Source organism: Pongo abelii, chromosome 14 (genome assembly GCF_028885655.2).
Source record: "Pongo abelii isolate AG06213 chromosome 14, NHGRI_mPonAbe1-v2.0_pri, whole genome shotgun sequence".
Taxonomy (NCBI): Eukaryota; Metazoa; Chordata; class Mammalia; order Primates; family Hominidae; genus Pongo; species Pongo abelii.
This window is the reverse complement of record NC_071999.2, coordinates 94077616-94149704: the sequence shown is the minus strand read 5'-3', so window position 1 is coordinate 94149704 and position 72089 is coordinate 94077616.

Genomic DNA, 72089 nt, shown 5'->3' with positions numbered 1-72089 from the left:
ACTAGCTCTTCACTTTCTCAGTTAACTTGTACTCACTCCACAAACCCAAAACTGTCTACTCATAACATAACACTTAGTGTACATTTTATCTGTGAAAAAAAGAATCGATAGATTATATGTTCTTGTTTTAGAACTGGAAGAGTAAAATACATGTCTTTGAGAGTTTCTTAAAATTTCATGGAAAGCCAAAACTTAATATACATATAATAGACAACATGAGCCAACCAGTGTGCTAGAAAAATATTAAGCAATTCATTTCTTCTTTACATTTTATGACAAATCTCTTACTATCCTAATTACTGTTAATTAGGAAACTAGGTCAGAGACACTATCTCATCAGTGTCATGGAGCTTTAGAATTACAAATCTCAATTTCAGCTTTGCTTGGTCACTTCTTAAAATTGTTAACATGATGAAAACAAGAAATTAACTGATGAACACATAAGACATTCTTCAAAGACAGTCCTATATGTGACCAGTTTCTCCAACGTACGAAAAATAAATTTTGGAGAGCTCACTGAAGTTTACCTGGAACACATTTTCAGAGTTGTGTCTGAGTGATCCAATCCAGTTTTGAATGTCACATCTGTTATTTTAAATCAGATGACCTTAAACATACTATTCAACTTATTTTTATTAATAGAATCAGAAGCTCAGTGAAGTTACATGTAATTAATTAGATTGCAAGTTTACAGATTTGATGTCCAATGTGTTCTTGACTGTTTTTCAGCTGCAAAAACTGATTGAGTATAATGTATTATGTTTTAAACATCTACTACTATCCTTTTTTTCTCAGAAGCAGAACATCTAAAAGTGTAAAAAACACTTTGTAATTGTTTCGTAATAAAACAATCATAAAATCTTCTTGGGCTTAGAGTTAGAACATAAACAGTAATGAAAGGGAATATAAAAATTGAGATTGAAAATGTAGTTAGGGCCACACACATTGTAACAGGATGCTCTGGTCAAAGTAATACATGTAACTGATAATTATGTATAATTATCATGTATTAATTTTAAAAAGTCACTGTGAGTGATGGATATGTTAATTAGCTTGATTGTGGTAATCATTTCAAACTGTATATGTATATCAAAACATCAGGTTATATAACATATATTTATAAGTTTTGTCAAGTATACCTGAGTGGTTCAATACTTCAGTGGAGCTAGTAACTGCAGATGTGAGAGAAATAGCACGATAACTAGGGGTAGAGCCTGAAGATGTTGCTGAACTGCAGCAAGCTAATGACAAGACTTGAATGAATGAGGAGTCACTTCTTATGGATGAACAAAAAATTGGTGTCTTGAAATGGAATCTACTCCTGACAAAGATGCTGCAAACATTGTTGAAATAAAAACAGAGGGTTTAGAATATTACATAAACTTAGTTAATAAAGCAGCAGCAGGGTTTGAGAAGGAAGTCCATTTTGAAGGAAGTTCTACCATGGGTAAAGTAGTATCAAATAGACTTGCATGCTACAGATAAATCTTTCATAAAAGAAAGACTAAATTAATGCATCAAACTTCACTGTTGTCTTATTTTAAGAAATTGTCACAGCCATCCTAACCTTCAGCACTAACCTGATCAGTCAGCAGTTATCATTGAAGCAAGACCCTCTATCAGCAAAAAGTTTACAACTCACTCAGATGATTGTTAGCAGTTTTAGCAGTAAAGTACTTTTTAATGGAGGTATGCAGATTGTTTTCTTAGACATAATACGATTGCACAGTTCACGGACTACAGTATGGTATAAACATAACACTTATATGCACTAAGAAACCAGAAAAAAAAGTGTGACTACTTTCACTGTGATACTCACTTTATTGTTGTGGTTTGAAGTGAATGAGCAATGTTGCTGAGGTATGCCAGTAGTTTTCATGGTCCAAGTCCATGGACCTCTAAGATCACTGCTTTTATTTGGATTGACTTTACATTGCTTTTGCTAACCAATACTCGCTTATAAAAATCAGATATCACTGCCTGAAAAAAAAAATCCAGCCTGCCTGTATATTGAGTCTAACTCCATGTTAATAAACTGTCTGTTATTTTTCTGTCCTGGCTATATACAAAGGCTTTATCTAGCAGGCCTCATGGAAGAAAGTTACCCTTCTCACATTAGACTTGATGTATAGCCAATGCATGGCAGTCTTGTGGTTTCAAAGGGATGCTGCATTCAGGGACTCAGGGCCTCCTGGCCAATCATTGGTCTTTACATAATCACATTCCTTGCCCTGGCACCTTCATTTCATTCTTTGATCAGCCCTCAAATCCCTCTAACTCACTTCTTATCCTCTTGCATACTTCCCTTTTAAGCTCTTCTGCCCTCTGACTTTACAATTATTTCTGCAATTCCCATACCTGCTTCAATAATACAGTGCAAAAAACTTGTCTCCTCAATGATTTTTCTGACTCTGCATAAGCCACACTGTCTCATACTGCCTTGAGCATCAAAGCACAGGCCAACAGTGCAAATGTAAACCTACACATCATAAGTCTAAATATTTAAAAGTTACAAATTAAGCCTTTGTCCCAGCTTGTGTTTCCATGAAGGGCCACACATCATGCTTCCCAGAAATTTAATTGGTAATGGGTGTATAATGATATTGTTGCCTCCCCTGTGTCAGCCGTACTACCAAGTGTTTCTGTGGATCCCCTCGATAGAGCATGGAAAATAGTGAACGCAGATCCCAGCTCAGGCAGTGACTGGACCTGCCTAAAACTTAGATGAGAACTGACAGTTCAAGCTACCCAAGGCATTAGATCAGGCAAGTGCTTCTCCCTCATATTGCCTTTTTCCAATTCAGAATTTCCAGGCAATTATACATGCTTTCAAAACTATTTCATGTAAGCAGAAAAAGGAAGAAACTATAGTGATCTGGGAAAAGTGATCTGCCTGGGAGAATTTGGAGAGGCAACCAGAGATAAAACCTAGACAGAGGCTGTTAGTCCTCATCTTGCTCTGCACCTTATCTTCTAGATACCTTGGCTCAGGTTTTCCTCAGTGGTAACTCCATTTTGTTCAGTTGTTACCTTTCAAAAAAATTTCTTAGGAAACTAAAAATATGTGTTTTAAGATTGGGTGTTTATGTGATATTCAGGGCCTGCTGCCCAGATCTAAGGGTAGCATGGGCCTCCAGTACCCTCCCATTCTAGTGACTTCATTGGTAGTATCCTGTGGGAGTCATGTCTGATAGTCACTGTCTACCAACATAACTTGTACATAAGAGTGCCTATATGCAGTATATAAAGTTCAACCTGATTTTCTGTAATAGATGGCCAAAGGTATACTGAATACCATACAAATGGAAAAGTCTAAAAGTTCATATTCTAGCACTTAGTGGAATTGTAAGATGATTAATTTGTCTATCACCCTATCTATGTTTGCAGCTCGTTATGTGTCATGCATCAACATTTTCTTTCTTAATTAATTATTAGTGCAGTAATCATTTCTAGTATTAATTCCGAACACAGTATGATGGATAATTTTATTTGTCAACTTGACTAAGCCATGAAGTGATCACATATTTAGTGAAACATTATTCTGGATGTTTGTGTGAGGGTGTTTGTAGATGAAATTAACACTCAATTGATAGAATAAAGCAGATTGCCATCCCTAATGAACGTAAGCATCATCCACTCAATGGAAGGCCTAAAGAGAACAAAATGGCTGACCCACACACCCCCTTCCCACCCCCACCCTACTCCACCCCAAGTAAGAGAGCCTTCTCCTGCCCAATTCCTTTGAACTAAGACATGGGCTTTTATCTTGCCTTCAGACTCAAACAGAAACACTAGCTCTTTCTGGATCTCAAGCCTGCCAGCCCCTGTATGGGAATTACACCATCAGTTCCATAAGTTTTAAGGCCTTTGGGATTGGAATGAAACTATACCACAGGCTCTCCTGGGTCTTCAGTTTGCCAGCTCAACCTGCAGACCTTATGACTTGTCAGCCTCCATAATCATGTGAGCTAATGTTTTACATCAAATAAGAATATATACATATCCTATTGTTTCTGTTTTGCTGGGGAACCTTTACTAATACATGCAACATAACTTCCAAATTTCTGAAAAGTTTCTCAAATTACAATGATTAGCACGCAGCTGTGAGTCTTCATATAGCTATCAATCTACAAACTCACACCTGATTTTATTATTCTTAGTTGCTGGCACATTCAAATGATTAACAATTCATTTAAAAATGCTCGTACCTGTAATCCCAGCACTTTGGGAGGCTGAGGCAGGTAGATCACCTGAGGTCACGAGTTCAAGTTCAGCCTGGCTAACATGGTGAAACCCTATCTCTACTAAAAATACAAAAATTAGCTGAGCATGATGGCAGGTGCCTGTAATCCCAGCTACTTGGGGGGTCGAGATGGAAGAATCACTTGAACCTGGGAGGCAGAGGTTGCAGTGAGCAGAAATCACACCACTGCCCTCCAGCCTGGGCAACAGAGCAAGACTCATCTCAAAAAAAAAAAGAAAGAAAGAAAGAAAAGAAAAAGAAAAAAAAAGAAAAATGTTCAATTTTTTTTTCCTCACAAATGACCCTGATAAAATATATATGGTTAAAGGAGACAACATCTAACATATGTAGGTAGAAGTTTGGGTATGGGGCAATTATGAAGATAATTTTCATTGCCAGGAGCCAGCTGATGAAAAGCCCTATAATTAGATGAAGTACAAGGCACTAAAAGAGAAAGACTATTATGTATAAATTACATGCTAGAACATTGACACGAAAATAATAATTATTAGCATCATTATTATTATGAGTTACAAATAGTTTACATACTTAATACAACAGTGAATTACACATGATCTTTCAACATAATGCTCATGCCCTAAAGTTAGACACAGCTGTCTGCCACCAACTCAGAATAAAAACTGGATGTGGAAATAGAATGAAACAAACACACAGCAATATAAAAAAATCAGCCATAAAATATTCATTGGCTCTATTCTCAGAAATTTCTGTTCCTCCTCCCTGATTAGAAAATTTTCCTGGCTGGGTGCAATGGTAGACTCCTGTAATCCCAGCACTTTGGGAGACCAAGGCGGAGGTTAGCTTGAGTCCAAGAGTTTGAGAACAGCTCGGGCAACATAGTGAGACATCATTTTTACAAAATAAATATTAAATAAATAAATAAATATTAGCTTGGTGTGGTGGTACATACATGTGGTCCCAAATACATGGGAAGCTGAGGTGTGAAAATTGCTTGAGCTCGGGAGGTCGAGGCTGCAGTGAGCCAGGATCATGCCACTGCACTCTAGGCTGGGTGACAGAGGGAGACCCTGTCTCAAAAAAAAAAAAAAAAAAAAAAAAGAAAAGAAAAGAAAAAGAAAAAGAAGGAAAGAAGAGGAAGGGAATGGAGAGGAGGAGAGAGGAGGGGAGGGGAGGGAAGGGAAGGGAAAGGAGAGGAAGAGAAATGAAAAAAGAATTTTCCTAAATATTTGAAATGAATAAAAGCAAAAATGTTATCAGAGCTGACCAGAGAACTTTTGTGCATAATGTATCCCATAAATGATAATAGTAGAGATTATCCTTTTCAAAGTAGGCGGAGGCAGAATTTTTTGTTCTTTTGCCCAATTACTTAGCCTTGATTTAATATATGGAGATTTGATGGGTAATTTTCTTACTTTCAGATTCAGCAACAACTTCTAAGAGCTCACTCTCAACTATTGCAATTGTTACCAATATCATTTAATCCACAAATTCTTCTCACACTTATTTCCCCCAGTTTCTTTCCTATCCTATCCATAAAATTCAGTTTCTTTACTGTCACCCAGGTTATAATAACTAGTATTATGTGTATGTCTACCCTAATTTGAAATGCTATTGACAACCTCCCAATCATATTTGCCTACACAATGTTAATCCTTCTTGATGGTCCAATTAAGATCTTCAAGAATGTCTCCTGAAGACTACAACTCTCCCTCTAAATTATGATCCTATTAAATAATAATAGTGACACTTTAAAAAACAGAATTGGCCGGGCGCGGTGGCTGACGCCTGTAATCCCAGCACTTTGAGAGGCTGACGCGGGCGGATCATGAGGTCAAGAGATCGAGACCATCCTGGCTAGCAAGGTGAAACCCCGTTTCTACTAAAAATACAAAAAAAAAAAAAAATTAGCTAGGCGTGGTGGCGGGCCTCTGTAGTCCCAGCTACTCGGGAGGCTGAGGCAGGAGAATGGAGTGAACCCGGGAGGCGGAGCTTGCAGTGAGCTGAGATCGCGCCACTGCACTCCAGCCTGGGCGACAGAGCGAGACTCTGTCTCAAAAACAACAACAACAACAACAAAAAACAAACAAACAAACAAAAAACAGAACTGTGGTGGGCCTGGGCGCAGTGGCTTATGCCTGTAATCCCAGCACTTTGAAAGGCTGAGGTGGGCAGATTACCTGAGGTCAGGAATTCGAGACCAGACTGACCAACATGGCGAAACCCCATCTGTGCTAAAAATACAAAAATTAGCCAGGCGTGGTGGTGGGTGCCTGTAATCCCAGCTACTCAGGAGGCTGAGGTTGGAGAATTGCTTGAACCCGGGAGACAGAGGTTAGTTACAGTGAGCCGAGATCACACCACTGCACTCCAGCCTGGGCTACAGAGCGAGACTCCATTTCAAAATAAATAAATTAAATACATAAAATAAAATAAAATAAAAACTGAACTGTGGTGGGAGAGAGAATGGAGATAAAATTGAAGTTAGACCTTTGTGTATGTTTATGAGAAATAAAGATTCTAAGCTAAAATACAATACGAACTTGAAAGGGCCTGCGATCTCTTTTTAGAAAGAAGGAAATTAAATGGGTATCAGAAAGTTTATGAACTATATTGGTTGGAATTTGGTATAGAATTGTGGATAAATGGACCTAAAATTTTATACTTCTGTGTGAGATAATGAGGGTTAAGCTCTTACTGCTATTTTCATTTGCTAGTCTAATATTGCTCCATTTAGCTATTCCACAAAAATTGTTCGTATTTACCCAAAGCATTTTCTGTCTAAAGACACAATATTTCTTTAGTGCTATTACATTACTTATTAATCCAGGATGTAGAGTTAACAAGACCATCCTGATTGAGCACCTAACTCCTCCAGTTCTTCAATTGAGTGGAGAATACCACAACAGCTCAAGAACAAGAATAACACTGAATAGCTCTAAAACCAACTTTATAAGTGTACAAACAAATGTTGGTACATCCATACAGTGAAATACCATTCATTATGAAAAATAAATGAGGTATCAAACCATGCATATACATGGATAAATCTGCTAAAGCAAGATTAAATGTATACTTTGCTTTTTTACAAATTCTAACACATTAGAATTTATGTAGAGAAATCAAATGTAGTGAAATAAAAAGCATTATATCCTTATCTGCTAAAATAGATGTAAATTCCCAAGAATACTATAATCATGATATAACTGCTGAAATAATTCATAGAAATTAGTAATGATATTGAGAGTGAATGAATGGTAAATAGAAATGTATTTAATCATCTATAAATTAAAACTTAATTACATAATATATGCCAGGAAAGATAATAGGCATTACAACATTGTACTACTTACTTCCCCCTAATGTCTTATTATTGAATAGTATAGGAGAAAAAATATCTATTTACATATATATTCATATTATATAATATGGAATAATAATTAGTCATTCAATGATATGAGAACCAAAGTGTAAAACTTAGGACATTCAGGTAACTGAAACTTTTTTAACAGTGAACTATAAGAAGAGAAAAAAATAATATTTATATGATCAGTCTATTACAAATATATTGTGAATAAATAGGACAAGTATAAAAAATATGGAAATTAGCAAATAGCAGGCACAAAACAGATTTGTTTTTTTCTTTTTCTTTGAGATGGAGTCTTGCTCTTGTTGCCCAGGCTGGAGTGCAGTGGCGTGATCTCGGCTCACTGCAACCTCTGCCTCCTGGGTTCACGTGATTCTCTTGCCTCAGCCTCCCCAGCAGCTGGGATTACAGGCGCCTGCCACCACACCCAGTTAATTTTTGTATTTTTAGTAGAGACGGGGTTTTGCCATGTTGGCCAGGCTGGTCTCGAACTCCTGCCCTCAGGTGATCCACCAGCCTCGGCCTCCCAGACTGCTGGGATTACAGGCATGAGGCACCGTGCCTGGCCAACAGATTTTTTTTTAATTGACAGATAAAAAAACATATTTTGGAGCTCTGTTTTCCAATACAGTATTCGCTAGCCATATTTGAAATGTGAGCACTTGAAACATGGATAGTCCAAAATGAACATGTTGTAAGCGTAAAATACACGTGATATGAAAGATTAAGTAAAAAAATGCAAACTATGTCATTAGTAAGTTCAGATCTATTATTTGTTGAAATAATAACATTTTAATATATTTGGTTAAATAAACTATAATTGATTTTATCTATTTATATTTTTAAAAAATATGGCTATTAGAAATTTTTTAATTATATGTATGTCTCATATTATATTTCTATTGGAATGGCATCATTTTAGGACATCAGAAATACTTGAAAAATATTGAGTATTTTCCCACATTGACCAGATAATTTGCTGAAAACTTATACCATTCTAAGGAGTCAAAATGTAACCTGATAGATAAAAGAGAAGTCCTCCAGTAAAGACATCCATTTGCATCTGCTACCAATTTCATCACGCTGTCTCTACTGTTAAGTAACAAACTGCCAAAAACTTGGTGGCCTAAAATAATAATAAACAGTTATTTACTTATTATTCTTCAGTCTAGCTGGGTTCAGATAACTGGTTCCGCTGGTTAGTTGTTTAAGGTCTCTCATAAGTTCAACTAGGTTGTTTAAGATCCTTGGAGGTTCAATTAGGGACAAAAAATTCTGAGCACTCCTCCCTCAAATGTTTGGCACCTCAATGTTAGATGTGGATGAAATGCTCTCTTCTTGTGCTCTCTCCAGTAGGGTATCCTAGATATCTTTGTGTGGTGGCTCATAGTGCCAAGACAGTGAAGGAAATCTTGTTGTATGTTTCCTGAGGGTTCCAAAAGAGCAAGGGGTGTTGCCAAGCCATTTAAGGTCTAACCACATCTGAGTTATTTTTCAATTCTGCCGTATCTTACTGGTATCCAAGAAAATCATGTGGTCATATAAGGGCAGGTGAATAGATCCAATATATATGGGAAGTGTTTTTGACAGTATTCTCTGGAAATTATTTACCACATCATTAAATGTATGCTTATTTTCAAACTATTGGACTACAGACATGTCTTGTAATTTTTCAAATATTATTATTTTCTAGATATTGATACAATCACATTTATCATGTTTTCTTTGAAAAATATTGCACAGGTCAGGTGTGATTTTTCATGCCTATAACCCCAGGATTTTGGAAGGCTGAGGCAGGAGGATAACTTGAGGCTATCGCAGGAGTTCGAGAGCAGCCTGGGCAACATAGCAAGACCCCATCTCTAGGAAATTTAAAAAAAGAAAATCAGGTGTAGTGGTGCGTGCCTGTAGTCCCAGTTACTTGAGAGACTGAGGCAGGAGAATCACTTGAGTCCAGGGGTTTGAGGCTGCATTGAGCCATGGAGCCATGATCATGCCGTTGCACTCCAGCCTGGGTGACAAAGCAAAACTCTGTCTCAAAAAAACAATTAAAAACATAAAAAATAATAAAAGAAAAGAAAAAATTGTACAATGTTTGCCAAAGTTGTTTACTGAATTTAAATAATGCATCTTATATTTAAACAAACGACTATATGATTCACATTCTAAAAACTTTCAAAATAGAGAACAGCATTATTCTTAAAAATAAATGTCCTTATTTAATTTCTAAAGATTAAAAGGCTCAACTTCAGAGATACCATGAGCTTGCTAATTTTTTTGTGAAAACAAAGCTATTTATGTGTTTATGGTAATATGTTTTAATCTACATTATTTTTCATTTATGTTACAAAGCCTTAGAATTGAAAGCTGCCTTTTGTAGTAGAAATTATTGACTTCAGAAAAGATCATGCTCCATTTTAAAATATACATCATATTTCTTACACATAATAACTATTTTGAATAAAATGTTTTTGCTCCTATCATTGCAAAAGAAACTTCCCTACTTATTTTATACTGCTGAAATTTCTGATTAAGTAAATAAATCCCTAAAATAATTCACTTTTTTGAAAATTCCCTCTTTTTTTCCAAAGGTATTAGAAGTTAACTTTTGTTGTGAAAACCAATACCTCTGAAAATATTAAAATGGGCCATTCCCTACATAAAGGGAAAGATAGTAGTTAAGCCTCTGACAGCATGAAAGAAAAATCCGTTCTGATTTTTATTCAATAGGGAAAGCCTCAGTTCTAAAGGTGAGGAGCACAGAAGACAAAAACAGCAGCCACTGGCATAGAAGATAAAACCAAGGAAGTGCAGTGTACTGAAAGCCAAAAGAGGTAAGTGTTTCAAGTAGGAGTAAATGAACACTCTCAAATCTCACCAAATGGTCAGGTTTGATGAGAATGGAGAACTGAACACTATATTTATGAATTCTATGAGCATTGGTAGAAATAAACAGGCAGAAGCTGGACTGAAATTGGTTCAAGAGAGGCGAGGAGTTGTGATCTGGAGTTGGTTTTAGAAGATGTTTTGTAGAACGGATGAATACATTTAAAGGAAAAATCTAGAGACAAATTGATTTAGAGTGTTTTTTTATGCTCAAAGCAAGAGTATTAAATGTTTATTTAAGATCACATCATGGACAACAGAACATAAGGATAAAACTTGAGATATTATGAAAATATAACCACAAAAATATGAAATTAATTGAACAAGAAAGGACAAAGGGAGAACCAACTACAGATAATTGTACAGATTTTGCTCCTGGAGGACTCTGAGAATAGTGGGTAAAGTAGATAAATGGGACACAAATAGAAACTCTGTTTTAGACCTATTGAATAAAAGTAATAATAACAAGCAGGATGGATAGTAGAAAACTGAGAATATATATTTTACATGGAAAATGGTATAAACTATGTGCCAGAAAGCTAAGGCCCACAGGCCCAATTTGGGCTGGTGCCTGTTTCTATAAAGTTTTATTGAGACCTAGCCACACTCATTCATTTATGTATTGTCTACAACCAATTTCACACTACAGTGGCATAAGTGAGTAGTTGTATAACCCCAAAAAGCTGAAACTATTTACTATTTGAATCTTTGTGAAAAAGATTATCCAACTCTGGCATAAATAAATTCTCTCTTGAATGTAGCAAGTGACTACTAACGTAGTTAATAATTTATTTTAACTAAAATTCTATTAGTCACTAAAAGCTGTAATATTATGATGAAAAACATTTGTTTGTTAGAAAGTGGTCAGATAGCTCAGCTCAAATATGATTACCCTGAAGTCTTTCAAATCTAGCAAAATATTCCACAACTGTTTCAAACGTATTGTCAATATTTCAAATGGAAAGCTACATATGGAAAGATAGAGTAGACCAATTGAATAATTAACTTGGTTCTGAAACATTCAGACACTGAACATTTTAACTCTTGACTTTAAAATCTTGAGAATTTTAGAACTAGCACATACTTTTATTATATTTAAAAGACCCTCAAAATCAGAATAATTTTGAATAGATATAAATGATACTTTAAATTTTAACTAGCAAGGAGTAAAGTTAGTTGCTTCAATTACAATACCCAAAAGTTATAATTAGGTAAAGCTTTAAAATGGCAATGATAATTACGCCTAAAACATTGCTGAAATTTAAGACTATATAAATACTTATACTGACAAATATTTTTACACATGAAATACATGATCTAGACATTTATTGAAATCTCTTGATCAGCACCATTAAAGTTTGTAACCTTTATTTAGGTTATATATTTTTGGTATTTTATTTTCAATGATCCAAGTTAATTATGTCAATATCCTATAAGCGAATATGCAGACATATCATATTACTGTTTTGCACCAGTAGGTTTTCACGACCTATTTATGTAAGCAATTATCCAAATATATAGGATAATCATTTCCGTTTGATTATTTTTTATACATGTGTATTTCTTGCATTTAGTAAACAAAGAATATCTGTTTTATTTAGGTTGGTGCCTTAATTAGAATGATGTTCCTCTAACTGGAAAGTAAAAGTACAACTTAAACAGAAAATAAGAATGAAACCAAGACAAAGATTAATTTTGAAGCAGGAATTTATCACAGTTAAACCTAGTGAGATAAGACACATGTAATTAGAATCCTCACAATAGAGGCAGAGTGAATAAAAACATTAAAGGCCTTTGCTAAATTAACACTTCATTGTATTAGCATTTTACAAAATCTTTGCCTGCAAAATATTTGACATAAATGGCAATGTCTGTCAACATTGAAGAGTTAACTTTCTGTGACAGTGTGTGGACAATATACACAAATAAATTGAGTATTTTAAAGCTACATTTGTAGAGTGAGAACGATGATATCATTAAATTTCATAAGAGTCCTTCAAAGGAAAAGATGAGACTCTTCACTCTAGGTATAAATTACATTGGTCCACAATCCTTAAAATTGACACACCAAGAAAGTTCCCAAACCATTCAGACACACCCTATTAGCTAGAGAAATCTCTGATGTTTCATGGAAATTTATTCCTGAGTCATGAAAAATTCCTCAGTATATTGCAAAATCTATTATAGAATTTGTGTCTTTGAAGGATTTTTTACTGCCACTCATGGACCCTCTACCCAAAGGTCAGTCCTTCATCTAACACTGCATTGGACAATAAATTACATATTTTCAGTATAGTCTTGTCTGTATGTTTAATTTGAACAAGCGTTTGGTTATTACTATAATATTTCATATTTAAGAGAAAATGTCAAGGACGATATTTTAACTTATCAAGAAAACCACACCATTAATTTGGAATTTTTTTCTTCTATATCAACATAATAATAAAATAAATAACTTCACATTTAATTATGCCAGATATTTTAAACATTAATTTTTATGTGTTTTTTTTTAATTAGTGTACCATGCCGTATATTTCAGATCTTTTTTTTCAACTTTATACTGTATTAGCTCTAAATGTCTTGCTGAAATGAATCATATTTAGCACTGGGTTTGAAAGTTCCTTGACAGTTTGACTTATAGTGCATATTCCTTCTACATACCTCAGATGCACAGTAGTATGACAAACACGGAGCTTACTAAGGGAAACATTTCTCTCATGTTTCAGCAAAACTACTCTGTTTCTGAATAGGCTCGTTTCATTGGATGTTCAAAAGTTTTATTTTTTCATTCTAACCTTGGAAAATATTGTTGATGAAAAACACTTCTATCGCTATACTATATTTCTTAATACAATCGCCCACCATTTTCTTTTCTGTATTTTAAATTTGAGTCACCTCAAGGTTAACTTTTTGTTAACTCTTTTTCTCCAAGTCTTATCTAATACAATTATAGTGATGAGCTTTTAGAAAAAAAAAAAAGGCATTTTCTATCTGCTAATAGAGGAAGAGTCTGGGTGATAAAAGATGACAAAGAGACAAAAATGTTCTCCTTTTAACCTATAAAAAGCACCCAGTATGCGGAATAAACAATACTTGCATAATGTTATTTCTGAAAAAGGACTATCATAAAACCTCTAGACTTTATAGATTATTGGGATTTACTGATTTGTTTTTAAGTTCTGTAGTCCCTCGTTGGTGGCCCTGCTCTCGGGAACCAAAGAGGTACCTCTGCCCGTGGGAACCCAGAAGGAGCCAGATCCTGACCCACTTTGAGGATCATTCTTCTCTCTTGAAGGATACATGTTCATAGAGGGGTGGCTCAATCAGCCCATTTCCTGGCTGTGGAAACACAGATCTCCAGAGCACATTTTCTGTCTCTTTTTTTTTATTTTATTATTATTTTTATTATTATTATTATTTTTTGCAATATGGATAGTCTGAGTATTTATCAAATTCTGGTTCTTTTTTGCTTAAAAAAGAAAAACAGATTTTATTTCTTTCCTCTCTCATTTTACTATGAGCAGCAAAGAGAAACTAGCTCATCAATTTACAAGTTCTACTTTTCATAAAATAGCCAAGTTCTCACCACTTTATAACAAGATTATCTTTTTCCACCAGTTTCCAATACATGTTCCTCGTTCCTGTCTGAGACCTCAGCAGATATCTCTTTAACACTCATATTTCTAGCAACAGTCTCTTCAAAGCAATCTGGGTTTTTCCTATTATGCACCACAAAGCTCTCCCAGCCTCCAATATTACCCCATCCCAAAACCACTTTCACATTTTTAGGTGTTTGTTATAGAAGCACCACACTTCTTGGGACCAAAATCTGTATTAACTTGCTAGGCCTGAAGTAACAAAGTACCACAAACCAGGAAGCTTAAACAACCAAAATGTATTTTCTCACTGTTCTGGAGGTTAGAAGTCCAAAATCAAGGTGTCCGAAAGGCCATGCTCCCTCTAAAACACCAGAGAACGATCAGTTCTAGTTATTTCTTCTAGCTTCTGGTTGTTCCTTGATTTGTGACAGCATAACTCTAATCTTCATTTGGTATTCTCCCTGTATACGGGTCTGTTCCAAATTTCCTCCTTCTATAAGAGCAACAATCATATTGGATTAGGGAACAACTCTACGCCAGTATGACCTCATCTTTACTAATTACAGTTGACCCTTGAACCATGCAGGATTGAACTGCGCAGGTCCACTTATATGTGTATTTTCTTCTGCCTCTGCCACCTTTGAGAGAACAAGACCAAGCCCTCCTATCCTTCCTCCTTCTCAAACTACTCAATGTGAAGTCAATGAGGTTGAAGACCTTAATGAACAGTAAATATGTTTTCTCTTCCACAATTTTCTCTTGGTTCCATTATTGTAGGAATATAGTAAATAATACCTATACAAAATATGTGTTAGGCATGTTATTGGTAAGTCTTCTGGTCAACAGTAGGTTATTAGTTAAGTTTTGAGAGAGTCAAAATTATACATAGATTTTCAACTGTGTGGAGGGCCAGTACCCCTAACACCCATATTGTTTAAAGAGCAACTGTATGTCCACAATAATCCTATTTCCAAATAAGATCACATTCTGGAGTACTGGAGATTAGGACTTCAATATATGAATTGGAGAGGGTGGCAACATTCAACTGATAACATGCTACGTTTTAGATAAGTAACAATTACCTGGTAAAAAGCATATCATTATACAAATAATCACTAAACAGTTATAATTCCTATTTTCTATGTTTCCATGATATTTTCTCCTGGAGACTATTTCTTTTGTTTTGACATAAATATTGTATAATGAGAGCTGGAAAGAAGCAAAATGTTTTAAGGCTATGCTTGTATTAATTCTCTTTGACTAAAGTAACAAATAACAAATTATAGTAGTCTGTATACTTAAAGATTCTGATTGAACATTATTGATTTATTGGAAACCACAGGTTAGTTTCACAAAATGTGCCAAGCCTAAGAGGTTCATTTTAAATTAAATTACAACTTCTTTCAGGTTATTGGCAGTATGCCTTCAGATTTTACTTTCAATGTGTAATTATATGCATAAAAATTAACATGCAACCATGTTAGAAAATAAACATGACAAAGTACAGTGCTCTATAATAGGGTTTTTATTACATTAACAGAGTAAATATATAGCTGTTTGTTTATCATAGGCAGATAGTGATGTTTAAATTTACTGACTGATAAAGATTTTTTTTGTTATGGAAATCACGTGTAATTGTCCCTTATCAGTTTTGTTATATATCCTTGAGTAAATATAATTTGCCTACTAAGATTGTAGAGATGAATTACTTTTCTTTAATGCTATTTGATCCAGTGCAAACAACATAATCAGATAATCTTTTATCCACGTGAGAGGATTTGCACTGGTTTGAACTCAGTGCTTACATGGATGCAAGAAAGACAGAAAAATAAGTTGTTTTAATGGTTTCCATTTTCCATATTATTTTCATAGAAAGTATGATAAATTGGGCCCAAGATAAGTGACTTCGCATGTTTATAGTATATTAAACATTTCCTTTAACCTAATCTTAGGTTGTTACTCTTGTTCCTAAGAAGAACTGCAAATTTCAGAAAATATAATAAAGACCATAGGTAAAATTTCATGTATTTATTTACCTGAGTAACACTTACTATAATTTAGATATATGACAATGTTTACATATATACATATATTTATTTATTTATCTTAGGAATTTAAAAAATATAGACTGCAGAAATATTTCCAAACTTTTTGAGTTGTAAAATTTAAGAAAAAATAACTAAAAGGAAATATACCTTGTAAATCACTGGAGAAATCTGTGAGTTGAAATAATAACTGAAATAAAATTTAAAAGTTAAAGATAGTTGTTCTGTGGTAGTAGAATATAGATTATACTTACAGTTTGTTTCTAATATCTATATTTTCCTGATGACCACTGTTATTTGGTAACCTAAAAGGAATCATAAATAATTTTAAATTATTTGAGAAGCAAAATCAGTAAATGACAATAAAGTAAGAAGAATCAAAGAATATTGATGTGAAAAGGTTTGCATTTTAGAAAAACACTATAATATTTTATTCTATCCTGGGATTTAAATATTCCTTCCTTATGGAGAAAAAGTAACAAGAATGTATCAAAAATGAAAAGGGAAATTTTAATACTCTATTATATTCTAAAGTATATTTAAAAAATAGGAAAAAATTACCATAATATCAGCTCTAATGAATTTATTTTGCTTTTATGTCAATTCCAAATGCATTTACAAAATACCCCCATGATGTTTTAATTTGGTTATTTGTTTTAGGCTCTTAACAAACAATTTCTAAAATCTATGTCAAAAAATAAACACCAAGAAATAGCTGTGTGAATTTTCAGAAACAAGGCAAAGAAAAAAGATTTGAACATACCAGATATTGTGACATTCAAAGAGTCATTGCTATGAAAACAGTTCAGTCTTGGCTTAGATATAAATAAGCTCCTGAACAAAATACAGAGCTCAAGAAAAAATACATAAATGGAAAAATTAGAAAAATTAATGAGATATAAGAAGTAAATTAATTAGCATTGAGAAAACCGTCTCAAACATGGCCAAAGATAAGGCAAGATCCTGCTTTTGCCACACATCCAAGTGAGCCATAGGTTAATTAAATATCCAAATGTAAAAGAATATAATATAAACTTAATAGGCAATAATGTAAAAATATATTTTCATCAGAACAAACTTTTTTTCCAAAGTACGAAAGATGAGTGATTTTTTTAGATTTGGTTACCTCAAAATGAAGGATTAAATTAACCAAAAGATGATGTAGACTGGGTAATAAATTAGAAAAAATATTTGCCACATCTTAAAACATCAAAAATTTACTTCTATAGTATAAAAAGAAATCTACAAAGCAAGAAAAAATATATAAATAGAAAATTTTGCAGAAAAAATTCCCATTAGCTATGTGTATATAAAGAGATGCTTTAAATCACTAGTAATCCTATAAATAAGAATTAATATAACAGTTATATTACTATTTTAAACCCAATGTATTGAAAAGATACAATTACATATAATATAATGAATTAGAAGGGATTTCATGAGAAAGAAACTCCTATTCACTTGTGGTGAGGCTGGAGGTTATTTCAACTATTCTGTACAATTTTCAAGCTCATTTAGTAAACTTGAATAAAATAAAGTTCTTCAACTAAACATTTATACTATCCTTGGTTTTATATATGCCAGATAATTTTTTAGTAAACTGTCTACAAAGTTCCATACAAATATATTGACTTGGCAACTTTCACAGTCTATATATGTATATAGGGAATAGCTAAATAAGATGTTACGGATTCATGATAAAGAATACAATGCAGTATTTGTAAACTATGGATTAGTGGATATGACAAAAGCCATAGGTCATAAAACAGTGCTGAAAAAAATTAAGAATTAGGATGAGATGTAAATCAAATATATTTTAAGTAAATTATGTAAAGCCATATAGAGTGACAAAAACCTATATCAAGACATGCTAATGCGGTTGCATTTAGGAGAGATTTGTGTGGGAATAAGGGATAAAGAAAGAACCATAAAATAAGAAAGAACCATAAAATAAGAAAGAACCTTGGGTATGCTGCTGCTGATTACACACTATGAAGTGAGCAGTCTGATTAACTCTCTTTCCTGCACCTGAAAATCCACCAATACGTTTTATTCATTCATTCATTCATTCATTTATTAAATCAGAAAGACCACTTTGTCAGTGGGATTTTGCAGTTAAATTTTAAAATAAAGAAATAAAATAAATCAAGACTTACACAAGAAGACACTTATGCAAAAAGATTATTGCAAGGAAGAATAGGGACTTCACAGTCGGGAGAAAGCTGTAACCCTAAGATCTACACGTGCAATCTCGATATCTGCAGGTTCCACATCCGCAGATTCAACCAACCGTGGATCAAAAATAAATAATAAATAAATAAGTAAATAGAAACAATACAACAATAAAAGAGATTATTTAAAGTTTATGGGAGAATGAACATAAGTTATATACAAATACTATACCATTTTATATCAGAGACTCGAACATCCGTGGATTTTGGTATTTGCAGGGGGTCCTGAAACCAATCCCCAACAGATACTGAGGGACAACGGTTTCACAAATGTCAGACAAAGAGGCGATTGTTTTTGTTGTTTGTTTTTGTTTTCATTTTTTAAAGAGAGGAGTAAATAAGGCTAGGAAGATCCCAATGTGGGGAGTAGATCAGTTTGGCCCAGTAAATCAGAGAATGTCAATGGAAGCCAGCCTATATTCTCAGAAGAAGTTGCAGTCTGGCTCAGGCTGAGAGTCGGCCACAGTGCAACGTCCTGGAGGAAGGAAAGAATCTTAACCAAAGTTTAGTTGACAAACATTTTGTTCACATTGATCAGCGAGGACAAACAGTTTAGCTAATCATTTATGAGACAAATAATGGGAATTTGGAGGATCTGTGTCTGGCATTGTCATAAATAAACAAGTGAGGCATCCATGAGTCTTATCTAAGTCATATGGGGAAGTGTGGTCCTCTACAGTAGCCATTTTAAGAGACACAAAGGATTGGGGTATTTTTTAGCCTTCACAGTTTTACAGGAGTACAAGGCTCATGTAAAATTTAACATTGTCACTAAAGGTATTCACCTTCATAATCTCCAAAGATTGCCTGTCTTGCCTTGCTGCAATTTCTCTCTCTCTTCCTAACTATAGACCCATTACATAATCTATCCCATTATTTATTCTTTCAGAAAAGACAGGGAAAGAAATTAGCATTAGGCTGCTTCTAATGTTTACCTTTAAAAAGTCCTTGAATTGAAAAATTGTACAATCTGTCTACATTTTAGAAATCAGAGGAATATATTTACAGATATACTCAGTGTAATATTTGTCTTGCCTCACAAATATATCACTCATCACAACTTTCTAACTCACCAACCGGCTTACTCAAGTATTCCTACCAAAGCAAGTCTGAGATCATATCGTGCCAACATTTATTATATGTATAATATTTTCATTGTGCAATAGTCTCCTGTGGCTCACTTCTCTGTTGGTCAAGCTGTAATCCAGAGATCTTCCTTAGACTTAAATTACTAAAAAGACGGCCCAATCCTTTCACTCAGGCAAAAGCCCAAGTCTGCGTAAAACTTTAGTCCATGATTTCCATATTGACATCCAAATAGCTGAAGAATAGTAGAGACAGTCACATAAATTTGCTTTAAATGTGTGATGATAAATCCCACCCAACCACTCAACATTGATAGATTCGTTTTTCTATTCTTACAAGGGTTATTTAAAATTTTCTTTGTGCTCTTTAAAACTTCTGTATCTTCTTACAAACACATTTTTATGGTAATTTATAGGCTCATACTTCACAGATAAAATAGATTTGATCAGAATAAAATACATTTATCTTTCCCTTAATTAATCTGTAAATAAATCTATTATCAAATCTATTTTCAGTATTATTTCTGCCTTACAACTCACTGTAAAACAGACCAGACCCCTTCTCAAATCAAAGTCTCTCCACTTCCTGTGCAGGTTTGACTAGCTCACTCATACGCCTCCCCACAATTCCAGAAGCATACAACAATGACCTAATGTTTTCTTTCTGTAAGAGTCTCTTTTTTCCATATATCTTTCAGAAAGTTCACATCCTACTTGATCCTCTTGCCATTAAAATCTACCCAGAAACTGTATATAAAATGTCTCCATTTCCTTAACCTCAGTTATTTTTAACTTATGTGAATTTGGTTTTATTTCCCACCATTCCAGTGAAATTATTTTTGCCAAAGCCACCAAAACACTACATTTTGAAATGTAATTTGCCTACTTCTATCTACATCTTTCTCGATTTATCCATATGGTTTAACACAATTTAATCGATTTGCCTTCTTTAAACACTCGTGATACGATCCACTCCTAAATTCCTTCCTATCCCAGTGGATGTTTCATTTCAGTCTACTTTGCTGAGTCCTTCTCTCCTCAATAACAGATGTGAAACTTCATCAGAACTTGGTCATGTCTCTCTTTGATTCATCCTTTCTCCCTAAATTCCAGGGAATTAAATAGAATAGAATCATAAAAACTCATGAACTTATCTTCTCAGCTATCTTTCAATTAAGCATAAGGAATCTAGTGTCATGCTCCTTATTTTTCTCTTGTAGTTAATTTGGTACTTTTTTTCTGTAAATCTTTAGGATTTTCTCTTTCTGTGAAGTGTCAACATATTCTGCCTAGCTTTATATCTTTTTTTTTAATTTATTCTCCTCAAAATTCACTTGGGGATTGTCAGGTGAAGATTTATGATCTTCTTCAGCACAGTTTTCCCCTTTATTAAGTATTTTATTGTTTTTCTTTACTTCATTCCCTCTGCCTCCTTCTGAATTTCTCGAAAAGGACAGTAGAGCTACCAAAAAATATCCTTTATCTCATTCACATATATTCAATTCAATACATCTTTTTGTCTGCCTCTCTTGCCATGGAATCTAGGAGAATGCTGTAGATCATTAATTTGCTCTTGAGGTGAAAACATTAAGCTAATAATTCCATCTTTTTTAAGAATATATTTTTAAATATCAAATATCTCTAGTAATCCCATTCACTTTATGGTCTCTCTTTGGTTAATGGTTTCCTATCCATCCCTGTGAATTTTCTAGCAGTATTTGATATAATATACTTTTTAAATTTTTTATGTGCATTACTTTAATTCCACTTCCTAAATTAGCAATTATTCTTTTTGTTTAGTGTCCTTTTATCTCCTGAAACAATATTTGGTAATTCTCAGTTGCCTGCTTGTTTTGTATTTTTTATTCCCTCCTAATCTCTTGGTAAATGCTAGCCTCATTATAGCAGCTTTTTGAGTGAGTTACATGGTTAATTAAACATGTGGCTGTAGTGGAATGAGGATGAGGTAGCTTGCTTGCTTTTGTCACTCCTCCCTGTCTTTCCTGGTGTTCACTTCTTTATTTTCCTTTCATAATACCAAATAAAAATGGTAATATTAGCCCACACATTGATTCTCACCAATGTTGAAGGTAAATTTCTCAACAAATTGACAGATTGTTGAATGTTGAAGGTAAAGTCTGTCAACGAACTAACCTGCCTCAAATGCAAATTCCTCATTGCATCTTTCATAGTCAATTACCCCTGAGCTTTACATCACTCTGGTATTTAGTTATTTGGAGTTTGGAGAACTGGAATTCTATCCTCTTTGAAAATAATGCTCATGTATTGTGTTCATTTCTATTAATCTTGTTTCTCCTTCAATCTAGAAACATCTGCTTCCTGATTTTAAGTAATTTTACCTATTCCTGATTTGTACTTCCTTATATTGGACAGTTGTGGAGCATGTTGGGGACCAAGAGGGGAGAAAGTTGGTTCAAAAACTGGTAAGTACCAGTATGTCTTTTTTTTATCCACAGAATTGTCAATGATTGGAGCCAAGGGAGGATGTAGATATACATGCCCAGTCCATCATCTTGACCCAAATTATGACATTTATTTTTCCTGGTACCATTCAGAAACATTATATGATTATATCGTGGAATGAACAGATTCATACAAAGTATGGCACAGCCTGAGAAACTAAAAACAAATATGTGCCAGGATGGCTTGTTCATTGCACGTCAAGGAATGTTATTCTAGTGACAAATGCAGGCATAACATTGCCCTCAGCTTGACAAAACTATAGACAAACTTCCCATTGCCTCTATATCCCTGACCTCCCTCTTACCCTCTTCCTTACAGAATTCAGATTTTCTAACCACAGAGATCTCTCCTCTACATTTTCTTAGCTTATTTACCTTAGAAAGTTTTTAATTGTAGATTCCTTCTCTGCCCCATTAAGTTGTAAATCATTTTATAAGCCTCTCGTAAGTTTTAAAACTTATGACTATCTTTCTCAAAGATCTGGGAGCCATCCTTTTGAAATGTAATCAAGGAATATAGCATTCCGCCTCTTCTCTGTGGGAGGGTAGGAGCTTAACTTTGGTAAGCACCATCTTCAAGTTGTAAAACTATCTCCTGTCATGAAGATACAAGAAAATTTCCTTTTCCTTTGGGTAAGGTCGATTCGCACAGATGGCTTAAAATTCCCCACTCTCCAAGCGCTTAAAACGCCTTCCCAACCTTTGTTTAAGTGGAGTAGAGTTTGCAGCACTTCTTCCTAATCTCTTTAAGTTTATCCAGTGCAACTTTTGCTTTGGCATCAGTTCAAATTAAATCATTAATTCATCAATATTGGGAGAGGAAAATGCTTAAAGCAATTAAAGTAAAAAACATACCCATCAGAAATCTCTTTCTTCCTTGACTACATTGGCTACTCCTTAAAGTACACGACTAAATTTAAAAAGATCTGCTTTTTTAAATGATGCAGAGCATACAATTGGGAAAATGTACATACAAACTATGTGGAAACTCATTCTCTTTCTGCCAAATATCTGTTTTCTATTTTTCTAGACAATGACCCTCCATCCATTCTAATCTCTGCGTAAGAAAATACACACAAATAATTGGCAAGGTCAGCTCTTTGCCTTTGGTAATATAGGGCATGCTCAATGTTTTCAGAAATAATTTGGTTATTTTGGGATTGAAGTAACTTTACATGAACTTTTCTTATCACGATATGTTTTCATGAATAAGAGGTATGTTTTGCATAAAAATAAATTTTTTCTTATTACATTTATTTCTGAACTATTGTATTTTGCTTTTCATGAATCTGGTAATAATGGTTGACCCCAAAATGAGATGGAAAATATGAATTATTAATTAAATTTTCAATTCTATGCTTTTATTTCTATGATTAAAAGATTATAATCAAGGCTGAGTGTAGTGGCTCACACCTGTAATCCCAGCACTTTGGGAAGCAAAGGCAGGCGGATTATTTGAAGTCAAGAGTTTGAGACCAGCCTGGTCAACATGGCGAAAGCCCATCTCTACTAAAAAGATACAAAAATTAGCCAGGCGTGATGGTGGGCGACCGTAGTCCCAAGTACTCGGGAGGCTGAGACAAGATAATCACTTGAACCTGGGAGGCGGAGGTTGCAGTGAACCACTGCACTCCAGCCTGGGAGACAGAGTGTGACTCAGTCTAAAAACAAAACAAAACAAAACAGAACAAACAACAACAACAGCAGCAGCAAAATAATAATCAAGCATTATCTGTGTTTGAGGTCATTTTAGTTGATCTCATGATATGTATACATGTAAAGGTATGGCTCCTAATTTATTTTCTACAATGAAAGCTGGTAATGAACACATGTAACTGTAGCATAACATGCATAGTAAGAAGCTAAAATGTTTGTGACGTAAGCAGTATTTGATAAGATTTAAAAGTAATACTTTAGAGTACTTTAGGATAATATTCCATAGGAGTTCTGTTACGAAGTTATGAGGTGTTCACTTAAAGAGGCTTTATACATTTAGCATTACTTAAGACAAATCTTTGTGTGGGGGTATTATTTGACTTATACATGTGATACACTGATGATAATAGAAGAAATGTGAGCAATATAGGGCACTACAGCCAAGCGGTGGGAAAGAAATTACATCCAAAAGACTGCTTCAAAACTCATCTTTGAGCCTTCCTAACATTAATTTAAGGATACTATTTTTCTCTGAGTATCACTTTCTTCATCTGATAATGATAACATTCATTTCTCAGAATTAGTTGAAGAACAAAAAAATGAATTTTGAAATTTTATAACTAGCAAATTAATTAGCATGGAAGCTACACAAGTAGAAGCTCAATACATATTAGTTCATTCTCTACTAATTCCAACAGATGACATATGAAAAGAATGAGATATTGGGATAATAATTCTCAGTAATGCAGTATATCTAGAAGATAGGTTATATCACTAAGTAGATGTAGATGGCAAAATTAGGCTACTTTTGAAAGCTTATAAGACCAAGAAAATATATTTGAATGTTTTTATACAGAAAATGGATAGCAATGATTTTTTTCATATTTGTTCCCTTTCTTCAGATTTATATTACAAAAAGAATATTACTGTACCAGAAATAAACATATAGACATATTATGTATATATTTATTTATATAACATTTATGAAGCAAACAGTCAGCCAGACCAAAGCAAATATTTTAGTGTAATTTATACCATGAATCAACTGGAATGATTTCAAAACTGATTTTAGGACAATAAACTGAACCTAGCTAAATTTATATATTATTAGTAATATTATAAGCATGGTGCAAACTCAAAAAGGTAAAGTCATTTTTCTTTCGACGATATCAAAAGTTTCCCCTCTCCAAAACTGAGCATCTATGGTACTACCTGATTTCTTTGGCATTTGTTCACACTCTTAAATTATTTGAAATAATCACTTTATAATAATTCTGAGGAAGATGATACTTTACTTAAAATACGTATTATATGTATTTAGCCTGATTAGTATGGCAACATTAGTAAGTGTAACTTATTAACAGATACAAGTTTACCAGATTATCTAGATGCTACATTAACCCCATTTGGAATAATAACCATGTTGTGAAGAATTTTCTCTTTCTTGGGCACGGTGATAAACTCTTTACAACCATGTATAGCTCATTCATTATCAAAAAATACTGAGATTATAAACCTATCATTGTTTCTATTTTGTAGAGAGGATATTGAGCTTGGTGATATTAAGTAACTTATCTGAGATTACTCAAATAACAAGTGAAATGAGCCAAAATTCTCCAGAGCTAACACTTACATCCATAGTGTTATAGGAGAGATTATTAGGTTCAAAGTCTTAAGGAGAGGTCAGTAACAAGCATTCTTACAGAGCATGTGGAAATAAGCTAGGGCAGGTAATTTTCAATGATCAGTTGAAATGGGTTCTGGATGGTGACAGAAGAAAGCTTTAATCAAAAACATATTTAGTGGCTACCTAAAATCACTGATTTTTAAACAATCAATTCTATTTTTTGTTTGTTTTGTTTGCATTTTTCCAGCATATACTAAGAGTATTCATAGAATTGTAGAGCAATAATAATTTAGGGGACATCTAAAATTTCCACAAAATCAACAGTTCAATGCTGCTGGAACAGAAATAGCCTCTTCTCAGAATAATTGTCACTTCTTTACTGTTGTAATTTGTGTGTGCGTGTGTGTATGTGTGTGTGTGTGTATATATATATATATATATTCCTTTAAGGATACAAATATATCTTTTTCCACCTCCCATAAACTTGCACTGTTTTCAACAATTAAGATTCTTGTGAGAACCAATTTCCTTTTCCACATGAAATAATTTTTGATATCATAGAGCTAATACATATCCTGAAACCTTCCACTTTCTAGGATATTAATTTTGTTCATTATAGTTGAATCTCTAGAATACATCACAATTATCCTTGCTTACCCCTGAATACAATACAGCTTATCATCATACTTCTTAACATGTGTTGTACAGAATTTAAATATATACATAATGAATAATCATATATACATTAAAAGATTTTTGATATATCTCTGGTTCCTTTTCACCAGAAAAATCATAATGTTGGTTATTCATTCATATTGAATTTTAACCTACAATCATCTGTCTGAAGACAGAAGATGTGAATTTGCCTTAAAAATGTTAACTCAATTTGCATGTAAAATATCAGTTGAAGTACATACTTTATTTGTAATAATTATACTTTTGGCTTTTATTAAAAACATAACAATTCAGAAAAAGTTTCAAGTGATTTGGTCATTTAATAATGGAAGATATTTCAATGTCCCTGGAGTTTGCTGAACAAATTAAAGATTTTAAATCATCAACACTTATTTCAATCATTTTAATTAAAGGCCTATGAAGATTTCCACTTAGGGCAGGACCCACCTAAAGATGCAACTCTACTCTCATGCTAAATTATTATTTTAAGTTTTCTATATGATGACAGGAACCATATTAAATGAAGCTAGTCAAAGAGGTCCATTAGCTGGGACAAGTGCCCAAAAAGTTTCATGTTGTATTATTTCTACTTAGAGATAGGGCACAAAGTTAGTCTTCAAGAGCAATATCAACGACAGTGACAATATGTGAGACAGTAGGCAGTGGTAGGAACATGGCTCATGAGAAATCATACTCCCAATGAAAAAGAATTTCCATTAAAATGAAAAGAAATGGATCACTGTACTAGCAAAATGAAAGAAGGTGGGAAAGCAGGAAGGCTGACAAGAAGAAAGAAAGGAAGAAAGAAGCAAAGAAGGAGGGAAGGGAGAAAGGAAAAAAAAGAGGAAAGGAGGGAGGGAGAGTAAGTTTGATATAAATTCAGGAAGTGCATTGCTTGTGTGTTACTCTCTTCTCTACATAGAAGTCAATCAACAGCTTCGGTCTCTGTCTGATGGAATCCAAAATGACTCTTTTTACAATGTGAAGTAAGAGGATATCCATTACAAAACCCAACATTAAATTCAATGCTGATAAATCATAATAAATTGTGAAAGTGAAACCTGATTTCTCAGTGTTCCAGCTCCAGCAGAGAGATAATTTGCCTTGCAAAATGGAGCACACATTTCACCTTCCTATATTACCATCTCTGCTGTTGTTGGACTGAACACTTAATTACCTGAATGGGCCATATTTTCACCTCCAAGATCCCACACAAGCTATTCCTATTCTTGCAACTCTAATTCCTTTATACTACTCCAGAATACCATTGTTTATTTGAATAGTTTTAACTTAAAATAACATTTCCTACTCAGACCTTAAAGGGATGCAGCAGGTATCTCCTCTGTGCTCCCACATTGTTTTGTAATTTTCTCTATGTTAGCACTTATTGTACTGAATAATAATGGACTAAAAGATTTGAGGATGGAGATTTGTCGGGTCCAGCTTGAATCCCGAGGGTATGGAGCAATATCTCCTCAAGCCTGACACAATCTACTAAATAAATGAATAAATACAGAAAAAAAATGTGCTATTGCTTTCCCATCAACTTAATTACACATTCTAAAGGAGTCTATTTATGAGGAAATTAAGCATGCTATTATTTCATATTGATTGTGAACTAACACATTCTCCTCCTCTTTACACAGACTGCTGCCACACCAATTGTCGCCAAAACGCAAGTTCTCCTTCAACTGATCCTTAGAAATACGTACACACACACACAGAGACACAAACACAGACACACACACACAGAGACACAAACACAGACACACACACACACCTTACAATTTACATTCTCCTTTTCCAGATCATGTTGAATCTCTTTCTCAACGTGGTTAAGCTGACATTTACTATTTTCTTTTTTTACTATTAGGCACTGTTCTTGGTATTGAGAACACACAGGCATTTAAGACTTATTCCAAGCCCTTCTCAGTGGCTTTCTGCCTTATGGAGAAAAGGGAAACAAATAAACAAAAACCGAAACATAAACCAATTAATGCAATGCATTGTAAAAGTGTGCTACATTAAAGTTTTACTCAGGATGCTACAGCAATGCCAAACACTTACAACTAAATTCAACTGAGTTCTTATAAAAATTAAGCCTTGTGAAATGAGTAAAAGTCAACTAGATGAAAGGAAGTTAGTAACAGGAAAAAGGAGACCCAGATAGGACAATGGGCGAACATAACATGATCACGGAACTGCCAGTAGTTTTAAATGGTTAGGCTTAAGGATGCCTGTTAAGAAATTCCAAGATTATGAAAATCTGTTGAGATAAATCAAGGAGATAAAATTGTATTCTAAAAATTATTGTAAGCTGCTGGACTTCAAATACAGAGTAACTCCAACATATTTTTTCTATGAGGTTAACCATGCCACAAAATCTTTAACTTCACTTGTGCATTTAATTATTTCCTCTGATCGTTGATAAAAATATAGAATTCTTAACAGCCAAGGACACAGCCCTACAACACATCACTAGTGATTTTTATTAATTAACAATTTTTAATGAGGAGTTCTTGCCAGATGTGAATACATTTCACCATATTATTTTCTTCCCAATGCTTCTTCATCTTTCTGTGAAGATATAAGAAGAGATTTTGACAAATGCTTTGTCAAAATGCAGACACACCATTGACTGCTGTACCTACACTACAAATAACTTCATTACTTGGAAGAGATAGCACTTAACATCTTATAATGGAAATATTTTGTTATTAAATCATGACTTTTTCTCTTTTGTCTCTTAGAATCCACATTCTTCTTTTGGGCAACTGCTCCTTCCTGACTCCAAACATATGCCTTTAGAGGGCACTAGCAATTATTTCATTTTACCCTTATAGGTACAGGAAGGGTTTCAAAGAATAATCGTGCAACCCAATCCTTGCCAACCAGAATTCACAAAAATTTTTCAAACTGATCTGAATAAAAGTTCTTTTTGTTTGTCTTAAATGGTACAAATGTAAAGACAGAAGCCTGGTAATTGCCTAAGATTCAGCAACTCACTTGTTGAGAAGTTGGTCTATAAGGGAAATAGTATAGATTCAAAGACAAGGTTTGAATAGGTGTGAGTCTCTGCATGTAGTCATAAGCAGCTAGCCATGGCACATCCATGCTGTATGAGTTATTAAATGTTGTTTTAGAATACAGACTAGTTTATATTTATATTATGTTGGAATTAGATTAGTGCAAAGTGTAAGCAAAAGAATTCTTACTAATATATAGCACATTGATTGTGATTACATCACAAGTAGCCACATATGGCCAAAGTCATCTATGTGCAACATTTTGTATATTGATTATACCTCAATAAAGAAAACAAATGTGTGTGTGTGTGTGTGTGTGTGTGTAGGTGGGTGGATGGATTTATTAGTCCATTTCCATGCTGCTGATAAAGACATACCCAAGACTGGGTAATTTACAAAAGAAAGAGTTTTAATTGGACTTACACTTCCACATGGCTGGGAGGCCTCACAATTATAGTGGAAGACAAGGAGGAGCAAGTCATATCTTACGTAGACGGCAGCAGGCAAAAAAAGAGCTTGTGCAGAGAAACTCCCATTTTTTTAAATGATCAGCTCGCATGAGATTCATTCACTATCACGAGAACAGCATGGGAAAGACCCACCCCCATGGTTCAGTCATCTCCCACTGAGTCCCTCCCACAACAGGTGGGAATTATGGGAGCTACAAGATGAGATTTGGGTGGGGACACAGAGCCAAACCATATCAGTGGGTGGGTGTGCATATCTGGCACCTCATAACTGATTGGACCAAGGCAGCCCAAACAGTGTGAGGTGCTTCACCGGGAAAGTTGCACATGGACACGAAGGGGAAGTTGTTTCTTGTAAAGATTTGCAGTGCATACCTTCTAGCTAATGTTGATTTGTGAACAAAAGAAGACACAGCATAGAAAGAGAAGATACAGAAAGATACAGGAATAACGAATTCCACGTAGATACTGAGAGGGAAAGTGAATTTTATTCTTGATAACTTAGATTAGATACAATTATTTGCATGATTTTTCTGTATTTAATAATTTTGCCTTTATTTTAATTATATTGTGATATTTCTCTGACTTGCAAATAAAACAATTTGACTAGAATATCTATGAGTATTTTGACCATGAATCTCCAGTCTCTTTCAAATAATAAAATATTAAGATATGACAACAAAAATAGAGAAAATCAAATATTATAGATTCACATTGATCTTATAAATGCATCATTGGCTACAAATAGCATTATTTTTCTTTTTAATGGAGATAGGACAAATATCAAATACGCCTTGCAAAGTTTTTAGTTGATAACACACAAAAATCAAAATGAATTTCTAACCTAAATTTTCTATAACCTACTGAAACTACTTCTATTCTCCATGATGGTTTTCCTTAAGGCAGAAATACTTAAAAGTGCTCAAACTCATAGGTCAAATTGTACTTAAAATATTTACTCATCAAATAATACTTATTTAGAGATATATTCAAAATATTATTACTCATTAGTATATGATAGACTCTGATTATATGATGGATAACTAAGATTGATATATATATTCCTTGTCTTCATAGATAGTATATCTTGGTAGCTATAACAGGAAAATACAGATATACATAGATATAAACAGAAACAGAAAATAGGTATAAATAAAAGTAAGTAGCTATAAATACAAATAAATAGATATAAACAGAAAAAAACAAATTAAAAGAAGAAAATAACTAGGGATTAAAATAGATCCATAAGAAAATCAATAATGTATAGTGAAAGAAAGTCCAACTTGGAGGCATATTAGACATGATTATTAGATAAGTTTTCTCTGGATTAAAAGAAAAACATTAAATTTGAGAATTGAACCAAATAAAGGAGGTGGCCTTGAACCAAAGGTTAAAGTTTCTTAAAAGAGGGAACGGAGGCCAGGCACAGTGGCTCACACCAGTAATCACTGCACTTTGGGAGGCCGAGGTGGGTGGATCACGAGGTCAGGAGTTCGAGAACAGCCTGACCAACATGGTGAAACCCCGTCTCTACTAAAAATACAAAAATTAGCCAGGTATGTTGGTGTGCACCTGTAATCCCAGCTACTCAGGAGGCCGAGGTAGAAGAATCACTTGAACCCGGGAGTCAGAAGTTGTAGTGAACCAAGATTGCACCACTGCACTGTAGCCTGGGTGACACAGCAAGATCCTGTCTCAAAAAAAAAAAAAAAAAAAAATAGGGAACAGAAAGTGAAAAGGCCCGGAGACAGAAAATACATGGGTTTTGGAAACAACCAAAAGAAGCCAAGAGTAGGAGAGTTCTAGATAAGGTTGCAGGCGTAAACTGGAGACTGATCACAAAAGAACATGGAGGACATGGCAAGTAGGTTTGGCTGTATTTTAAATAAAATGGAATATTGCAGGGCACCCATGATGTGAATTATGTTTTTTTAGGGGTTACTTACAGATATTTCCTGGCAAATAGATTGTATAAGAGCAAGAGGGAAGGCAGGAAGATCTTGCAGGTGGCCATTTCAGCAACTTGAATGTAAAATGTTGTATCTGGGATTCAAATGATAATAGACCTGCACACAAGGTTTCAAGATAGATATCCAAGATTCATATTTGGAGGAAGTAGTAGAGCTTGCTGGGAGCTTACATGAAGATTTTAAGGGAAAACAAGCTATCCAAGATGAACACCAAGTTCCTGGTGAAATTAGTTAGACCATCGTGTTGTGAACTAAAACAGCGACATTTAAGGGAGGAATACTGACGGTCGGGAAAAGATGAAAAAAGTAATGATCTTGAGTTGTTAGTGAGTGACCCAGGAAGAAAAGCACAGTAGCAAATTAAATGAATAAGTATGAAAATTGGAGGAAAAATCTATGCTGAAATTTTTGCTTTGTAAAGGAAAATAATTCTGATTATAGAAACTGTCAAATAGAAATACAATATAGAGACATCTAGAAAAGATGCAAAGAATCAAAAGGTAAATACCACCCACTGATCAACTCTGGAATAATTATTTAAGAATGTATTCAAGAAAGTAGGGTAAGAGAAATAGGGAAGAAATTAAATGGTCTAATAGATAATAGGAAATGAATTGCTGATACGTAAAATAAAACAAATATAACACCAAAGCCTCAATTTCATACAGTTTTAGAGGTGACAGCACATGGGCATGAGGAAAATTGAAATCTTGCTAAGTTTTGGTCCTGTTTTAGAAAGCATACAACTACTGTTTAACTTTTTGAGTTGAAATTAAAATACTCTCATCAGTAATGTTTGGCTAACATTTATCTTATGTTATAAATATTATATACTCATACTTATGAGTGTACACCACTTATAAGTTACCTGTTAATTTTAGCATACTCTTACCATTTTGAATTAATATTCTGATTTTATTTTTGTTCTATATAGTTTTCTCCATTTCTGAATTCATTAGTGTATATATATAACATATTATGTAATATATAACATATACTATATATAACATGTTATATACAATATATTATACATAACATTATATATAACATATAATATATAACATATATTTTATATATGCCTATATTTTTGAGATGGAATCGCACTCTGTCACCATGTTGGAGTGCAGTGGTGTGATCTTGGCTCACTGCAATCTCCACCTCCCTGGTTCACCTGATCCCCCTGACTCAGCCTCCCAAGTACTTGGGACTACAGGCACGCACCACCATGGCTGTTTTTTTTGTATTTTAGTAGAGATGGGGTTTCACCATGTTGGTCAGGAACGTCTCCATCTCCTGACATTGTGATCTGCCCACCTCAGCCTCCCAAAGTGCTGGAATTACAGGCTTGAGCCACTGCACCCGGCCTTATTAGTATATTTCTTAAAGCACTTAAAAATGTTTTATTTCTCTAAAACATTTTCTCTTAGAAAAGTGATCTGGACATAGGTATATACATATAAAATTACTGATTTGTGCAACAAACCCTTGTGCTTTTTTGGGTATAGAACTGTATGTATTATTCAATTTATTTTCTAAAAATAGAGCTAAAAGACTTCATATTTAAGCCAATTTTGTTAATTTATAGTTTTCTGACACAATCTTCCAACTTTTAAAATTTATATTGTCACGGTTAAAATTCTATGAATTTTGTTAATTTACTTATTGTCCTCTTGTTCTAATTTCTGGAAGAACTGTAGGAAAGTCTCTTATTAAGGTGTGATTTTATATTAGTGAAGCCTTAATAAAATCATGTCAAATTATCTAAACCAATACAAATATATTTACATGGATATGAGGGCACAGATGTATAGATATAAACACATTACATATATTTTCTTGATCATTCTAGCATGAACTTGACAAAAACTTCAACAGGAGTTCTTTATAGTAACTATACATAATACTACATACATATATAAAATATAGAAAACTACCCAAATAATTCTATGAGACTAGCATGTCCTCAGTACCAAACATAGATGAGGATAGTGATTTTTTTAAGTGCAGAGACTAATGTGATTTATTCTAACAATCAAATACATAATTTTGATATTGTTTATAAAGACATAACTCACAGTTTTTTAATAGCTGAATGATCTTGGGCAAGTTCTTTGGACTCTTGAAGCTTCAATTTTTTAGCAATAAATTATGTAAAAATGATTGTATTAAAATGTCCGTCAAATCTGTATGAACCCTTACTACCTATTTACAGTGACTTTATCAGCCCTGGAAAGCACATCTTTATATTCTGTGACTTTACATAAGAACCCTAAACCAGTTGGCTGAATAAGCATGAACATACTCAACAAGGAATAGTTTATACAGGTCTTGAGCAATGACAATATTAAATTTAACGAGTTATTAAGTTATCTGGACAGGAGTGATCATATACATCTAGAGTCAAGGGCCAATTCCTGATTTGCCACTTTCTTATTTAGTCCTATATGTGTTCGCACTGCATTTCCTATCTTTATGTTCCATGTGATACATTCAAAATTTTTCAATATATATATTATTATTTTGGGCCTTAACCTTCTTAGAAGGCTTTATTTTCCCTTGTAACAAAACTATGAGTACTCAAGTAATGACACTAAATGTATAGGATTATTGTTATGTATGTATGTGACCAAACATTCCATAAATATTATTCAAGTACCTATGTTTATAACAGCATATTTATACACTTAGTAAATATGTGCTGTAGTAAAGAAATTATGGTAGTTGTGCAATATCAGGTGGTAGCAGAAGAGGCTGAGAGAAGTCACTGGACTCTGGATATATTTTGAAGGCAATGCAATGATTAATTCCTGGCACATTGAATATCACCTGCCAAAGATGTAAAGATCCAAGGAAAAGCAGCAGGGAGAATATTAACGCTATTGAATTAGAGGAGAAAGTAGAGAGGGTAAAGTTGGTTTTGGATTGGAAGAACAAAAAATTGAGTTTCACACATTATAATTTATATATTTAGAAAGAATCAAGTAGAAATGTTCAGCAAATATTTGGATATATGAAGTTAGATTTCAGACAAATGGTCTGGCTGGAGATATCAGTTGCAGTTACTGGCTTAGAAATGGTACTTACACAGATGAAACCGAATGACATCATCGGAGGAGAAAGTGCAGCTACAGAAGATTAGAGCACCAACTGCTAAGGCCCGCAGCACTTCAACATGAACAGCTTTGAGGATACACAAGGAATAACAAAGAAATCTGAGTTAAGCAGCCTGCTAAATAAGAAGAAAAAACAAGAGATGGTGGTATTCTGAAAGCAAAAGTGAAGAAGGTCTTTGGAGAAATAATTAATGATGTCAAATGCTGATGAGATGAGAATTTGGCAATAGAGAAGTCATCAGTGAACTCACGAGGAGGTCTGTCACTTTGTGTGTGCATTTTGTGAGCATGTGTATGTGTGAGTGTGTGTTGAGGGAGTTGTGTGTTTGTAGTAGGAAGTAATCAGGATTCAGGGGACAAATAAGTCATTTATTAAATACTTTATTTCACATTAGCGAGAACAATAAGGTATCTTCTATTAACAAAATGAAAAGAACCACATTTATCTTCATTAACGTAGATCCAGAAAAATAGAAGTCATCTAGTTCTCTAAAAGCTCAGAAAATATTCCAGTTTGTATAACTTGAAGTTTATAGAATTGCCCAGAAAACCTTAACTGGTTCCAGAATTGTAATCTTACCACACATACCTGAAAAAACAGACAAAATACATGTTTTCAGATATTGGACAATGGACCTTGAAGGACTGGGATACTTGAAAGAAAACAAAATGGGGTAAGTCCTACAACTTTCCTAGATTGCTGCAGAAATCAGTCTCTAAGCCCGAGCAAAGGTGTATGAAACTAGTCTAGTGATCTTGCTGAGATGAAGAGACAGACATTAGGGTTTAGAAAGGAAAGGTTAAGATGGCTATTATTTGTATAGCAGCACACTGGAGGTAAAGAAGCTGCATAAACAAAAACAGATCACGAAAAACTGCCCAGGGAAACCTCCTCTCCAGTCTTTGGTAGAGTATCAATCTCTGCATGCATGGGTAAAATTTCAAGGCTAAAGAAAGCACCACTGGCAAGCAAGTAAACAATTTTTACTAGACAGAAAACAGAGCTCTCATACTCCATAGGATATTAAATAGAATCTACAGAACAACTGTGTTTAGTAGTAAAGCTATAAAAGCGTAAAAGTAGAGGCTGCTCCATATTTGTCATTACAAAAACTCAGAAGCAAATGAATCCCAAGTAATTTAACTAAGAATGTAACATTTTCTCATTAATATTATTCATATACAATAGTAGGTTACTATATGATAAATTAAAAATAAAAATGTTTAAAATATTTTATGAGATTAACAGTAGATTATGTACTACAGAAGAAAAGGTAAGTGAACTTGAAGACATACTAACAGTAACTATCCAAAAGGAAACAGAGTAAGGGATAGAGACACTAATAAATTATTAGGTAGATGTTTCTTGCTTTGCTCTTTTTTGCTTAGTATTGCCTTAGCTATTTGAGCTCCTTTTTGGTTCCATATGAATTTTAAAATAGCTTTTCTAGTTCATCGAAGAATGTTTTTGGTAGTTTGATAGGAATAGTATTGAATCTGTAAAGTTTTAGGCAGTATGGCCATTTTAACAATATTGAATCTTCCAATCCATAAGCATGGGATGTTTTCTCATTTGTTTGTGTTGTCTCTGATTTCTTTGAGTAGTGTTTTGTAATTCTCATTGTAGAGATGGTTGCCCTCCCTGGTTTATCATCTGCAAAGAGGGATACCTTGACTTCCTCTCCTCCTATTTGGACGCCTTTATTTTTTTTTCTTGCCTGATTGCTCTGGCCAGGACTTTCAATACTATGTTGAACAGGAGTGGTGAGAGAGGACATCCTTGTCTTGTGCCAGTTTTCAAAGGGACCATTTCGTATGACATTGGCCTGTGGGTTTGTCACAGATGGCTCGATTTATTTTGAGCTATGTTCCTTCAATGCCTAGTTTTCGGAAAGTTTTTAACATAAAGGGATACTGAATTGTATTGAAAGACTTTTCTGCATCTATGAAGATAATCATGTGGTTTTTGTCTTTACCTCTACTTATGTGATGAATTACAATTATTAATTTGCATATGCTGAACCAACCTTGCATCCTATGGATAAAGCCTGCTTGATCATAGTGGATTAGCTTTTTGACGTGCTGTTGGATTCAGCTTGCTAGTATTTTGGTTGAGGATTTTTGCATCAGTGTGCTACTTAACTTCAAACTACACTACAGGGTTACAGTATTAAAAACAGCATGGTATTGATACAAAAACAGACACATAGACCAATGAAATAGAACATAAAACCCAGAAATAAGTCCTCAAATCTATAAGCATCTGATCTTTGACAAAACTGAAAAAGAAAAGCAATGGGGAAAAGACTCCTTGGTGCAGGGATAACTGGCTAGCCATATGCAGAACAGTGGAACTAGGCCCCTTCTTTTCACCACATAAAAAAATTAACTCAAGATGAATTAAAGACCTAAATTTAAAACCCAAAACTATAAAAACCATGAAAGACAACCTAGGCAATAACATTCTAGACACAGAATTGGGCAAAGATTTCATGACAAAGATGTCAAAAAAGCAATTGCAACAGAGGTAAAAATTTACAAATGAGATCTAATTAAACTAAAGCATTTCTGCACAGCAAAATAAACCATCATCAGAGTGAATAGAAAATTTATAGAATAGGAGCTGGAGGCATTATCTTTAGCAAACTAACACAGGAAAAGAAAAGCAAATGCTGCATGCTCTCACTTATAGGTGGGAGCTAAATGATAAGAACACAAGAACACAAAGAGGGGAACAACAGTTGCTGGGGCCTACCTGAGGTTGAAGAGTGGGAGGAGGGAGAGGAGTAGAAAAAAGTGGCTTTTGAGTACTAGGCTTAGTATCTGGGATACAAAACAGTCTGCACAATACACCCGCATAACAGGAGTTTACCTATATCAAAACTGCACATGTACCTTTGAAACTAAAAGATTTTTTAAAAATCAGCAAAGCATCAGTGTATTAGTCCATTTTCATACTGCTATGAAGAAATACGCAAGACTGGGTAATTTAATGGACTCACAGTTTCACATGACTGGGGAGACCACACAATCACGGCAGAAGGCAAAGGAGGGGCAAAGGCACATCTTACATGGTGGCAGGAAATAGAGAGTGTGCAGGGGAACTGCTCTTTTTAAAACCACAAGATCTCATGAGACTTATTCACTATCATGAGAACAGCATGGGAAAAACCTGCCCTCATGATTCAATTACCTCGCAACTGGTCCCTTTCACGACATGTAGGGATTATGGGAGCTACAATTCAAGATGATATTTGGGTTGGGACACAGCCAAACCATATTATCATGGTGGAAGGGGAAGCAGACAAGTCCTTCTCCACATGGTGGCAGCAAGGAGATGTGCAGAGCAAAGTGAGGGGAAAAACCCCTTATAAAAACATCAGATCTCATGAAAACTCACTCACCTTGGTGAAAACAGCATAGAGGTAACCATGCTGGGATTCAATTACCTCCCAACGGGTCTCTCCCATGACACATGGGGATTATGAAAGTTATGTTTCAAGATGAGATTGGGGTGGGGACACAAGCAACCATATCAATCAGTATCTGAGGAATATAATTTAACACTCTAATAGATATGTAGTTAGAATACTGAAAAAAAGTCCAGGGTAAGTCAGAAAATAATATTTGAAGAGACACTGACAAAGAATTATCTAAATGTGATCAAAACTATGAATCCACAGATCTAAGAAGTTTAATCAACTGCAAGCATAGTAAACATACAGAAAATGATATCAAGACACATCATAATAAAATTGTTGAATACAAGTCATAAAAATAAAAAAGTTAAAAGCAGCAGGAAAAAAAAGACTATATATAGAGAGAGGAACAACGGTATATCATGACATAGCCAACTTTGTGTCAGAAACTATTCAATATTGAGAAAACTAGAGCACTACCACAGAAGAACTAAAGAAAAATCTGGCTAATTTAGAATCCTATTCACAATGAAAATATATTTTAAAAGGTAGGCAAAATAAAACTTTTTGAGAATGAATGTATTGCTAATAGACATGAATATAAGAAAAGTTAAAGGAAATTCTTCAGGGTGAAGTAAAATATTTTAAGGAAATTGGGAACTATACAAAGGAATGAAGACCTATAGAACGTTATGTGGGTGAATAAAAATCTTTCTTCTCATTTTAATCACTTTAAAATCAATTGATTGAAAGGAAATTACAACTAATGTTTTGTGAGGCTTATAAACATACGATATATAAACAAGTACAGAAGTAAAATGCTAGCTAATAGTACACATAAGGGGATAACTAGAATTACAGTACACTGATTTAAGATTCTTACACTTTAATGTTATTTAAATATCATTAGATGTTATTTAAATAGCATTAGATAATATTATCTGATTTAATGTTGTTTAAATAGCATTAGACAATATTTCATACTAAATACTATTTGAACTAGTTTTTTAAATCTAGTATTTAATGTTACTTGATGTTATGTTATGCATCTTAAATAAGAGTTTCTCAATCTTGACACTACTGACACTTTGGCTTAGATAATTCTTTGCTATGGGGGGCTCTCCTGTGAATTCTAGGATGTTGAGCAGAATCTCTGACGTCTACCCATTAAATGTCAGCAGCACACACACTTCCTGTCCAATATGAAAGCAAAAAATATCCCCAGACACTGACAAGTGTATCTTGAGGGCAATATCGTCTCTAGTTGAAAATCACTGCTCTAGAATAATGTAAATAAAAGAGGCATAGCTAATGAAATAATAGTAAAAGTAAAGTGAAACACTAGCATATAATATTATTCCAAAAGAAAACATGAAAAGATTTTTTTAATAGATGAGACAAGTGGAAAACAGAGACGTTGGACTCAAACCCAATCATATTAAAAAGTACATTAAAAAGTATAGCAGTCTATAAACAACTCTACACAAACAAACTAGAAAATCTAGAAGAAATGCATAAATTCCTGGACACATACACCCTCCCAAGACTAAACCAGGAAGAAGCTGAATCCCTGAATAGACCAATAACAGGCTCTGAAATTGAGGCAATATTAATAGCTAACCAACCAAAAAAAGTCCAGGACCACACAGATTCACAGCCAAATTCTACCAGAGGTACAAGGAGGAGCTGGTACTATTCCTTCTGAAACTATTCCAATCAATAGAAAAAGAGGGAATCCTCTGTAACTCATTTTATGTGGCCAGCATCATCCTGACACCAAAGCCTGGCAGAGACACAACAAAAAAAGAGAATTTTAGACCAACATCCCTGATGAACATCGATGCAAAAATCCTCAATAAAATACCAGCAAACCGAATCCAGCAGCACATCAAAAAGCTTATCCACCGTGATCAAGTGGGCTTCATCCTTGGGATGCAAGGCTGGTTCAACATATGCAAATCAATAAATGTAATCCAGCATATAAACAAAACCAAAGACAAAAACCACATGATTATCTCAATAGATGCAGAAAAGACCTTTGACAAAATTCAACAGCGCTTCATGCTAAAAACTCGCAATACGTTGGTATTGATGGGACGTATCTCAAAATAATAAGAGCTATTTATGACAAACCCACAGCCAATATCATACTGAATGGGCAAAAACTGGAAGCATTCCCTTTGAAAACTGGCACAAGACAGGAATGCCCTCTCTCACCACTCCTATTCAACACAGTGCTGGAAATTCTGGCCAGGGCAATCAGGCAGGAGAAAGAAATAAAGGGTATTCAATTAGGAAAAGAGGAAGTCAAATTGTCCCTGTTTGCAGATGACATGATTGTATATTTAGAAAACCCCATCATCTCAGCCCAAAATCTCCTTAAGCTGATAAGCAACTTCAGCAAAGACTCAGGATACAAAATCAATGTGCAAAAATCACAAGCATTCTTATACACCAATAACAGACAAACAGAGAGCCAAATCATGAGTGAACTCCCATTCACAATTGCTTCAAAGAGAATAAAATACCTAGGAATCCAACTTACAAGGGATGTGAAGGACCTCTTCAAGGAGAACTACAAACCACTGCTCAACAAAATTAAAGAGGACACAAACAAATGGAAGAATATTCCATGCTCATGGACAGGAAGAATCAATGTCGTGAAAATGGCCATACTGCCCAAGGTAATTTATAGATTTAATGTCATTCCCATCAAGCTACCAATGACTTTATTCACAGAATTGGAAAAAAACTACTTTAAAGTTCACATGGAACCAAAAAAGAACCCACATTGCCAAGACAATCCTAAGCCAAATGAACAAAGCTGGAGGCATCATGCTACCTGACTTCAAACTATACTACAAGGCTACAGTAACCAAAACAGCATGGTGCTGGTACCAAAACAGAGATATAGATCAATGGAACAGAACAGAGGCCTCAGAAATAATACCACACATCTACAATCACCTGATCTTTGACAAACCTGAGAAAAACAAGCAATGGGGAAAGGATTCCCTATTTAATAAATGGTGCTGGGAAAACTGGCTAGCCACATGTAGAAAGCTGAAACTGGATCCCTTCCTTGCACCTTATACAAAAATTAATTCAAGATGGATTAAAGACTTAAATGTTAGACCTAAAACCATAAAAACCCTAGAAGAAAACCTAGGCAACACCATTCAGGACATAGGCATGGGCAAGGACTTCTTGTCTAAAACACTAAAAGCAACAGCAACAAAAGCCAAAATTGACAAATGGGATCTAATTAAACTAAAGAGCTCCTGAACAGCAAAAGACACTACCATCAGAGTGAACAGGCAACCTACAGAATGGGAGAAAATTTTTGCAATCTACTCATGTGACAAAGGGCTAATATCCAGAATCTACGAAGAACTCCAACAAATTTACAAGAAAAAAACAAACCCCATCAACAAGTGGGCAAAGGATATGAACAGACACTTCTCAAAAGAAGACATTTCATGTGCCAACAGACACATGAAACAATGCTCATCATCACTGGCCATCAGAAAAATGCAAATCAAAACCACAATGAGATAGTGTCTCACACCAGTTAGAATGGCGATCATTAAAAAGTCAGGAAACAACAGGTGCTGGGGAGGATGTGGAGAAATAGGAACACTTTTACACGGCTGGTGGGACTGTAAACTGGTTCAACCATTGTGGAAGACAGTGTGGCGATTCCTCAAGGATCTAGAACTAGAAATACCATTTGACCCAGCCATCCCATTACTGGGTATATACCCAAAGGATTATAAATCATGCTGCTATAAAAACACATGCACACATATGTTTATTGTGGCACTGTTCACAACAGCAAAGACTTGGAACCAACCCAAATGTCCATCAATGATAGACAGGATTAAGAAAATGTGGCACATATACACCATGGAATACCATGCAGCTATAAAAAATGATGAGTTCATGTCGTTTGTAGGGACATGGATGAAGCTGGAAACCATCATTATCAGCAAACTATCGCAAGGACAAAAAACCAAACACCTCATGTTCTCACTCATAGGTGGGAATTGAACAATGCGAACACCTGGACACAGGAAGGGGAACATCATACACCCGGGCCTGTCATGGGGTGGGGGAAGCAGGGAGGGATAGCATTAGGAGATATACCTAATGTAAATGATGAGTTAATGGGTGCAGCACACCAACATGGCACATGTATACATATATAATAAACCTGCACATTGTGCACATGTGCCCTAGAATTTAAAGTATCATGATAATAATTTTAAAAAAAAGTATAGCAGTCTTTCTTTGACAGCCCCTCCCTAGGTCTCCTCTGTTACAAAGCTTGACAGAGATTATGTCCTGCTCACAAGATCCAGGAAACATCTTTGCAGGCCTGGTTCCTGCTTTCCACTCTATGAATTAGATTTAGCTATAACAATACCACTGCACCTCTGCCAATTCACAGAATTATTTTGGGCTGGCTTACAATAAGTCTCTCACCAATTCCTCCTTTAGAAAACTAGGAGTTTATGTAATAATACATGTGTACAGCTCAGACACCCTCAACTGTGTGAGACACTCTCAAGCACCTAAATGGGCCCAGGCCCCAACAAGGTTTCAGCCTTTGATTGGAATTTGCAAGAATAGTTGCAAAGACATTTGAACTCTTTGAGCTCAATCTTCTCACATTTTTATATAAAATACTGGGTTCAAAACAAACTATCCAGTGATATAAAATGGAAAGGTATATTTATATGTTGTTTTTGTAACTTAAAATTAGCTATATTGGGGTGTGTTTTTAATGTTAATGAATAGATAAAATTCTCATAATTTTGAACTCCCTTTAAAATAATCTATGCAGGATTCTGAGAGGCCAGGGGTTCAAGACAAGCCTGAGCAACATAGGGAAAGCCAGTTTCTATAAAAAATAAAAATGAAAATTAGCTGGGCATAGTGGCATGTACTTATAGTCCCAGCTACTCTGGAGGCTGAGGTAGGAGGATCCCTTGTGCCCAGTAGTTTCAGGGTATGGTGAGGTATATGATAGTGATTTCATGAGGTCAAAATTTATACTTTTCCTTTAACTGCTTAATAGAATTTAAAAAAAGGATTAGAACTCTCCTTCTGACAAAATAAACAAATGTCTAGATTGGACATTAATGGATGGCATTTCTTTAAAAATTACAATTTATAAGCCAGGCACGATGGCTCCTGCCTGTAATCCCAGCAGTTTGGAAGGCCGAGGTGGATAGATGGCTTGAGCTCAGAAGTTTGAGACTAGCCTTGGCAACATGAGGAGACCCTGACTCTACAAAAAGTAAAAAAATCAGCAGGGTGTGCTGGTATGCACCTGTACTCCCAACTACTCAGGAGGCTGAGCTGGGAGGATCACTTGAGCCCAGGAGGTGGAGGCTGCAGTGAGCCGAAATCATGCCACTGTCTGGTAGCAGAGTGACACCCTGCCTCCCAAAAAATAATAGATAAAATTACAATTCATATAACTGGCTAAATTATATGTACTTATTCTATCTAGGCTATTGAAATAAGTGCTTACAAAGTGATTTAAAAGCATGACGCTTGATGAAAGCATTTCTATTACTATGGAGTATAAAATGGCATAAAAAATAAGGAATAAGGTGACATCCTTAACACTGTAATACAAAGAAAACTTAAATGGGCTGGTAATATGGTTTGAAGGATAAGTTATTCAAAAACCAATAAAAGAGAAATAAAAGATATATTTGAATTTAAAGACATAATTTTCCTACTCATTTTGGTAGTGCAGAGTTTATGATCAGGTATATACCTGAAAAAAGATTGAGCCAAAGAATGGTCCATAAACTACATAATGTAGCCTTGAATAAGATAGGCAATTGATATTAATCTTATTCTTTCATATTAAGAAACTTCTTTAGTTTTCATTGCCTTTCTTTTCAGCACATTTAATCTATTCTTCCTGAGTGATATACTGTCAAAGGATAAAATGTAGAATCTGAAAATAATTTTAAAATCCTTTAAGAAGCTATAGTTCACCATTTTAAAAGAATGATATATAGACAATGTGAAAAAAATCTACCAATTGAGCCTGAGAATTACAAAGTTTTAGAAGCCAAGAAAGACAGAGCCCCAAAATAGGTGATAATACTAGAAAGAATTTTCTTTGCCAGATTTGTCGATCACAAACACGCTTCAAGTACAACAGTGCAGTGTTTACTTTTGGCAATAATCTTCTCCAGTGTTTCGAGTTGTACCTTATGTTCCGTTTTTGGTATTTTTGTACTCCTGGTGTGACAAACCCTACAGTAGATGATGAGCAAGTCAAACACAACCCGCCTTCACAAACAAGCATATTAAGAAGAGGGATGAAGGAACATACTTTTGAAATTTAAACTGAATTTATTGTGATTTTAGAAAGAGGAAAAACTATTAAACAAATATAACTACAAAGTCATTTCCAAGTCTTAGTAAAGCTATGCCAACACAACATTTGTGTGTGTTTTTTTAAATTTTCAGGATTTTTAGAGCCTTCAATGATTTGAGCTGCACAGTGTACTTCATCAAATAAAGGGGTGTCTGCCATGTGAATTTCTCTTAACTCTAAAGAGCCATGCCACTTATGGAAATGTAAGAAACTGTTGGGTGTTGGGTGGGCTTTTGATTTTTTAATTAAAGATCATACTTTATTTTTATTTTGTTAGTTTTCCCCTAATTTCCTTTGTCTTGTCCCATTTCAAAGTCACATCCAAGACACCACATTGCATTGTCATAATTTTTAAGCTATTCAAGGCCATAACAGTTTCTTAGGTTTTCCTTGGGTTTGATGACCTTGACATTTTTGAGGAGAACTGATCAGATGTTTTGTAAAATGTACCTCAATTCAAATTTGTCTAAAGTTTTTTGCATGGTAAGATGGTGGTTATGGGTTTTTGGCAGGATGACCACAGAAGTGAAAAGTCATTATCATCACATTATATCAAGGGTTTGTGCTATTAACATGACTTCACTGTTTACCTTCATCACCTGGCTGAAAGAGGCTTGCCAGGTTTCTGTACCATAAAATAACCACTCTCACTTTTTTACTGCAAACTTTGGAAGCAAGTAAGTATGCAAATCCCATTCTTAAGGGATATAAAATTATGTTTCCCCTCCTTGAGTGGAGAGAGTATCTAAGTAAATTATATGAAACCCTATAAAGAAAATTTGTCTCTTCTATCCCATTTATATGTCCAGTCATTTATTTGTATCACGATGAACTCATGGGTATGCATTTTATATTTGAGTTATAATATAATACTGCATTTTGTTTATTGCTCAAACTTCCCGAGCTTTAGCCAGGGAGACTCTTTCAGTTGTTTACTGTTCCCCTTTGACACACCTACATCATTGCATTTAAATTTACTAGTCCTTACTTTCTGGTCCTACAAGATATTCAAGGTTCGTCTTTTATATTCCATATTCCTGCCCTAGAATCAGCCACTTCTCCAAGTAGCCCTAGTTCTTTTTATTGGAGAGAAGTATTAGAAACCAAGTGTTGGGTGTGCTTGTCGTTACTCGTGCATTGTTGGTCCTGTGAACAGAACTATGGAATATATGTAAGTATACCAAGTTTACACACAACAATTTTTATAATTATTTCTCTATCCATCCGTGTTTATATTACATTATACATGAGTTCATACTGATGGCTTTGACTCTAATCCAGTAACATAGGATTTATTCTAACCTTCTTCCCTTTTGTGTCTGTAGCTTCACCCTTTTACAAATAATCTGGTTTCCACCTTCTGCTATCCTTGTAATTATCTGTTCAATACTAGTATACAGGCAGAGTGCTTTCAGAATTATCAAACCATATGGAGTAAACTTTTAAGTTAAAGATCCTAGATGGCACAGTGTTAATGCATATGAAGAGACAGTTCTAGTTTCAATCAACTTGGCAATGATTTTGTTTCTACATTCTTTTCAAGAATGCCAGTCTCGAGGTTCATAATGTAATTTTAGCTATAATTAAGTGCATATTTGATGGTCAATCTATCAGAAACAGCAGGTATTTTAAAGTATATCCTACTATTGATGAAGAGTTTAGTAAGTATGGTACTACTATTACTTATTTCATGTCGTATTAGCATTCAGAGCTAGTAGATACTATTATGGGAAATTATAGAAATTCAACTGCCTTAACATCCGTAACATCTTCCTGCCATTATCTTCCAAGCTCTTAAATCTCCTTAAATAAAAGCACATGAAACTTGTATTTAATATTAGGTTGGTGCAAAAGTAATTGCGGTTTTTGCCATTAAAAGTAATGGCAAAAAACCGCATAATAATCACATAGGTAACACTATTGTAAATATGTATATATATATTTAGACAGAGTCTAGCTCTGTCACCAGGCTGGAGTGCAGTGGTGCCATCTCAGCTCACTGCAACCTTCGCCCCCTGGGTTCAAGTGATTCTCCTGCCTCAGCCTCCCAAGTACCTGGGATTATAGGCACCTGCTACCATGCCCAGCTAATTGTTGTATTTTTAGTAGAAATGGGGTTTCACTGTGTTGGCCAGGCTGATCTCGAACTCCTGACCTCATGATCTACCTGCCTTGGCCTCCATATATATATGTTTTAATTGCTACAATTAGCTCAATTGGCTTCTATTATTAAATACTACTGTGATAGTTAATTTTATCTGTCAACTTGACTGGGCAAATGAATGACAACTTGAGTGTATCTGTGAGGGTATTTCTACAAACAGTGAGCACTTTTCTTTTTTTTTTTTTTGAGATGGAGTCTCACTCTGTCACCAGGCTGGAGTGCAATGGTGCCATCTCGGCTCACTGCAACCTCTGCCTCCCAGGTTCAAGCAATTCTTCCGCCTCAGCCTCCCAAGTAGCTGGGGCTACAGGTGTGCACCACCATGCCTGGCTAATTTTTGTATTTTTAGTAGAGACGGGGCTTCACCATATTGGCCAGGCCGGTCTCGAACTCCTGACCTCGTGTTCCACCTGCCACAGCCTCCCAAAGTGCTGGGATTATAGATATGAACCACCGTGTCAGGTCAACAGTGAGCATTTGAATCAATAAACTGAGTAAAGACAATGACCTTCACTAATGTGCTCATATCTCAATCCTCCTTTCCAGGGCCTGACTAGAACAAAAGGATGGAGGAAGAACAAATTCTCTCTTTGTCTTCGTGAGATATTTCTCTGGTGATTGCTAATACGATAATCAACTCAAACTCTGAAAAATCGTCTTGATTATTGGTAAGTCATGAGGTTTATTTTTATAATCAGTAAGTTTATGAATGGCCAACATTCTTATCAAGTAATCTATTCTATGTAATTGTTGTCCTTGGGCTAGAACTTCTGTTAAACAATTGGAAATTTTCTAAGACTCAGGGATAAATCTATAATGTGTGCATTCACAGCTCTATTTCACGAATTTAACTACAAGAGTAAATATTTAATTGAATTTGAAAGTCTCCATGAAGTATCTACTTGAATGAATCATGACATATACTTCTAAAACATTGGCTTTCAGTCTAAACTACTACAGTGACTTTTTAAAAATTCATATAGGAATAGAAAGTTATTTAAGACTGATACTAAGCTAGTATCAAGCATATCTCTTTAGAATAATAGAAATGTTCTAAATTTGACACACTGTCTTTATCTCAGGGATTATTTAATTATATATTCTTTAAGGCCAGGGGAAAACCTCCATTAATTTTATTTAAATGAAAACATTCTTTCTCAGAGTCTAGGGAATAATAATTACTATCATTAATTATTAATAGTAATATGGTAATGATTATTACAATAACTTGCAATTGTTTTAATGCACTTCATCATGTGCTTTATAATTTATGCATCTTGTTTAAATGTTTTAAAATACCATTAAGTAAAAAAAGTTCACAAAAGGTTATATCAACTGCTTCTTAGTTTTTATTATTATTGAAAAATGAGGTGTTTAAACTTTTAATCTAGACTTTTAGCTGCCAAATTTTTTTATAATACTTATACTTGGGTAGGGCTCTTTGACTCCTTCTGGGCAGTGGGTCATGTACTGAAGCAGTATGGATCACCTCTGCTCTAGAGTATTTAAATGTAAATGTTAAAATCTCAAATATCTCTTCCTCCACCATATTTATCAAAGATATGCTTCAGATTGTCATGCTAGAAGTCGATGGTCAAAAAAAAATGTTGATGGTGCCAGAAACACAGTGGATTGATGATTACTCTGTAGCACAATCCTATCCTCCCTATTACAGAAATTAATCTCAAAAGAGGTTCATTTCTATAACTCAAGCCTCAAAAATGTGAGATTAGTTTAGCCTTTAGATGTTGAATAAGTTGAAATAGGACATTAACACAATAACTTATATGTTATGTAGTTTCTAAATATTTGATAAAATCATCTATCACCTGTGGGACTTGAGAAGTAGATAATATACCTAATAAACTTTAATGTGTAATTATTGTAAAAACATTAATAGTGTATGTTGACTACTGGGGGTTGTTTTTTGCAAGGTATTAAAAGAAACAGATGACCTCAGGAAAAAAAAAATAGCTATGCAAACAGAAATGTACAGAAATAGAGGAAGTCTAAAAATTTTGGGGCCTTGGGAGAGGCAGATTATTCTCAGTTCCAAATAGTAAATTATAAAACTAAGAATGTTTTAGAATTAAAAGGCCCCTAAAAATTTGTCCTCGAGGTAAGGACCAAATTAAGGGTATGGCCTTCACCTTATTGTGGAAACGTGGGAAAGGACTAAATGGCCTCTACCTAAGGATGAAATCAAAGGTGTGGTTCTCAGTCATGCCTTTCAATTAGACCACAAGGCTCAGGAAAAAAGATTTGAATCTTGAGACTCTCCCACCTAAACCTGATGGGATTAAAACACTTTGAATTTAATTACAACCAGAGTCTGGGAAAACCTCAGCATACCTAGGCTATTTCAAGAATTTAATGAAGTCATAACTATGTTCTTGGACAATACTAAGATACATTTGCCTTTCTATTTTGTTTATATTTTCACTAATTGTGCAAAACCAATGGTGGTTAAAGATTCTGGTGTTTTAGATGGTACCAAGGCACTGTCAGGAAGCTGTAGTAGTATTCTTTGAATTCTTCCTTGCCAAGCACTTCCAGAAAAGCAAACAATTTTACTTAAGAACTTCCTTGATAAGATATTGACATTATTGATTTAATTAAATCTTGAATCTTGTCCTTACATATTTTTAACGTCTTGTGTGATAAATCAGGAAGTACACATATGTGTCTGCATAGGTTGGGAAAATATAATTGAAAACGAAAACTTTCAATTCAGAAAACCTCTCCACAAAGTTAGTAAAGAAAGAAAACAGTTTTATTATTGAGCAAGTATTAAACCAAAATGAGATGTATGGCCGGGCTCAGTGGCTCACGCCTGTAATCCCAGCACTTTGGAAGGCCAAGGTGGGTGGATCACGAGGTCAGGAGTTCCAGACCAGCCTGACCAACATGGTGAAACCCCATCTCTACTAAAACTACAAAAAATTAGCAGGACGTTGTGGCACACGCCTGTAATCCCAGCTACTCAGGAGGCTGAGGCAGAAGAATCACTTGAACCTAGGAGGCGGAGGTTGCAGTGCAATGCAAGATCATGCCATTGCACTCCAGCCTGGGTGACAGAGCAAGATTCCGTCTAAAAAAAAAAAAAAAAACGAAAAGAAAAAAAAAAGAGATGTACATCATAGGCAATCTGCTAAGAGATTACACATGTAGAAAAAAGTCACACTCTTTTACGTAGTTAAGCAGTACAACCTATTACATCCATATTACATCAAGATCGTAGTTAGTGCTCAAGTTGTTACCAGTGGAAAGTATCCAAATTACCAGTAGAGAATCCCTATGAGTTTGCAGCAACCTCAATTTTTGGCTCCTCAGAAGAAAGACTGTGACTGAGGGGCATAAGGGAGAAAAGGAGACCAAGGCAATTTCAGAGTTGGAGTGAAAGTTCATTTAAAAAAGACTTCAGAACAGGAAAAAAGGGAAAGAAAATTACACTTAGAAGAAACCCAAGTGGGCATGCAAAGGTCAAGAGCCATGTTTAACCTTGAACCTAGACCTTCAGAGACTGGCTCCTTTTCCATTATTCTTCCCTTAGCGTGGTCTGCCCGCCAGCCAAGTCCTCTCCTCACCATTGGGAGGTGAGCACACACAGTGTTTTCTAGGAAGCTGTACACATGCGCATCTGAGGCTTTCTTCCCTCTTCCAGCTGCCTGCCCCTGGAAGATCATACTCACCATTTTGTCTCTTAATGCGCATGTCCAAGAAGTTGCTTTTCTGTAGCATCCGCATTGAATTAACACTTTAGTGCAATAAGTATAACCCATCATGAAATAGCCTCTCCCTGGGGCCAGCAGCCAATTTATCACATTTAAAGAGGCAATGTGATCATTGCTGAACCATCGCTTGACATTCCTAATGGGTGGGGGAGAGCCCTCTCCCGCCCCTGCTCATGGCTTTCTAACTACTTGTAACAAAGTAAGAGGACTTGGCAGCACCTTATATTACACAATGTTCATCCTAAATTCATCTAGTAATTGGAGTGACCACCCCTTTTTGTTAATTGGTTTTAGACAATGTAAAAATAAACTTTTATTTTTTGACAAGTTTTGCCGTGGAGTATAGCATCTACCAGTTAGGTTTCTACCTCCTCACACACTCACTCACAGATATAGAGAGATGAAAGTGCTATCTTCCTTGGATATTTACATTCCCAAGGGATGTTTTTCAGGTGCTTGAGACTTTTCTGAGTTGTAAAGCTGTCTTAAGGCTTGTTATCTTTTAAAGAGATTTAAATTCATTTCAAAAAGATTGAGAAGGAATTACAAAGTTTCTAAAGTAAATCCTCTAAGAAAAGTGAGGGAGGGAGAAGTCTTTCCCCTATTGATCAAAAGAATTGTCTCTTTATTTTTAATTTGCATTTGCTGTTATCCATACTGAAGAACAATGGATCAAAGAAAAGCATTTGTACAATTGTTTGAGTCACAAGGGAAACTAGAAGCTTTTTTTATGGAATAACTTTTTTACTACAATGTCCAACTAACAGAGAAGCAATGGTTATGCACATTTAAGCATTTGGCGAATATTCTCTCCAAGATGAATTAAGTGAACCAGTCACTTTAGGAAAAACAACTGATAGTATTTGGTGCCAATGATACAATTCAAGCTTTCAATATTATAATTAAAAAACTTATATCTGCTTTAATGTTGTTGACATTCTATTCAAATGTTTTCTTGATGACATCAGTAGTAATAACATATGCAATTTTTTAAATATTGCTTAATGAAACATGTCAATATTGAAAAGAACTACTAAACTAAGGAAGCCTTGCTTTCCAAATATCCAATATACTGTTATAAAGTTATGCATGGATAAACAATCCATTCATAGTGCAAGATACATCAATGGATTTAAAAATGACAGAATCCAGTTTTTTAAATATAGTTTTAAATTCTGTATTGCACAAAACTTTGAGAAACTACCACTTGTTCAATATTAGCGCAGTATAAACAAACAATATCCACAATTATCTGAATATACCACCATCAAAATTCTCCAGCTTTGTCCAACTTTCAATGTGAGGCTGAATTTTCTTTATGTACTTCAACCAAGACAACATATTGCCAGAGACTAAAGGCAAAGCAAAAGTGAAAATCCAGCTGTGTTCCCTTAAGCTGGGCATTAAAGAGATTTCCACTTACTATGAAATAAAACACTTTTTTCACTATATTGTTTTGAAAAATAGTTATATTTTATGAAAAGAGGCTATTTCTACTAACATACAACAGATTTTTTGATACTATTTTAAATATTTACAATATTTATGTTTAAATTTTTGTATCATATAGACAGATATAACCCAGATGAACAGAGGGTCTTTGAACTTTTCAAATATTTTTAAAAAGAAAAATGGTTCTTAAGGTCAAAAAGTATGAGAACCACTGATTTAGAGAAACAAGAGAGTTATAGTGGTTACAAAGCAAGTATATAACTCTAAGAACCATGCTTTTCAAAAACATATAGGAGTGGCTACTGGTGCATGGGACTGACTGTTACAAAATACATAAGCAGTATGAAACGTTCTCAGAAACATGTGCTGTCAAAAAGAAACAACAAAAATGGCTTAAAAGATATGGTGATGGTTAAAGTCTTAAGATGACTCTTCAGCTTACAATCATATCTGGAAAGAAAAGCGCTGAGAAAACTTTTCAGTCCCCAACGAAGGAATAGATCTTATGTATATTTCCAGTGTTGATCAAAAAGATAGTGGGAAAGGGATGATCTCCAAGAGAGAATACTCTGAGCCTAGACAGAAAAATAAACCAACATTTAATATCTGTTGAGTGTACCTTTTCATTAGTCCTCAAAACAATTATTTCAAAACAAACAAACAAACCCAGCCCCTTCATAGAGAAAAGTAATCTAATAAGGCACAAGAAGTTGAAGTGACTTGCCTAAAATTAACAAAGATAATAAGTTATGGAGGCAGCATTTAAGCTAGCGTTATTTCATCAGGAGATAGGAGTTGGGCAGGACTAGTTTCCAAACACACAGGTCACAAAACTGTGCTGATAAAATAGGATGCGGTGGAGAAGCTGGCCAAAATCTGCCAAAACCAAGATGGCAACAGAAGCAATCTTTTCTTACACTTGCTCCTCATTATAGACTAATTATAATACATTATCATGGTAAAAGAAACTCCCATTGGTACCATGACAAATGCCATGGCAACTCCTAAAAGTTACCCTCTATGGTCTAAATAGGGGAAGAACCCTTAATTCCAGGAACTCTCTACCCTTTTCCAGAAAAACTCCTGAACAATCCAACTCTTACTTAGCATATAGTCAAGAAGCAATCATAAACACAGCCAGCTGACAGCCCAACAGGGCTACTCTGCCTATGAGGTAGCCACACTTTTATTCCTCTTCTTTCTTGATAATTTCACTGCCACTTTACTCGGATGACTTCCTCTTGAATTCTTTCCTGTGTGAAGACAAGAACCCACTTGGCTTCCCTGGCTGTGCCACAACCTTGGGGTAAGTCTGCCTGTACCAATCAGATAATATAGTCTTTTCTGATTAAAATATGATTGTGTGTTCATTCATTCATTCATTCATCATTCAGTACATTTTGAATGGCTACTGTCTGTAAATGACACTGTCTTTGAAATTATATATGTTTTTTAAAACTTGACTTAAATTTTGCCTTCAAGGTACTTGTAACGCCATAAGCAGATAAGATATGCACCTCAATTTTTGTAATATAGAGAAGATGAAAAGTAACTGAGGGTGTGGGGGTATGACGGTTAATACTGAGTGTCAACTTGGTTGGATTGAAGGATGCAAAGTATTGTTCTTGGGTGTGTCTGTGATGGTGTTGCCAAAGGAGATTAACATTTGTGTCAGTGGACTGGGAGAGGCAGACCCACCCTCAATCTGGGTAGGTACCATCTAATCAGCTGCCAGCATGGCTAGAATAAATCAGGCAGAAGAATTTGGAAGAAGCAGACTTGCTGAGTCTTCTGGTCTTCATTTTTCTCTCATGCTAGATGCTTCCTGACATCGAACATCAAACTCCAAGTTCTTCAGTTTTTGGACTCTTAGACTTACACCAGTGGTTTGCTAGGAACTCTCAGTCTTTTAGCCACAGACTGAAGGTTGCACTATAGACTCCCCTAATTTTGAGGTTCTGGGACCCCTGCTGGCTTCCTTGCTCCTCAACTTGCAGACGGCCTATTGTGGGACTTCACCTTGTGATTGTGTGAATCAATACTCTTTAATAAACTCCCCTTCATATATATATATTTATCCTGTTACTTCTATCCCTCTAGAGAACCCTAATACAAGGGTCATAGGCTTGGGCCCCTAAAGGTTCACTTAAAAATTACTGACATGATTGGTCAATAAAAGAAAATGCATACAAATATATTTAAGGTGTATAGATTGGAGCCTCCAGAATGAACACCCCATTTTTCAATGAGTAACAGAAGCTTATATACCATCTTGAGGTTACAGAATAAATGGGGGCTTGGATCCTTATACAAGAGACTCGGTGGCAAGACAGGTTATGAGAGAGAGAAAGGAAGAGAGTTGGCCAAGAAAAGTGGCCTTGCTGTGTAGATGAAGCCTCCGTCAGAGGGAATAGATGGTGAATATTTCTTTTCAGACTTTTAAAGGTGTCAGACTCTCAATCTCTCCTAGATCTGGGAAAGGCATAGAAAGGGTAGACATGGCTGCATTAATGAAGATTCTCTACTGATGCTAATTTCACCCACCTCAGTCTGCTAACCCTAAGGCAGCCATTTCAAAATATGCCAAAAGATACATTTTAGGGAAACATATTTTTAGATCACTCAAGGGGATTAATACAAACAAAAGTCTAATCTTTAATCAAGGATTATCAGGAGAGAATTGGTGAAAAGGTCTTCTTGGTAAAAGGCTTTGTTTTTATTGTTAATATTCATCATTTCAGTTTTTCTCCAACGTTCTCTTGGTTATTTTCACCACATGAAAAAAAAATCATATTTGGTAGAACAAGAATTATCTGGATATACATGTGTTGAAAGAATACTCCAAGGAGAAGCAACACTTTTTAGTTAAGGTTATTAAAAGAATGTGTGGATATAGCTGTGTGTCCAAGTAATATTTTTTCTATGTATTATTCTAGCTGGTAAAGTGAAAGAAATTCAAGGCAAATGTAGTGCTAAAAGAAAAACCTTAGACAAATTAAATTTAACAGAGTTTAATTGAGCAAAGAACAACTCGTGAATCGGGCAGCCTCCTGGGCTCAGAGAGACTCCAGTGTAGCCACATGGTGGAAGATGATTTATGGGCAGAAAAATAGAAGTGACATACAGAAAATGGAAGTGAAGTACAAAAACAGCCAGATTGGTTACAGCTCAGCATTTGCCTTATTTGAACACAGTTTGAACGGTTGGCCACCTTTAATTGTTCAAAACTTGGCGACTGGCACAAAAGTAGGTTACTCTGTCTACATATCCAGTTAGGTTTCAGTTTACTATGTGAGGAGAAATCTTTAGGCTGAACTTAAAATATTTAAGGAGGCAGCTTTAGGCTAAGCTTAACAGTAGGATTATAGGAGGTCTATTTTATAAAGCTAAAGAGACATTATGTTATTCTCAATTTACAAACAGAAATGTCAATTTCTGTGATTACAGATGAATAGTCTATCAAATACACACAAACATTTGACATCTTATCTAGTAATGATAAAATAAAGCAGAATAAGGGAACTAAGAGCGATGGTGGGGCTTCTCTTTGGAAGTGACATTTGAACAGAGACCTGAAACAATCAATACCAGCGAAAAGCTTTCCAGGCACAGGGAACCATAGTGCAATGTCCCTAAAAGGAAAATAATCTTGCTGAAAGTGACCCTTTCTAAGGTAGGCAGTTCCTTCAGGATATCTTCCACCATAAAGCCGCCCTGCTGTAACGGAACTCAGGTCTGAAAGCCAAAAAACTCCAGAGGTGAGCTTTGGTGAAAGGAAGTTAGCTTTATTTGAAAAGCCAGCAACCCAGGGAAGTCAGTCAACCTCCGCTCAAAGACCATCATTCCAATTTGTGCCTCTGGATCAGGGGATTTTAAGGGCAATTAGGAAAAATTATGATCAGATCATTCCTGTGCAACACGCATAGTCTTAGGCAGGCAGTTAGTGATTGCTTTCTTGGTATTTTATGGCTCTATGCAGACACGCTTAGCCTATTCTTATCAGGCTGGTCAGCCCATTCCAAGGTTGTTGGTCTGTGTATTTTCTTTTATCTCTGCTGAAGGTCCTGTATTCCCACGGCTGTTTTTAGTAAATAATCTTCATACTCAAGCAAAGCAATAATTATATTCAAGTGAGCAAACTTTTCTCTAACATGGAGTCAGCACTGTTACAATGCTGCTTTTGTTCTTTACCAAATTATTCCCTGGGCTTGTACAATTTTCTCTCAAAAACTGCTGTTTATTGAGGACCTACACTGTGTTAGGAGTTTTCATCTATGCTATTATCAAGACACATGACAGTCGAGATTATATGGTCATCACCATTTACCAATAAGAAAACTGTTCCAAAGAAATTTGATGATCCTCTGAAGGAAAACTATCCTGTGAGATTTGGATTTAGTGCTGATTGACCACCCAAAGCCTGGACCCTCTCCTCTCTTTTACACAGTCTCCAATGAAATTGAAGTACATTTTATTTTTCTCAAATATCCAGGTCTCCCAAAGAATTCTGGGAAATAGATTGAGACTAGTTTCATAGAAATTGGGAAAGTAAATACTGAAATTTGTGGTGTTTATAGGGAAGTAATTTCATCGGATGTAACTCATTCATGTCCCTTGAATCATGAGCAACTTGAGGAACACTCATAGAGTCATAGAGGACTGCAGGATAAAGGACTACACAGTGGTCATCTCTCTACTTTCTTGGGATACGGGCATCCAAAATTTTAAGGACTTGGAGAATGTATATCTTGGCATATGCAAAGGGAATTTTAGCAGGAGAATATTAATTCACAGTTAGTGGCAGAAAGAAGTAATTCCAGGCACTGTTACTTTTATCTTCATTATAAATCTGAAAATCATTGACTACTCACATTTAGTGTAAACTTCTGTAGTTCACAAATATAGTTGCTCAGATGTGAGAGGATCCCATCTACAGTGAAAGAGTGCAACAGTTCCAGTTGATTAAGACTGCCCATCTCATTCAAATATTTTGTGTTTATATATATACCAAGGAACACATTCCCCAGAGCACAATGAGACTTGAAACTTTATTTTGATGGTAGGTTTGTGTTTTAACTGCAAGCAAAACAGAAATTAAAAATGTGAAAGAATCATTTATCGTCAAGATCCAAACCTGCGGCATTCATTGATTTGTATTTTTCAGTTTTGTAGAGAGAGGTTAGGGCAGATTGGATTGTGGAGTTTCCTCAGATTTTCAATGTATTTATTCAATTTCGTTGGTGGGTGCATATTTTCCTGGTGCTTTGAAAGGATGGAATTCAGCACAAGACTCTTCATGGCACAGATCATGCAGTCCTCTGAAACTTTTAGTATATATTTGTATTTAATTTCAATAGTTTTAAAAATTGTTTTAAAATTTAATATGTAGTTAATTTACATTTCTTAAGCATAGTAAGTAAATTGACTTTACTTACTGAGCTGGTAGATGGGAGCCATAAACTTGGAAAATGTTGAAATGTATCTGTCATGTAGAATCCATGTAGGACTGAAAGAATGAACCAGATAAGAGGCATAAAAGCCAAGTACAATAATATTACGTATGATATATTTTTATCATTTAAGCATTGATAGTAAAGCAACCCCACATGGAACATGGTTTTTTATTACTATTCCTTATTGGCTTTTTTTTTTTTTTTAAGCGACATAATACTATGTAGTATTGGTGAACATTTAGGTAAGTAATTTGCTAGTATGCCAGCTGACTAGAGCTTTGGACATATTTGAAAAGATTAATAGACTTAACATCCCCATCATTCCAATCCTCATAAGATTTCAAGAAAGTAAACATAGTTCTGACTCTTCTAAATTCAATCTTTGTATCCTCCTGAGTAGCTGGGACTAAAGGCACGAGCCACCATCCCCGCCTAACTGTTTTAATTTTCTGTAGAAACGAGGTTTCACTATGTTGCCCAGGCTTGTCTTGAACTCCTGTGCTCAAGCGATCTTCCCACCTTAGCCTACCCAAATGCTAGAATTACAGGCGTGAGCCACCGTGCCCAGCCTGTTTCTAGGTTCATTTTGTATAGACGTTTCATTGAGTTGTTGTAATACATTTGCAATGTATTTCATTAGAAGTAATTCAATATTTACTGTTAATGACATAATAGTTCATGCTTCACACATTCTAAGCCCAGTTCTTTCTTTGCTGAGAGGAATATATCTTAGTGTAGGCTGGGGAAAGGTGAATATTATTCATTGTATTATTTGGATGTGTATTAACTTGTATCAAGTAATCACAAATGAATGTAGTCAAAATTTGTGCTTCTGAATATTTAATATATTATTAATAATAGCAAGTTACCCAGGGGTAATTAAAAAATTAGCATGTGACATTTGAGAAAAATAAATTTGAGTAATATATTCTGCAGTGTTAAGCATTTAAATCTGTAAAAACAGTAAATTTTAAAATTAGAAAGATAAATGGCAGCACACAATTTTTGTGTGTGCTAGTTAGTGTAAGATCATACAAAGGAGGAAATCTATGGGAATTGTTAGATTTAATTATTCTCTAAAAATTGTGTACAAATGCACATCAAAGCAACATTACTATTATTATGACAAAAGTTAAATACAATTCATATATAAGTGGTTCATATAAACCAATTTAAAAAACAGAATTGAAAATATCCATGTTTAGTGATCTCCCAGTTCACCAATCATATGTATGAAACACGAAAATAATTCAACTGTTTTTCTATTTAATTGGCAAGTATATGAAGAATATAAAATAATCCATAATTAATGGTGGAAGGAAACCAGCTAGAATTTGTACATAATATTGCAAACAAAATATGGCAATTCTAGAATTTTCCATGAAAAAATTAGAAAATAATTACATATGTAAAACATTATTATTCACAAATGTGATTAACAATATTTTTAAAAGGACAGAAAGCAAACGTTTATTTGGAAAATAATAATATATATTGAAATACCAGTGCACAAAAATAAAAATCATATATATGTGTGTGTGTGTGTGTGTGTGTATATATATATGTATACTTGGAAAATGCTGTATATATATATATATATACTTCGAAAATGTGTATACACACACACACACACACACACACACACACACATATAGCCTTAAACATGTTTGGCATGATATACTTGAGTAAAAACATAAAATATGCTACAAACTATATGGTCAGTTTTTGTGAAATAGAGCAATGCTTTTACAAAGGTACATATTTAACAATGTACGAAATATTAACTAGAAAAATTTTGAAGTGTTTCTCCTTCGGTAGCCTTAGTTCAGATGATTTTTAAATTGAATTTATATGTTCTTATTTTCCATATACTGTATTCTCTTTAAAAGAACATATTACACTTGACAGAAATAAGATAATGTTAAAATTCACATAGGAGTTTTAACTATTAACATGTTAAATTTTCAGAACTCATTGAAAAACTTATAAAGTGATAATAATTGAGGTAATTGCTTTTTCTTCATACTAAACTTCACATTTTCTGAGTGCATAACACATCACACATATTATGTCTTGCCTGATTCTTAGGATTTATAGTTAAGCAATTTTGTATTTTTCATTTATCTTCTGCTTGCAGATTTTTGTTCTGATGCTCCCCCCCCTCAGAAAATAGCACTTAAAATGTTGTCTTTTAATCATTATTTTAGCTAAATTACCAGAGACTGTATGAGTCTTTTGTGAATCTAGTGTGCCTATATATAACAAACAATGTTGTTTGATGTGTTTGGGCAAATGGCATCTCAGTTTGTCAGAGAGAAATGGACTAATGTCTCCACTGAGGCATAGAACTTTGAAAGATTCACAGTTATTTTATTGAAGTTTAGCTGTACATAGACAATTAAGGAAGAATTTGTGCAGATGTGCTGTTTCTTCAGATTTTTTCTTTCTTATAGCTTTTCAAATCAGTCAGAAAATTGTCTCCCTGTTTCTGGCAGTAAGTGCTGTATGTTACCCAGTAACAAAATTGCTCAGTGAAGGTTTTAGTTCTTGCTTTTTTTTTTCTTCAAAGCTCAGAATCAAAGTTCATTATAACATGCTGTCAGTTCCGTGGTATAAAAATCTTGCATTACAAACAGAAAGCATAGCCTATTAGGGAATAGGTTAGAAGGCCATGAAATGAAGTTTGACTGGGGCAAAGTCTCCTAAGAACTAACAATATCCTGGCATTGCTTTTTAATGTGTTCCCTTCACTGCTTTAAGTGCCCCCAATGAGAACAAGTTTTGTAGAGAATCACTATCTTCCCAAAATTAGTAAAAATATTTAAGGGACTTTGTAAGGCGAAAGAGAGGAGCATTGCTATGAAATTTACTGAGTCATTAATTTGAAAATTCTTCAAATATTAAAAATTTGAGGGATTTTTCTTCCCGTCTTCCTTTAACTGGTGGAATCTGGTTGAAATTGAACACCAAGAATTCAGTATTACTTGAACACAAGATTTTTACTCACAGAAGTAGGTATGGTAGACTAATTGCAAAACATCCTCTCTAACCATATCTTCTCTAAAATGTGACTTTGCATCTATTCCCATCAAGGACAGAACCTCTTCTTCCACTCCTTATATCTGGCTGGTTTTATGACTGCATTTGATCAAGAGAGCTAGGTGGTGTGGAAATAAATCCAGACCACTCAAATGAGTACAAGCAAAGGCTATTTATTCAGAGCTTGCTACCACAAGGAAGTCAACCACTATTACCTGCATTGTGGCCAAGACTCAAATGCAGGCAGAGAAGTGGGAAAGCTTTGTCATGGAAAAACATGGAAGGTTTCAGGTATGCCTCGATTATTGGCATGGGGAAACTCTAGGCAGGCTACCTAAAAACAAGGCATCCTATGTGACTAATTAGGGGTGCAAAATTGGCTGTCTTCAGTTGGTCCTAAGTTGAAAGTAGGGACAAAAATTAAAAGAAGCTGCCAGCTATTAATCAAATTCTGACCATTTGGGACTAATTGTTACAGGCATTATTGTTTTCCTGGGCTGGCTGCTAGAGATAGTAGTTTTACTTCCTGGACCGGTTATTGCAGAAAGTAGTTCAGAGTTTTATTTTATATACAGTCTGGCCATTGTCTGTTATGTATTCAGTCTCTCAGTAGAAAGATGGGTTGACAGTTTCAAACTTAGGCCTCAGGAGTCCCTGAGCACTTCTCTTTGTCTTTTTTTTTTTTTTTTTTCCTGGCCAGTGGTATGTGTTTAAGCTTGAGGTAGCCCACTAGTGGTTAAGAAGCCAGATGGTAGAAAGGCCAAATGCCCCAGCCAATGCCATCCTAGATCAGCTTACCAGCCAGCTAACTTGCAAACATGGGAGAAAACTCAGCCAGATCAAGGGTCTGTTCATGCACAACATATAGCAAAATATAGACACATGACTTGGTTTAGCCAAGAACAGAATATCATGAGTCTCATAATCATGAGCAGTAATAAGTGTTTATTGTTTTAAGCCACTGGGTTTTAGGATCTTTCTACCATCATTACATAATAAGCATTTTATAGTATATTTCATTATTTGATAAATTCAAACTAATAACCCAATTAAATCCCAAATATTTTTATTTGTAACTTGTGTGTTGATAAAAGCCTCAGGCTTGAGGATTCAGAGATGAAATTGAGGCTGCTGAATTATATTTTTGAAATTAAAAAAGGTGTTGCATTAATTTACATCCTAATAATTTAGCTTGCAAAATATAGAATCACGTTTTTTGTTTTGTTTTGTTTTGTTTTGTTTTGTTTTATTCCACAGTAATGGCATTCCCGGTGCACTGCACAGTGAGAGGATTTGTTTCTTTTCTATATAAATCACATCCTCCTAATGTAACTTTGAAGAGGAGAATCAGTAACTCCAGTGGATGTTTAGCTCCTAAAAAGAGAAATGTTCTCAAAGAACAGAAAATGAATTTTGTCCCTGCTGAGCATTAACATGTAGATGTCATTGCTAAGGGCCCATGCACTGTATAATTTGAGTTATATTTTACCACTTTCTTGTAAGTGCTCAATAATTTATTTCCTTGTTTTCAGGCCAAATAGATGAAGACTAATGTCGATAGAATTGGATTGAGTTTCTTCATCACATCAAAATTTTTATTGCTGCTCATTTGCCTTTATATTAATGTTGTGTGGATGTAGACACATGCATGCAGGTATTCATATGGATATATAACGTAGTCCAGAAGAAGAAAAGTAGTCAAGATCTTATTTAGAAATATTCTCTCATTTATAGTACCCACTTTGTCTTTCCAGCTACTGGGGTATTGGGGCAGGGAAGCAGGTAGCCTCTCAATGACACCAAGATGCACACTCACCATCTGAAATATCTCAAAACCTTACTATTAATTAAACACTCAACATCCTTAGATGAAGAATCCCTCCATATAATGGTTCTGAGTATCTTGAAATTTTCTATTCCTTTAACTTGATTGGTTGACATCAAAGGATCTTTTCTACTTGAAATAGTAGTGCATTTATTTTATAAGTTTTTACAAGTGTTACTAATTACAATAATAAACACAAGGATTAAAATAATAAACAGAAGGTATTTTAAACCATTTTATAACATTTTATGTGTATATTTATTTAAATCTCAAGCAAAGGTTCATCATAGAATTTAACAAAATTCTTCTAAGTCACACCCACTCTAAATTACAGCAACTTAGAAACTCAAAGGAAAAAGTAAACAAATGAGACACAATCAAAATTCTAATATAAATCATACCATGCTCAGGAATATATAGCAGTTTTCAGCTTACTGACATTTTAGTCCAAATTGTTGCCTTTGCAATGAGACAATCCCATTGGAAAACAGTTTACTTTTTTATTCTAACATTTAAATTTATAAATTAATGCCTGAGTACTTATTATACACCCAGGAATTATAATTATGGATGTTGCAAACCATTTAACGTATTTTCTAATTTTATTGATAAAATTTTATTTTAGACATGTTATTTTTCTAGGAATAAAGCAAGTTTAAATGCTAAGGAAATTTTATAGTCTTTTCATGTCTGTCTCCAATCACTTGACCTCATGGCCATATAATTTTACCAGTATTCTCAAAGTGTTAAAATCACACTTTTGCTAGTTTTCATTTTTCCCTACTTTTCTTTCTCTTGCGGAGTACAAAGAATAAATGCTGTCATGGGATTAACATTTGAAAGAAAGTGATAATAGAAATGAGGAATATGTAATATTTCATATTAAAGGCATTTCAGAGGCAAGACAATCAATGGAATTAACTGACAAAATGAAATTCACCTGTGCTCTAAATGACTGAAGCCAGTGTATTAAGACAGTGAAGAAGTAAACTACCTGAATCCAGGCATCATGATATTAATGCTACTAAAAGAAAATTACCTGATTCAAAAGATTTACCTAGACAGTGGTTACTATACAATGATTCTCAGAAACTATATAGAGACAAATAATACAAATCTATAAATATTATTCTATAGTATACCTAAACAGTTAAGAGTAAAGAGACCTGAATATTAAATATATAACTACATATTTTAAAGCATATATCAGAAAGTCAGTTTAAGTAGAATGCCAGGTTCAGCTGCAAAAGGGGGTAAGTAGCAACAACATTAACTGAGGCGCTGCAGAGCTTATTGAATGTGTTCACAAAATGACTAAAATCTCTCTGGGAAGTTGCTGACAGTACAAAGGTGCCACAGAACTCACATAAGTGGAGCTGCATAAGTGGAATATATAACAAGGCCAAGGCATCCATATTTTGAATATTTAAATAATTTTTGGTACACAGAATACTTGCCATAAACAAGTGGTTCAATTAAAAAATTACTTTTGCTGTAGTCCTTAGAAGGCGCATCTTCTATCTTAAGCTCAGCAGTAGCTTACACCCATACAGGGAGGAGGTGATTTATAATCATTATTAAATTGATTTTTACAAATCAAGATATGTCAAAAATTAAAATAGAAAATGATGAAGTATAGAGGAAATAAATTATATTTGATTGATCTTTGCACTACAAAGTACCAAATAACCATAAAATGTTTGATGACTTGAAGTATTTTAAATTACAAAATTCATAATTTACCCCAATCATATTTTTTGCAGATACGAATATCCATGCACTTTTAAAATTTTGATTATTCCATCATTTAACTGTAGCTATTTTAAGAATAATCTATTCTCCCTACCACATGACTTAAGTCAAGTAAAAGAAAGTAAAAGTAATATATATAATACGTCAGTATTACTATACATATTATACATATATATTTATATAATATATAAACAAAAGAAACAGGGTAGATTGGCATATTTTGGCATGTCAGTAGTAAGTCCCAATAGCCAGCTGACATTATGATTAAAAGGAGAGAGTGACATACTTTCATGAAAACCCTAAATAAGTCCTATAGTCATTCTATGTGTCTAGCCTAGTTGGCATTATTTCAAAGAAAATTTTGTTTTAATGTTTAATGTAAAAAATAATAGATTTATGCAGAATGGTTGAAAATATGTAACAGAGTGTACATATCCAGAAATATTTATCTTTTTAAAAACAGGCTAAATACTAGAAATAACTTTTAGCTTCAGGGATCATATTAGAATGTCTTCCTTTTTTTATTTAATGCAATAAAAATATCAAAAGGGTATTTGATATTTTGATTTCAATGCAAGGAAAAAATATCAAAGCATTTAGAATAGAAAATTATGTAAAAATACATTAGTGCTGAAATAAGACAAAATTGTAATTATTTCCAGACAAAATTATGTGAAGACTATATTTTTGTATGTATAAAATCTAAAGAAATCAGTGAAAAATAAGTAAAAACAATAGAATGTATCTGGGTGAGTGATTGCAAAATTTACAAACAGCAACATGTTACGATGTGAAAAAAATCATGAAAAATTATGGTTTAATATCAGCACAAATTAAATAGTGAAACTAGAAAAATGTTCAGAATATATGGAAATATACTGAAGCAGAAACATAAAAGAGTAAAAACAACTATTAGGGAATACTGTAATACTCTCTTTATTGTTTACTACCTATTACTTCTACAATATCTCAATATTTTGAACATATGTTGCTTCTTAATTTAGTCTAAAAGTAGAAAACTATGCGCATATAAAAAAGTTCCATTATTTTATTTTTAAAATATGAATAGTTATTCACATAGGGTTTTATACAGGCATATAGAATTATTTTTTAAAAGTTAATAAACACAATCTAAAACATGCATATGAAAATCTTAAATAAGCATATAAGTTCCAGTTTCAGGATGGTATAGAAGGCAATATGGTTGATCCCTGAACACCATGGGTTTGGACTGCACAGGTCCTATTATACACAGATTTTTTTCAACCAAACGTGGATTGAAAATACAGCATTCGAGGGATGTGAAACCCGTTTATACAGAGGGCTGACTTTTCCTATACGGGGACTCTGTAGGGCCAACTTTAGGACCTGGAGTATGTGTAGAGTTGGGTACACATGGGAGTCTTGGACCAATCCCCCGAGTACACCAAGGGACAGCTGTAATTTAAGATGCACCTAAATATAAATTTATAATAAATATCTAGCAGGTTATGTTAAAACATTGGAAAGCATTGAAGTGCTTATAAAAGTATCAGTAAACATGTTCTATGTAAATACTAAGGCAATTAAACATTTTAAGCTATTTAGTGTTCAGCATCTAATATTCAGTGAAGGAAAGCTAGGTAAAGATGGGCACATACATATGATACAAAGCATTATGCATCATTCAGTCTCCTCTCCTTCCCATTCAACCAATTCCCATGGAAACATCCACAAACATACAGATTAATAAACACAATATTAAAAGGAAACACTATTATTCAGGGATTATTTCTGAGTTTGAAACATTCAGTTATTAAGTCTTAACTTAATGTTTCATACCCAGAAATAATCCCTGAACAGTGTTTGAAACACAGAAATAATCCCTGAATAGCATTAAGTTATTATCTATTTAATTAAGGCATTAAGGTATTGTCTATTTATAAAATGGTTTTGAATTTAGCATAAATGATGTATGCTTTCGGTTAGATAATCGTCATAATCAAGTCTCTCACCTGCAGCCTTTAAAACAAGATGAAGTAGAATTAGTGCTTTCAAATGCTACTTCTAAATAGATCACATGTAGGCAGTTATTCCTAAAATACTGAGGGCAGTGTACAAGAGAGTAGTACCCTCAAACCATTTAATAACTGGCACATTAATATATTTTACTTAAAATAGCATTAACGTGAACTAACGGGAACTGTTCAAATCCACTGGTAAAATACTCACTTGTCATTTGGGTCCACACTAATGTACCAGAACACCTCCAGATTAATGGTTCTCAATCCTATCTATATCTTAGAATCTTCTATGGGGGAAGTTCTAAAATTACCATGCCAGAGCGCTGGGATTGAAGCCAGACAAGACTTTTAAAGTCTACCTAGGTAATTCTAATGTGCAACCAGGCTAGAATCACTATGCTACATGAGATTTAAACCTCCTTCCTACCTCCCAAGTGAGATTCCTTCCCTTAAAGCATTAATATCAATTTTTGCTTTTGGAAAGGACATCAGAACAATACAATATTTTATTTGGAATCATTTGCTTGTAATATTATATATTTTAAATTGCTTTTTAATGCATTAAAGCATATGGACACATGTTACATTTTGATATATGGCTTCAAGAACTGGAAACAAATTACTTGAAGCTAAAAATGTAAAAGGCAGCTACAAAGGGCTTGGAAAGAGATAGCTGACAGCTGCCGTAGAGATCAGCTACTATGGGTCATTTCTCCCATCACATCTCTGCATCTTGTCGTGGTCTATCCCATTCTTCTTTATCTACAAACAGACTGGTTTCTCTATTTTCTTAGGTGCTGTTCCCTCATAACTTAGTTTATCCATATGTAGAATGTGATTGGTTAACCTGATGGTTTTTGCTAAGTCAGTCTCATTATCCTGCAGGGAGGCTGCCCTTGGATCAAGAGCTCAGCCCTGGTCTAACTCTTGGTAGCAAAACTCACAATAACTAAGGGTTCTATTATATGAGTAGGGAAGGTTCTCCACAAAGGCATCATTCATGGATGAATGAGGGCACACAGCAGTGAATGACAGTTCCGGTTAACACTAGAGAGTTGCCCAAGACATTCAGGCTAACACTGGAGGTGTTAAACATAACACTAGTTATGTTTAAGGAAACATAAACAACTTTTCTTAAAAACTAGTAAGACTGTTTTTACTAGGATATTTCCATGAAATTAACATGCCTACAATCATGTTGCATCTTTTAGGAACATAAATATAACTAAGCAGTTAGTTCTGTGCTCATTTGAAGGTGTCGGTATTATTTGCCAAACAATCATGCTATTCGGTTGTGTGAAAAACAATGGTTACAAATAAATAACATATACACTGGTGCTCTTGCAAATTGTATCGACACGACTTCATTAGCTTGTTTCTGAAAACTTTTTCACATTTAAGTCGTGAACCATCTTACCTTATTGTTGAAAGCTGCTTTCCCTTTTTACCTATACTATGCCAAAAAGGGTTTCATCATTTTATAACTTTATATATGTTATTTCCTGATTCATTAAGAGAAAGGACAATATTATAAAGGTAAATCCCATTTGAAGAGTAGCCAGTATCAGTTCTAAGATCTTAGAGAATGGCAAATAATAACATATTAGCATATTGATGCATCAATTACATGAACTCCACCTATCATTAAAAGTATAAAAGATAAAATTTAGTCTCTTGTTTGAAATGTTCTTCTTACAGTAAATTTTTATCATATTTTATATTACAACTTACTGTATGTTACAAATAAAATTTGGTAATTTATTCAACTGTCTATTTACTAAATACATCTTGAGTGGAATGATTCCAAAATAATCATTAACTTTGTTGAAGTTGTTAAAGCCTTTAGCTCTAATGACCTATTTACAAAAAAATACAAGACACAGGTATATTTAATAAAGAAGCTTGCAATCAGCAAAATCCAGAGCATGCAAAACTGACAGACACAAGGAAAACCAACTGGCTTTATTTAATAATCACAAAAGAATGAAAAGAATTTTTAAAAGAGAAAGAGAAAAAGCCTATAAACTGAGACCTAATAAGCATATTTACCAATGGCAATTTATAGACCGTATTTGTATGCTTATTTAAGAAAAAACACTGCCAAAATTATTTGCAATAATCAGAAAATTTGAACACTGCGTGTTCGATGATACAAAGAATCAATCTTTATCCATATCCAGCTTAAATATTTTTCGTTAACATTGAGGACAATTAACTTTTTCCTGTTTCTCCTAAAATAAAAATGTCCAGTATCTGGTAAAATCTTACCTAAGAGATCTGCAGCCCCACTACAAACATCAGATTAGTGGTTTGCTAATACTATAATATTCACTAGTGGCATAAAACAGAAATTCTTTCTTTAAGTCTGTTCAATCTGGTTGCTTAGGAAAGTTTCTGCTTGTGTCCAACATCATCTGCTCTAAAAGTATTCTAAGTTAAGTGCTGCAGAAAGACATTCTTTTTTATATAGGGAGAAAATAATATTTTAAAAAGGAATGAATAACAAATATACCCACAGTACCTAATTTACTATTTAATGTTTGTAATCAGCTTAAATTTCTGCACAGACAAATATGTGATTATTTTAAGCATATAGAGTTCAGCTTAATATGTCTCAATGAGTTTTTTTAGCCATAACAAAAACTATCTTCTACTATATAGCTGGAGCTGAAAGGATATCAAAATTCAGGTTCTACTCTTTAAATTTAAAATAGAGACCAAGAAACTCTACTTGCTTAGGGTCACAACTAGGACTAGATTTCAGACCTAATCCTAGACCATTATTTTTCTAACACGGTATAACTTATGTCAAAGCTCTCTGTATGATCTATCATTTCTGGCTTTAGCTAGGAGAGAAAAGAGGGAAATAAGTTAAAGTTCCAAAATAATTTTATGTTACTATTTCTAGTAAAATGTCAGCTGGGTAGCTTCAGAAAAAGGCTACATTTCAATAAATAAAATTGCTAATATTTAGTATTAGCTTCTATAGTTAAATAAAAATGAATCGTGTCCTTTGCTTGGTTTGAATATTGTTTGTGCCCTCAAACTTATGTTGAAATTGATTGCTATTTTGGTACTGTTGGGAGGGAGGGCCTAATGGGAGATATTTCGGTCATGAGGGCAGATCCCTTGCAAATAGGTTAGTCTCAAGAGAGTGAGTTTTCACTATTGCGAGACTGGATTAGTTAACACAAGAGCAAGATGTTATAGATCAAGGTGAGGTTCCTCCTTAGGTTTGTTTTCTCTTTGTACATACTCGCTTGCTTTTCTGCCATGTTTTGATGCAGCACATAGTACTCAACAGAACCCAAGCAGATGCTGGTGCCATGTTCTTGGGCTTTCAAGCCACCAGAATTATAAGCCAAATAAAACTCTTTTCTTTATGAATTACTCATTCTCAGGTGTTCTGTTACAGCAAAACAAAGAAAAGTTGTAACAAGGAGTAGGATTATTGCTATAAAGATACCTAAAACTTTTGAAGCAGCTTTGGAACTGGATAATGAGCAGATTGCAAAGGTTTACAGGAGTATGCTAGAAAAAGCCTGCATTGCAATCAGTCAACGAAGCATTAGAGACAGTTCTGGTGGGTGCTCAGACGAAGAATTAGAACTTCTTAGAGACTGTTTCAGTGGTTTTGACCAAAATGCTGAAAGAAATATGGATGGCAAAGACATTATGAGGTTACAGATGAAAATGAGGAGTATCTTATTGAGTAATGAAATAAACCACACCCTTGTTATATGGTTGTAAAGAACTTGGTTGCAGTGGGGCCAAACCCCAGTACTTTATGAAAAGTGAAATTTCAGAGGGATAAACTAGGATTTCTGGCAGAATAAATTCGAGGGAACAAAGTGCTCAAGAAGCTCTATAGTTACTGCTAACTGCTTACATGGAGCGATGGGAGCAAAGGGATGATATAAAGGCAGAATTTATAACCAAAAGGGAAACAGAGACTGAAAATATAACCAAGTGACGAAAGATATGTTCAGGAGATTGTGCCAAAAGTGTGGGCCCAGTGACCATTTTGTGCTAAGGAGAGTAGCACAGATCAAAGGGATCCAGGTGCTGTGTAATCAGGACATTGGAAAGGCCTACAGGCCTGAGAGAGCAAAATTTATTTCAGGGGACAGAACCAAGGCACTCTTCATAGGCTTACTGTCAAAGACCACCCCAGGACATTGTATCCCATATCTCAGTCATTCTGGTTGCTCCAGCCATGCCTAAAAGCAGTCTCAGGAGTTGCTCAGGCCGCTGCTTCATAAAATATAAGCTGTAACCCTGGGTAGCATGCAGCCATAGCTCATGTGGGCCAAGGTATGGCTTATGTTTCAAATCCAGAGCACAGAAGCAGTAAGCAGGTGCACTGAATATGTTGGCTCTGGGGTCCTGGGAGCTTCCACCTAGCTATTAAAGGATGTAGTAAACAACTGGAAGGCCCAAGCAGAAATCTGCCACAGGGGCAGAGCTGCCCCAGAGAATCCCTCCAGGGCAATGTCTAGTGGAGCCATGGGAACAGGGCTGCCCTTGAGACTCAAGAATCATAAAGCCACCTGCAGCATGAAACACCTGCCTGGGAAAGCGACAGGTTCCCTAGGACAGCCTGTGAGGACAGCCATATGGGCTGTACCCAGCCAATCCTTGGGACGGAGCTACCTGAGGATTTGAGAACATAATCCTTGTACTAGTGTGTACAGAAAACACACTGAAAATTTATTTTGAGGTTTTAAGATTTAATGTCTCCCTTCCTGGATTTCAAACTTACTTCGGGCTTTGTTTTGGCCTATTTATCTCTTTTGGAATGGGAATGTTTACCCAATGTCTGTATCACTGTGTCTTGGAAGTAAATAACTTGTTTTGTTTGTTTCTTTGTTTTAATTACACTGGCTCTCAGATAGGACTTGAACTTTGAATTTTTAAGTTTGTGCTGAAACAAATTAAGACTTTTAGTACTATTGGGATAGACCGATTGTATTTTGTATTGTAAGAAGGATGTGAGTTTCAGGGGCAGAATGCAATACCATGAATATGGGTTTTCCCCTCCAAAAATCATGTGGAAATTTGACTGCCATTGTGGCAATGTTGGGGGGATGAAGCCTAATGGGATGTGTTTGAGTCATAGGGGCAGATTCCCCATGAATCAGTTAATCCAGTATCATGAAAGTGAGTTCTTGTTCTTGTAGGGCTGAATTAGTTAATGAGAGACCAGGTTTCATAAAGCAAAACTCCTTCTCTTGCTTTTATCTTTACACAGGATTACTTGGCTGCCCACTTCTCTGCAATGGCTTGATATAGCACATAGCCTTCAAGAGAAGCCAAGCAGATGCTGACACCATGCTTTTGGACTTTCCAGCCACCAGAATTTTGAGCCAAATAAGCCTCTTTCCTTTGTGAGTTACCCAGTCTCAGGCATTCTGTTATAGCAACACAATTTTGGTACTAGGAGTGGTTCTAGATAAACACAATTTTAAGAATAAATCTTAATTGGTTTTAGGGTTTCTGGAATTGGCTCTCTGGTATGATTAGATCTAAGACTGTTAAAGACTGTATTTCTAGCAGTACAGAGAACACTGACAGTCCACAGCATTAACTGTTTATATAAATACGCAAAATGAATGCATTTGATACTCCTAATTCACCACTTAGAAGCAGGAAATTTGGTGGCTATATATGACACTTTCAAACACTTATGGAAAATCAGGGAATATAATTATATTGGTTGGTTGCTCTAACATTGCTGGACAAATTGATGAAAGAAAAAAGATGAGCTCAGGGATTCAAATTCTTGGCTCCAGATGTGTATAAATAGCCTAAAAGCTTCTAAATATGCCCTGAAGAAGAATCTTCTCTCCTGTAGTCATAGGGTTGAAATTGCTGCAAATCAAACATAAGCCTTCATTATGCAATTAATTGGCTGATGTACAATGAAAGGCAAACTTTCAACCACTCGGGGTATTTACTGTTAAACAAGAACTTTGGGAAACAATAGGACCCTGCTGGGATGAGGATGTGTGGGAGGACAATTATGATGCTGCAAACATTGGGCTTGTAAATTTTTATTAGTGTTTTTTGCCAGAGGAAGTAGCCTCCCCACCCCTAATACCATCCCCAGTGGTATTAACCTTTCTACTTCTTTCTGACGGAATTAACTGTTCATTTCCTAGGGAAACGGTAATGGCTTCCCAATTCACTCAGCAAGCAACACAATGCTTCTTTTCTTCAGGACCCACCTCCACCACCCGTTTTTGCTTCTAGACCTATGACTATACTCAAGTCCCAGCAGGCACTCAAAGGTGTGGTGCACAGTATAATTCATAAGAAGGTATGCTACACTCCAGAATAACCACTTAAGTTTTTTAATTTATACTTTCAGAGATCCATAGAGCTTATGCG